Here is a 72,089-nt window from a genome sequence, read left to right as displayed (position 1 = left end):
CACATCAGACTTACAAAATTTAACCAAACCCGCAGTTTTCGAACCTAATTTGAATAATTTTTCAGAACATTATTTCTATCTGCGATTTTTTCTATCTCTGAAATCATTATTTTTAACGCCAAACATACTTTTAGTCTACTATATTATCTGAAGAAAAGCAATATTAGCCGATAGTATTTACATAAACTTTGGAAATGGTCTTTCTGAGTCAGCTCTTTACTCTTTGTGGTCATTGTATCCCACCTCGCCAAAATGAAGAAAAATTCAGTCAGCAATAGAATTTGCATTGAAGGATTTTTATACTGCTTATATAATCAATCAGTCGCGTAGTCGTAGTCTCTCTATCCTCACAAAACCTTTGGCAAATCTATCATACAACAGCTTTCCAATAACAGTCGCTCACTTTTTGCCCAAACGATTAATTGACTATAAAAAGAATATGAAATACAATATTTTCTTTATTCTTTAACGATTCTCATCATGGTTTCTTCTTATAATCGCTTTGTTTGTGTTCTTCTGATATACAAAAAAGTTGCAGATAACTCTTCAAATTTCCAACACTCAACTTGACTAAACATCTTTGACATAATATTGTTTTCGAGTGCACTATTAAATATCTTGACTTAAAGCTTTGCGCACATATCGACATTTGCTTTTGAATAAAATTAAATTATAGTTATAAAAGTTTCCCAAAAATATTAATGGACTCGTATATACAGGTATGCTAGCATATTAAACACATCCGAGCTGTTATCATAACCTAAACACCGTTATGTAACATTCTATAGTCAATTAATTAATTTATGACACATGCCATTATTTGTTTTTGCATTTGTATGACATTGCATGTTTCAATATTTACTGCCATACTAATTTGACCACACATTCACAAAACTCCGTGGAGTGGTTCAAAAAGTGCTTTTAAACAGCAAAAGTGGCTACAGTTTCCGGTTAGCGGCTAACTGTAATTATAGTAAGCTTTACACGTTCTTATCTTCCCAAGAGGTGCTCCAGTGTCGGAATCACCGATATCGGAGTAATATTGCAAGTAGCTGCCATACAAACTGGACGATCGGAATCTAGACCTTGGAAGAAAATCTTTCTTATTTGACCTGAAATTTGATTTGAGATATCTTTACGAAATTTGGTATGGAGTATTTTCTGAGATAATGCAACAATATCTGAAGAAATTTGCCATGTCAGAGTACTAAAGCATATAGCTGCCATACAAACTAAACACTTGAAATCAAGTGCTTGCATGGAAAAATTTCATTTGACAAGGTATTCTTATAAAATTTGGCATATATTGATTTCTAAGACAACGCTACAATATCTAAAGAAGCATTTCAGTTCATATCACTATAACGTATGCTATATGTATGTAGCTGTCAAGCAAAAAGAACGAGAAAGTCATGTTCTTGTATGGAAACCTAGTTGTTTATAAAGGTCTTTTAACTTCGGTTCCAACAAAGTTAACGTTTTTTCTTGTTTTTAATAAAATTTAATGTAAAATAAAAAAAATTAATTTTTCAAGAATTTTCTAGATTTCAAAATTATTAATCTTTACTGGACCCCCAAAGGTAAGTTTTTTCGAGCTCCCCTCATTGACATTGCACATTTATACTTAGGCAAACATCAAATATGTTTATGACCACACGAACCACGCACACACATACAAACACTCACACATACACCGTCACAAATGTCACAAATCTTTTGTTTTTGCTCTTGCTTGTTTGCCTATTAGAATTTTGACAATAAATGTGTGTCAATTTATGTGTCTTTTGACTATAAAAATATTTTGACAAATTTTATAGTATTTTATTAGTCAATTTTATGGTCGTTTTATGCGTGCATTTACAACAACAACAGCAATAACTTGTAAGCAAATAAACGAGCGCATAAATTAATAAGTAAATAATTGGACATATGAGCGATAAACACACGCATAAATAATTACAACTCTGAATTTGTGTGTATGTGTGTGGGTGTAGATACTCCTTTATAGACATGCCATATTGCGTTTAATTGTTTAAGAATTGATTTGCTCGAATTAATGCATTCAAAAGTGACTTAGATTGTGCTTACATAATTTTACTTAAGCTGAGGTGTGGTGTTGACGCAGATAGTTTGGTTTGGAAATTTATGACAATTACCGTTAGGTGTATACACACCGGAAGGTGGTGACTGATACAGCTGATATATACAGAATTTATATTAAATGGGTTTTCTTGGAATATTTGTGTGAGATCCTGTACTTCAATCTAAGAGACCGCTGTTTTAAGGCTTAGGGAATAAAAAATATATTTATTCACCGATTTCCAGCGTCTTTCAATACAAATAATATTTTGAATTTTAGTATTTCTCGGCCCTTGCGTTGACTTAATAATATTTAAAGTCTAAATTGTGTTCGCGACAAGCCAGCGCCAAACCACTGAACGAATTATAAATTTTTATATGGTTACTCATACGTCATGGATCACCCAGAGCCTACTTTTGTATAAGGAAATAATGTAGTATAGAAATAAAAGTGTACATATATATTTTTCCTAACTTCTTTACAACTGTACACAAGCATACGACCAAATTCGATATTAAAAAAATACTATTTTTAAAATATTTTGCAAAAAGTTAATAAAAATTTTAAGCAGAAAATATTTTGTACTCACTGGAGCACTTGCTGCAGCTGCATCAGACACTTTTCAATCTTCCGCGAACGTATCTTCGAACCATATTTCACATTGGCCAATTGTTTTGGCTCTTGAAACTTGAATTTTTTCATCTTGCTAAAGTTTAAGCGGAGCTTACAAACCAAAAAATTGCGTTGCGCTTATTATATTCCCGTTTGCTAAGCGAATTTTGATTTTTAGTTCAAAATATTGGTTAGCACAACATACTCATGCGCGTATCTTTGATTTTTTCGGTCACAAGAATGTTTTCCAACGAATTTGGACTATGCCACACCCACACATACCACTACGCACGTTAATTAAAAATAAAACGGTAAATAATAAGCGTGAAGCGCTTAGAAGGCATTATGCGCACCGCTTGAGAATTCCGGGAATTCTGCAATAATTATTTTCGCCCGAGTGCGTTGCGCTGGCCGCTCAAACTGTCGCAGTTCGGCTTGCTTTACACGCGTCGGCCAATAATATTCATGTTACCGTTAACAATAATAACTTTTATTTTATTTTGTTATTATTGTTGCTTTTTTTATTTTATTTTTATTTTTTGCCACTTTATATGCGTCTCTACGTCTTTAGTAATATTTTATTTCCGATTGCGCGATATTACTTTTTGTCGGCAAAGTCATTGCGCGTATCGCTTACCATCGAACAGAAAGTAAAAAAATAATAATTTTAATATTTATATAACGGAAAGAAAGTCACTCGTCCGCTTTTCAGTTGCGCCCGACCACTCAAACCGCCGCGTTTAGCCGCCTAAGTCGCTCGAGCTGCTCTGCCAGACCGTTAGCTGATTAGCTGGCTGATTGACGATTCCAACTGTTGGCCCGCGCGGTACAAAATCTGAAGCGCAAATGTGTAACAAGTGGCAATTCGCAATCGATGGAGTTGATTTCCGTGTGTTTTCGTTTGCTGTAGATGTGTGATCGAGCAGTGGTTAGTGTGGAGTAGCCGTGAGATATAGTGAAATGTTTCCACTTTGTTTGTTAGCAGAGTGTCGCTTTAAACTCTATTTGTTCTTAGTGAGTTTGTTTATAGTTTACCGCTTCTTTAATTGACAGTTGGCATCTGCGAGATTCGTTACTTTCGCGTCCGGTTTTGCCCATATATGGCATACCCTATGTGAGTCTATTGATGAAAGGTATGTTCAACTGAGCTAAGAGACCTCATATGAGTACCTTCTTCACATATTTTCTCATAACTTTCCTTAGCGAATATTCAGTTAAAAAAATAATGGCGTTGGTATGAATACAGAGCTCTTCATGACAAGAAACTTGAATAAGTCTATCTAACCCATGTATCCCTTGTTGCTCTTGGCTAATTGACAATAACTTTATATCCAAAATGAATGTCAAAAGCTCCCTCCATACGTATATAATATTAGGTAGCCAGTAATTGCACTTATGGCCGTACTCTTATTAGTGGCATTCAAAGGGTTTTTCAGTTTGCTATACCTTAAATCTTTAGACCGGTTCAAAACCCAAAATCTGTCGTTTCCTATTGGGTCCTTTACTAAGCAGTTTTGTTTGATGACGACAGCTTCTTTTAAAGGATTTTTTATTATTACAAAATTTGTGAGATTTTTACGGAAAATATGTATTGACCGTACGACAATGCCAAAATTTGTTCGCAAAATTTCGATTTTGAGGAAGCAACACGTATCGGTTCTCCCGAAACAGATGTGGATAATAATCGTTGATTAAATTCGAAAGATTGCTGAAATATTAAATTTGTCTAAAATAGATGTTAATGAATTTCCTTAGAGGACGTCCCAACATAATCTTCAGTGTAGTATATTTCAAAATTTAATCATCTCGGAAAACCTTCCTTCCTAAATTTGTCCGATACATGAACCTAAAAACTATTATATTTGTACATATATGTATAAACTTTTACCTGTAACTAAATGTTCTAAGTTAAAAAATCGCTGCGAAATCGACAAATTGTTCATTACACCTAATAGCCAATTAATATTTAAATGTTATTATAGCGTTTTAAACAAATGGCAGAACGGCCACTAATGTCGCCAAGTTAAGCGCAACCAAACAAATTGACAGCTGAAAATGCTATTATTTATACCTCATGTTATATATGTACAAGTATATACATATATGTTCATAAATAATATACTAAGCGACCGTGTGAACTGCTCGTTCGTTTTGAACCCTCTTAGTATTGTAATACATTACACTGTCCAACAGTCGGCTAAGTATTGGGCGGCCAGGTTTTTCAAGAGATTGAATCATAAGTAAATAATAAAACTTAAACATCGGCTGCACAGCAGTTAAAATACCCTTCACAAATACAAAAAAATTTCTTCGATCAGCTTAGATGGCGATTTCAACTTTTTCGCAGATTGCCTTATTGCCTTAGATAATGGTCCAAGCCAAATTTGATGCAGATACATTGTCAAATGAAGAAGTTTTCCATACAAGCACTTGATTCCGATTGTTCAGTTTGTAAGGCAGCTATAAGGCATAGTGATTCGATATCGTCGGTTCTGACAACTGATCATTTTCTTTTTGATAAAAAGGACAGGTGTAAGATTTTAGATCGATAAAACTCAAAAACTGAGTAATAGTTCGTATACAAGGTGTGCAAAAAGTATCGCGACAGTTTGCCAACAGTTTTCTTCGATTACAGGGGCGTGGTGCATCATGAGTTCTTGCCACAGGGAAGAACGGTCAATAAGGAATATTACCTGCGAGTTATGCGCAATTTGCGCGAAGCAATCCCTAAAGGCCCATGAAAGGACGACGTTACGCTTCTCTTGACGAGATAAAGACGGCATCGAAGGAGGAGCTGAAGAAGATAAAAAAAAAATGATTTTTTGAAGTGCTTCGAAGATTGGGGATTACTTTGAAGGGGACAAAATAGATATTCATGAATAAAATAATAATTTTTGAAAAAACACGAAGTTCGCGATACTTTTTGAACACACCTCGTATACAGATAGACAAACAGACGGACAGAAAGGCGTACATGGCTAGATCGACTCAGCTTATATTTTTATAGGGTCTTCCACGTTTCCGTAGAAACAAAGTGGCAATCTTAATACAAATATACCAGCGTTCAGCGCATAAAAAAGTAATTCCTTCTGTTTTCGAAATTAAGCTTATGAAAAAAAACATAATTTAATTTTAGTGTGTAAGTTCCTAAAAAAATTAAATTTACGAATCCGATCCACTTTTCCTCTCATGTCAGTGGTGTATAACATTTTCCGTTCGAATTAATAAAACAAACGCCATCAGTGGTCAAAGTCGGGTCAGTGTTTTTGAGATAGAAAATATTAATATTAAGAGAGTGACGGAAATAAGTAAGTGTGCGGGTATTTATTAAGAAATTTGCGACAAGTGTTGGCAAAATACTTCGAAAATTCATCATATCACCCATTTCGTTCTAGAAAATTAAAGACAACGACATTTAGATTTGTTGTTGCGCACAATATGCTGGAGATTTTTCAAATAATTAGTATTTTATTGTAGATGAGCTATCAGAAGTAAATATACTTACTTGCACATAGTATGTAATGTGCCATAAAACTACAGGGTGTTTCATACTTTTCTTCTTTGAGCTTTAAGTGTTTTTAATAATTATAATCGAGAGTATTACTTTTAGTGTTGAATCTCCTAGCAACGCACCTTTTATTTTCGATGCTTACGTGTTATTTGCAGCACTGAAATCGCTTGTGTGGCGACAGTTGTTCGTGTTATGCGATATGCCACCTTCTGTTTTCTACGAAGTGGAATCCCGCTGGCACTTCTCTGACCAATGCTGCCACCGGTTTGTGGTGGCACAGCAGCTGCTGCAAATATTATTGCTGTTGGCCAAAGCGCAATCGGATATTTGCGTTTTAGTATATTTTTGCTTTGTTGCTCAATAAAAATACAACAGCGCTTGATATAATATATATAATATATACCATTTTTTATCACATTCCCGGTGAAAAATTGAAGAACGTAAAATGCTTCATAAATTATATCGATATTTGCGCAGTAACCGATAACTAAAATATATCGTGTTCAGCTAATATGACAATTATTTGTGAGATCTCATGGTCGACACCGATTTACGCTATTGTTAATGGAGCCGGGAAGCTATACTACATATATTTATGTATTGGTTTATTTTACTTTTCAAGTGCTTTGTTCCCGCAATATTATAATACTACAAGTAGATTAAATAATGTCCGTGGCCATGTCCGCCTGTAAATACGCCCTAGTCCCAGTTTTCGACATATCGATGTGAAATTTAGACTTTTCTCTTCAAGAAGTTTCTCTATTGTCGGAATCGCCGATATCGGCCAACCATAGTACATCGCTACCATACAAACTGGGTGTTCAATCTCAAGTCCTTGTAGGAACACTTTTTTTGACAATGGACCGAAATTTAGCACATATGTTGTTACCTAAGGTAATTATACAATCTTAGCACTTATTGTTTAGATCGGGCTACCAAAACATTTAGCTGCCTTATGAACATTGTATACATATGCTATAATAAGTGCGTCTCTGAAGGGTATTAGAGCTTGTGTGTTGCCGAAGATAATGTTTGTTCTTGTTACTTTTTGTTAACTTTTTTTCTGAGCGTTTCTTTTATGTACTCTGCATTTGTCGTGTCCGATCTTTTTTTTTGTTTTCTAAGTATTTTATAGTATATCGAAGTGTACTTGAAGATAAGCCAAATAGTCAAGTTTGGCCAATCCATAGGTCAAACTACCAATGGGCATATAGTTTAGAGATTGGTTCCATTTTGAAAGGAAATGATAATTTTCTCATATTATTAAAAATTCATTGGGTGAAAAGAAGAAACTAAGTGGAAGTCTAAAACCCCCAACACTTTTTTCCCACAGAACTTAACCTAAAGATTCGACTTTCAGTAAGAGTATAAGTTCTTTCCTTCGAAGACAGGGGAAGAATTTTATTATCCAAAATTGAATTAATTATCGCGTTTTAATCAACAGACAAGCACTCACACCAACTCAAACTAAGTAAATTGTGGAAGTCAATAAATGTCATCAAGTGTCATATGCTACTTAGAAATTGCCCATTTCGCTCTAACCTCAAAGCGCTTAAAACAGTAAAAAGTGGCAGTTCGTTTTTTATGTATTTTTCAATTTTTCATGGCATGTATAAAGATATATAGCAGGAGATAAGAAACCACAGCAATTTTGTAGTAAATCTACATTTTTATACACCACAATTTCTTACCCCCCTAACCTGATTCAGCTCACCTAACCTAAACAGCTCACATTAAACTATTGTATGTCTGTAAGTACACTGTTTGGTTGCCTTTTTCGCTTAAAAGTCGCCACTTAAAATATTAAAATGTATTAATAAGGGCACACCAACACCTCATATGCACGTGCCAACCCAGATTCCGCCCGCTCCTCGCCAACTTGTCGCTCTCATTGTTTTTCTCATTTCCGCTCGGTGCCGCCACGCTTACCCCCCTTTAACTATCGCTATGTTGTTGGTCTGTTTGTTCATTTATTTTCATTTCTTCCATGTTGGCTGCCTTGCCGTTGCATGCCCCAGTAAAAATGACCTCATTTCGTTCTAATGTTCTCAAATTTTCAAGTGTCCTTCTGTTTTGCTCCTTCAGGCAACATTGCGCTAGGTGAGCAACTCTAGTTGTTGGCCTTGTTGTTGCCGTTATTTGTTGAAATCATTTCTGTGTTGGCGCTGTTGATTTCTATATGCTATCCAATGTTTATTTAATTTTTCGCTCCTGCTTGTGGAGGTAAATATGTTTGTATTATGTGCTGTTTTAGCCATTTCTCTGCCACTCTTTTCATCTCTCGCTCTCTCTGTCTTTCGCTCCTACTGCGCTTTATTACATTAATTCACCTATAGTGGGTGGCGAAGTCAAAGGAATTTCGTATTTAATGGAAATGTAGCCCATGTGGCTTGTAGGGATATGTATTGAACTTTTTGAGATAACTATTTTGACCCTGCTTCTGAAAATATCGAATCCAAAACTTCGATCGATAAAAACTTCATTTAGATGTAGAATAAAATTGTTGTCATCGTATCTATCAACAGATTAGCAATAAAAATCTGAACTTTAACTCAGAAGAGCTTTCACTAAAATTTATTAGCCCGTGGAATTATTGCCTCTTTGGATAATAAAAAATTCTCTTATAAACTTATATCTATCTCAGATAAATTATCTATGATGAAACCTTTATCGATGAAGATTAAGTAAAATGAAGGTCCTCAGGGTGAGGGTCTCAGAGCGCATGACTTATTTCTAGTTTTACAAAACTTTCCTTAAATTTGGGGAAATGCGTGAAATTAATCGAATTGAACTAACCGAAAAAAAACTAAATCTTAATTTTAGAACCCAGCGAACTATTTTAAGGATGCAGTTAATATTTCGCAAATGAATGAACGCTTTCAATTATATCCTATTTTGTACAGCTCTGGAGATTAGATTAGGTTTAGTAAACGGGCTGATTTCGTGAAGACAGAAATAATCTCACTTCGACAGCTAGAATCGCCCGTCCGTATTGATGCAAATAAAAAGACTGTCACATAACGACCAAGCTGGTAGATCCTTCCACAAGTTTATTTTCTGCCAAATTTCCAGGTTGGAATAAAATATAGCAACCGATATTCTTGAAACTTCTGGCGAAAGCTGAATATAAATAATCAGAAAGCTTTCGCGGTCTCTCAAGTGATGGTTGCTGACCAACTTGCTGAGCAACTTCAGACCTCACGAAGACAGCTCGTTCTCATCCTGATATAATATAAGTTAGAGTATCCTATCTTAAAAGCTAATTGACTTTACAGTTTTTGACGGATCCGCTGTGACCAGGCTTCCATACAAGCCTATTATGGAAGTAATAATATTTCTGAATTAATGCAATGAGTGTTTATTGGCATTCTGACTTATAATACGAATTTAAAAGAAATAAAATATCTCAAAATGCAATAAAATTTAGACAATCTTTCCCAGTGGTCTTTTAAAATTTTGTACGAATATAAGAAAACTCTTGTGAGTGGTGAATTTTTCGGGATCCCGAAATTTCGGTATTGTTGCAGAAGTGTTTTAATTTTGTTTTGATGTGCGAATATAAGAAAATTTTAGTGTGAAATAAATTTTTCGGGATCCCGAAATTTCGGGTTTGTTGCAATAGTTTTTATATTTTTGTGATATTAAATTAAATGAAGAGAACAAATCCCACTGCTTTACGAAAAAATATATCCCGAAAAAATTCGATCCCGATAATATAATTTTATGAATTCCGAAGTTTCACAATAATAAGTTTCGGAATTCATACTCTCTGCGGGAAAATTAAATTAGAACAATTTAAATTACATAATTCTATTATAACTCTCTACATTATGTTGTCTTAATTTAATGCACCCAAAATGGCGAAAATGCGTGCAAATATTTAACAAATAATGGAACTCGCTGATATTTCCGGAGGAAATGCTCTATTGTGAAATCCTTTGCAATAATATGCTCGTCATTCATTAGGATGAAATTTGTGGAGTCCTGCTTAAGCCACCATACAGTAATTGGCATAGAATTAAGGCCTTAGGTAAGGAGGAGAGCCATCGCATTAACACATCGAGAGGGGAGTGGATGTTGAGCAAAAACGAGCTATTCGATTTATCACATTAATGACTGGCCTTTTATTTTCATTTTCGCACAAAAGGATGGCAAAGATTAGAGCACACACACTAACAGTTACAAATATCTTTCGCTGCGGAATGATTGTGGCTGATTTGATGAACAATTGAAGGGAAAAACTACTTTATTTCCATTGTTTGGCAAACAACAACAATAAAGCGCATACATGTGTGCAAATGAAATGTTAAAATGTACAAATAAATGTTGAGAAAATAAAAGCGCAAAAAGGATACAATCAAACATATCTGCACGCGCACAATGAAAATATGCCTAGCAGCGACTAAGTGCTGTAGAAGCAACAACAAACATGCTCCTGTATACTTACTATACATATGTATGTAGTACATATTGTAACAAATAGAAACAGCAATCGGAAAAGAAACTTACGAATGTTGCGTTGAGTATATCAAGAGTAATAAGCCATTGTTGTTGGTTGGAGTTGTACACGAGGGTGGGGGATTGATGTTAGCAGCGGAAGAGCAGGAAATGGCACTTAAGCAATGTTGTTGCAAAAGCTCAAACGAACTTACACACTTGTACATTGTATATGTGACTATATTTATTTTATTGCTCACATACTAATGTATAGACGCATACATATGCTTATATAACTATATGTATATCCATACCTTTGTATAAAGGTAGACGCGGAAGAGTAGGGTGTTGCGTATGTCGAAGATTTGTAGCGAACGAGCTTATCAGCAACTGCTTTTACTTATGTGTAAACATTAATGTACAAATGTGTATATATGTATGTAGGTTTGATGATTAAATATACAAGTACATATGTATGTGTGTATGAGCATATGTATAAATTAATTTATCTTTACTTACACGCTTTTATGTACACCTCTTCGAGCGTATGTAATTGTCTAAATCAAATTTCTTAGATGAAGTTGGTCCTGGCGAAATTTTTTCGTAACGGTATTTCGTTTAATGAGTTAGATATTTATATTTATATATATGCTTACATAACACATAGATATACATACATATATATTTATATCTTAAACGAATTTTTATTGTATTTTTTTCTTGTTTCCTTTATCGGCTAAGGAAGGAAAGTTTTTCTTTTTGTCATGTAAGGTTAGGTATTTATGTATAATGAGTTATTATATGCAGTATTATATATCTGTATATAGGTACATATGTATGTAATTTCCCAAAATTATTAAGTCTTACTTTGAGGGCGAAACGATTATGCGTTTCAGTGAAGTCAAAGTAAGATAACAATGTGGAAAAATGGTTGTTAGACTAGAAATAAAAATAATGTAAGCACGTTTTGTTAATAATATATTTTATATCTATTTAGTGAGCTGACAATAGAAATAAATGACACACATTGACCTGCATTTCACAGTTAGGTGAAAACAATAAGCAAGCAGATGAATTTGTTTCAATATTACCTTTCGTTTCGGCGAAGCTTAGTAACGGTGATTCGAACAAACAACTGGTATAAATATAAGAAACTGGTATAACTGACTATGGATATATTAGCATGTGGAATACCACTTTAATTGTATGTACACAAACTTTCTTCAATCAGACCCACTGTGCGGGCCTCTTAAAATTATTATCTAAGACCTATAAAGAACATCAGTTATACCCCTAATTGTTGTTCACATAAATTTAAACACCATAGAAATAAAACCTGTAATTACCAGCTTTCGAAGTAACTAAAGTAACGTTTGCCTAAAAACGATTTTTGGAAACTAAAAAAATAATAGGAGATTATTATTCTAAAACTATTTGAAATATCGATTTAAAATTTTAATTTATTTTAATATGTGAAAAATATTTTTTTTTCAAATTTTCACATATGGTATGTTTTTTCAGCTGGGTAGAAAAGCTTTTTTCTTCACGGAAATAACTAGAAAAAATACTTTTGGTAAGCAAAAAAAACAAAAAAACGAGAAAACAATGCCTTGAGTAACAAATTATTCGAAGATGATTGATTTTGCTTTCAAAATTCACTAAAGACGGCTATAGGTGTGAGAGCCAATCATAAGTGTGGTCTCACGAAATCAACGCAGCTAAGAAGGAACGACCGAGATGACTTCGTTGTCTTTCCTTAACTTCAATAATTGGCTTTCGACATACTGTATCTCATGAATTCATAAAATCAATATTCGTCGAAATAATGAGATGATAGTGTCTTTTAGCCACCATATCCGAATTATTATGCTTGCTTGTTTATTTGAATACTTATACCAGTTGTAAGTTAGCATAGACCTACTTCATTTCACCAAAGATTATTAACACACAATACACATAAAATACAACAAAACCATCTACACCCAAATGCCTGAGAATAACTTACTTCAAACGACAAAATAACTTTGCACATCTAAGCTTTATTCGCATACAAATACAAGTAGACACAAGCAGACTCTAATTTATTGCATATACAAATAGATATTCTTGTACAATAAGAATACGTAAACGCTTGAGTCGATGATTGAGTACGAGCCAAGTCTATTATTTGCCTCATTGCCCGTTATTCGCATTAGTGGCAGTGAATTGGTTGCACGCAGCTGCCTTTATGTATGTTTAATATGTATGTTTATATAGATGTTCGTGCATTTGCATGAAATATTATAACGCATCGAAATAGGTTTGTTGTATTCACTAAGTTAATGGTGGTAAACTAGCAAAATTAAGTCCTTTACGGGTATATTTAAACATGGAAATAATTGGTTGTGCCACCCTGTGCCCATCTCCATCCATTTAAAATGTATTACTTTGTTTGTTGTAAGAGTTTATATTCAAAGAAGATTACAATTAGAGCACCATAACGAAGGCCGAGCATTGAGCATATGCATATTATTATGTTACAAGTAGATAGTTGGCATTAGCGTTGGGTAACGTATACGCCCCGCCAACGCAGAGTTTGGCAAAGTAAGGTTGTATAAATTATGTATATTCTTCTAATATAGTCGAAAATTTGCAATAAAAATTTTCAGTTAACCGAAATTAGTAATTGTTTGAGAGCTCTAGTGAAAGCTTCGATCGTCTCGTGAACGAGTTTGAAGCATTGGATGGTCATATAGTGCCTGAGGGCATTGGATTTATTCTACGCTGAACAAGGTATATTTAATACCTTTTGACTTTTAGAAGGTTGTTAAAGCTTCGATGCAGCCAACATATTTTTTCTTGCTTTTATACAAAATTTTTCTCAGTGTAAGCCTTTGTGAAAATAAAAATGGTGTACTTTTGTATCAAAAGCTGAACTGGAAAGTACTGTAAAAATATTTCGGCTGCTGCGTAAAGGCAACAAGAACCAAACACAAGCTACAACAACCAACTAACAAACACTGACGCAGACGGACTTACACATACATACACAAACACCGACTGGCATATCCGTAGAGATTCGAAGAAGTGCAAAAAGAGACATATTAAAGCTTCAACTGGAAAAAAATGCCGCACATAGAAGTGAAAAAGCTGAAAATAAAGGGGACACACACGATTCAGCTACACAGCCACCGACTGTGGCAAGGTAACAATGCAAAAGAAAAGTGCACAAAATATAAAAATCAACTGCGCCAACAAGAAGGGCTGAATTACTGTTATGATCAAGCTATGAAAGAGCTGGCAACCCATGGGAGTCGCTCCCTCGAAAAAGCAAGAAAAAAATCGAAAAAAAATGTCGCCTACGTTGTCAACTGCGCTGTTGTTGTTTGCTATTTGTATAAAAATAAATTGATATTACAATATATATATATTTACATATGCACACGCCTATTATGTATAAAAGCATTATCTTTGTTGTTGTTGCTGGCTGCGTCTTGTAAAAAATAGCAATTTACCTTTTTGCTGTATGCGGCAGTCGACAGAAAGGGTAACCGGCAGAAAGGGTGGCCATGAAAATCACATTTGCCCCAGCACCGGTTTTTCTACCACCAATAGGCTTTACCCATGGTCCATTTTTATTTGCACACTTTTACTGTTTTGCCGTCACATGCACATCCTTTTTAACTTTTCACACTCTTCTGCCGTTTACCCATGCCATCGTCCCACTCTCTCTCTCGTACTTTTGATCAAGTGTTGGCCACACGCTGTTGTGTTGGCTTCGCAAAGCTCACCATTAAGCGGACAAATGAGAGATATAAAACAATTCGTTTTGACCACCTTTTCGGGGTTTCACTATTCTCTGCTTCTTTTTTTTTGCATTTTTTTGTTTCTGTTTTTTGTGTTTGCTGTCTTGATTCTATTTGATTCCATTTGTCTGCATTATATTTGCCAGAAAACTGGTTCGCCTTCCACATTAATAAGCTTTCGTCCATTTCTTTTCATTTTACCATTTTTTTGCCATTACCGGTTTATTTTCATATAATTTTTCTTTTTTAATTTTGCCACCCACACTTCGGGTCAAAGGTCCATTGTTTTGGTTTTATTTGTTGCATTAACATTTTCATCCTTTTGTGCTATTATTTTTTATCCTTGTGGGAATTGCTATCATTATTTGCTAACTTTTTTTTCTACTCGGACAGAAATAAATATTTGTATTTTTCCCTTTTTAATAATACGCTTACATATCTACATAGCTAAGCCATACATATGCGTATATATGTATATACATAGTGCGGTCGGTTATAGTTGCCTTGGGTAGTCCATATGCTAGAAGCTTGAAACAGAATTTTTGTGTAGACATTTTTTATAGCCATATAAGAAGTCTTTAATATTAATATTTTTATGTGCAAAATTTGGTATTGAAACATCCAATTCGGTATCCCGCAATTTTTCGGGATTATTGTAAAGTTACTCTGTGTTTTCGGGATTCGAAAATTAAACTCGTTATCCCGAAATTTTCCATTATCACTTAACTTTTGTTACTTAGAAGAATTGGGATTGGAAAAAACTCGGGATCCCGAAATTTCTCGGGATTATTTCGGAATTAGTTTTTATGTTTTTTTTTAAATTTATAGAAATCAAAAAATATAAAATTTCTTAAAACGCGAAATTGTAAAATTTTTTAGTTTCAAAATCTTCTATAAATAGGGTAATTTCCGCTATTGCAACTTATTTAAATTAGCTCAATAAGAACATAGCACCTTACGTGTTATACATAACCTTAAAATGTAATCGTTTGTGTACAACCGTAATAAGTAAATATAAATATTAGAGATGCTCTTATTAGCTCCTAGTTAAATTTTTTATTTAAAGCTTTGGAGCGCCGATAACATTCTAAATGACCCGAAAATTTTTTCAAATTATTGATATTTAAAATTATTATATATAAAATCTTATATGTGCGATGATAATGCAACTAAATTATATGATGTTTTTTCCAACAATATAAAATGCACAAGAATTAAAAAAATAACAATAAGGTGGATCATTTTAACCCATACCATAGATGAAAGTGTCGTTTGAACCGCTTTTTTAAAGTTTCATTGAATTAATATGACTTTTGAAATGTTCTTGGAAATCATGCTTACTAAAAGTATTTAAGCAATGCAGTTATAAAAGAACAAAATATTCTTCATATAAACACATAGCAAGGGTCTTAGATATGTATTGCAGAAATATGCTTCAGTAGCTTTCAAAGCAAAATGATATTTGTATGGAAGAAGGCCAATAGATGCTGTGAATATATAACTGCGAATAGCATTGTATTTTAGCAGAACCGAATTTTGATTGCCATAATTCGATAGATTCTACTTGAGAGGGCTGCAGTTGAAAGCTCTAACCCTTAACCGCTTCCGCTCACAACCAGATTTAAGACAAAACAATAAAATTATGCCTGCTTCACGAATTCGCCCCTTGGGGTCAGAGATCAAACAACAGAAGCACACAGAATCCACTGGAAGAGGTCACCTTTCATTTTCCTTCAACAGCAACAACAAATTATAGCATTATCAGTTAGAAAATTACCCGCTTTTACCAAGTTGATATAACCAGAAGTACCGAAAGCGGCAGAAGTAGCAAAAAGTATGTTTAACACGCACAAAACAAAAATAATAATAAACTCACGAAGGGCAAGCATTACAAATTATGCACATAAGACGCCCAAAAGCTGTAAATGAGAGACGCACGAATACATATCTACACCGAAGGCCAAACTTTTGCGGATGAAATTCAAGAAAGGAAAATTGTTGGAGCATAATTTGGGCAGAGCGGCGGGATGAAGTACCGACAAGTGGCAAAGGAATGTGCGCAACATGAAAAGCAAAACTACAACAACACTAGCAATCACTGGTACATACGTATGTATATATATTTATATATATATTTATGTAATTATTTAGTAGAAAAGCAAGTAAAACTGCAGAAGGTCTCTAGCCGACAAGACAAGAACGAAGCGACGCAATAAAACAAAGACAGCAAAGACTTCCACCAAGAATAAGAATAATAATAAGAAGAAGGAAATAAAAAAATAATATTCAGACTAAAAAGGGACGAAAAGGTCGCAGTCAAGGCGATAAAAATGAGAAACGTAAAAGCTTAAATAATAAAGCAGGCGATGAGCATAACCGAAGTCGCCGCCAGGGCTGAGGTGGAGAAGCACCAGCAAAATGGTGCGGTCGTATGAGGTAAACCCCTAGTATGGCATTTATGCTGTGAGCACCGGTTGAGTGTGGCAGGATGTGTGGCATTTTATTTCATGGCTTGCCGGCAAGCATGCTCGTATCATCGACAACATTTACAGCAACAGCAAAAAAAGTAGAGAAAGTCAAAAAGGAGCGGGTGGTTGAAGTGCACCAACACACACTCACGCACTCGTACGGCAGCGTCGAAGTACACGTGTAACTACATATGTTGCGCAATATGCGAAGGAAGCCGGAAATGTCAGACATTCATCGCCAATGAACACACACTCATACACATACGTCAACGCAGGCTCGTAGGCAGACAATGGCGGCAGCAAGCAGCAAAGTCAAGCACGTATATTGCCCTAGCAGGGCGTTGGGTGGGTGAGTAATAAGTTCGAGGGCGATTTGATTTTATTAAAAGCGCTTTGCTTGCATTATTCAGTGGCACAGTTGTCCGCAAAATATCAGTTGTTGTGAAATTATTGTTGGTTGCCGGTTGGAAGTATCGTCTTGCGGCTGAATTTGCCGCAATCGATGCTGTAGGCTAATGGCATTGTTGTTTAACAGATTTGTTCCTGTTGTTGTTGGGGATTTTTCAACTTATTGAATTCTCTTGATATTTATATCATAAGTTGTGGTTTTTTTGTAAAGTACTTAGGTTTAAAATTTCAAAGCTTATTCTGTGAAAACCTTGTAAAAATTTTTTGCTTATTATAGCACCCAGTGTGCTTTTAGTATACTCTTTCTTGCTAAACAGCTGAAAGTAAATTTTCTTAAGGCCTGCATTGCTTTAGGAAAGATTTTCCCTGTTTTTTAGGTTACTGATTTGAGTGAGGTTTAACTTGAGTGAGATCACTGATACCTACTCGAGATATTTCGGTGAGTTGAAAACTGACTTATATTGGTTTCTTCTTCTGGGAAGAACTTAAAACAAGATCTAGTATAACGGTATCAAATTGCTTATTAAATCTCGCTAAAAGATTCCGTTATGCATAAAAATCATCCAAAAGTTGATTTTTCATATATCAGAGCGCGTATCTCTAAAAGTAGGTTTTGGTATAATTTATAGGTTATATCGAATTTTACCTTAAAATGTCCATGTACCTTCTATTGGTCAAGGATGAGATGTCGAATTGAGATTTTCTCGGTTTCGTCTTATTTCTGGAGGAAGAATGTAAGAGTGTCCCTAAGTTCTCCACCATCTCTTTTCCAACGTCTGCTTGATGTCGGTTTTGCAAAAGATTTTGGTCCTTTAGTACGACACTAGCAGTGATATGCCCAAACCATTAATTAATTATTAACCGAAACATTATTACACCACCAACATAACGAGTTTAGCACAACTTCTTTGATGTCATCTTCATTAAGAGACGTAGATGAACGACTTGAAAAAGGCATTTTCTCAATGACTTCACAAGCTTCATTGAATGATTTATGCCACTCAAATACTTGTGTTCGTGATAAAGAAGACTCGCACATACTCTTCTGCGACACTTTCAACGTTTTCGTAGCAGACTCGTTGTTCAATTTTTGCTTTTCTTCGCAAACATCACCAGACTAACTTTTCGCGTCGTAAACAACAAGCTATATACGATGGGAAAGCTGTGAAACTCGTTCACCAAATCACTTCTGGCTCTCCGCAAGCATCCTATGCCTCATGTTTTGGACCACCTTTATCAATGAGTTATTACAGCATTCCTCTGTTGAGGGATGAGATCTCTGCCAACTGGGCGGAGAATTGTGGCCTTGCTGTTAGCCCAGAGAAAACTGAAATCTATCTTTTTACAAGAATAACAAACAAAACAAAAACGCAACTCAATCTCCCCTCCTTAAGGAGCAGAACTACTGTGTTCTAGAGCTCTGTCAAATATCTTGGAGTTAGCGGAGATAGAAAAAACTAAGCTGATACTCCTGCAGAAGAGCTTTTGCCCCAAGGTGGGGTTTATGGCTCTTTCTAACGTAAGGTGTGGTGGTATGGCGGATGGCATTATCGAAAAAGGGCTGCATTAAGCCCCTGGGACCGGTCCTTGTATGCTAAAGATTACGAGCGCAATGAAAACTATTTCAACAAAAGGGTTTGGAGGTTTTTTCGGCATTCGGCCAATATAAATACCATTGCCATTAGCCATTAGAGCCAGACTCGGTACAATTTCTTACTCAGCCTTGTTAATAAACTGAGGATTAGTTGGCAAATAGAGAAGAATAGACCAATGGTTATGTGGTCTACAGTTTCATCTTCGAATTCTTCATATTCATAGAAGAATCAAAGGATGAAACAGGAACAGAAGCGCGGTTTTTCTGTAGAAATCTATATACAGTTGGTAGCTTCAAACTAAATGAGTACAATTCAATATTTCAGTCTGAAATTGTAGGCATAAAAGAAAGAAACAAGGACACCTCTGCACTGAAAAACAATCCCATAAACTTTAATGAAGGCCTAAGTGCGTCTGCTTGCGGTCTGGCGCGCAGCTGCCAGCCTTTTCAACCAAACAACTAAAAAAATTTTAAAATTTTCTATCAGAAGAAGTTTAAACCCTAAGAATAAAACCACAAAAAATTCACTAAAATCGCAAAACCAAAAACTTCCCGACTACACCTATTTTATTTATATTTTATATAGTTATAAATTCCATTTTGTCCGCCTTTGGAACCCATGACCACCCTAGAGATTCTTATGACCAATGTATCCAATGCCTTTGCCTCCATCAGTCGTCGTGTCAAAAATTAAATTATTATTTGCATAAACATTGCTGGAAAACTTTCAAAAACATAACTTAAACAAATAAAAGTATATTTGTACTTTGAATTTATTTTTGATCCCCTGAGGATGTCCTTATTCATAATCCCTTATTGTCCTTTTTGGCAGGTGATGGCTACGGATTTTCACCAACACAGATTTCATGCCAGTCAAGCAAGTTGAGCAGCCAACAACAACAACCGTTTCGGTTCAGATGTAAGTACATGAACTAAGCAGTTTAGTACAAGAGAACACAAACATAACGGAATTTGCCATTTACATGTATAAGTGTATATATATAATACAGTTATGTATATATGTATATAGTTTAGACTTTCGCACATAATTTACGTCTGCATGCAGCAACTGCCAAGTTTTCCATCTGCTATCTAAGCTTTGTGGCACATTGTGACTCGTGCCGCACACCAGCAAACCGGCAACAAGGTAGTCACAACAACAAAAACGCACAATATCCAAAGCCACAGTGCAAGATAGTGCTGTTTAGTGACAATGACTAGCACACACACATACACACATACAAGTGATGGATAGTGCTGGTACGAGGCGCTGGTGCGGTGGTGGATCCCCGAAAGTCCATAGTGATGGCCGGGCAGAGCCAACCAACCATCCGAGATAGATGGGTTCACCCTTAGCCGCAAAATTTACAGACAATGTGAAAGTGCGAGCATAACAAGCCACACACGGACGCACACACTCACACTGAAACGCAAATGCATGTATATGTGTGTGTGTGCGCCTTCAACACAATTACCGCTCCATCATGATGAGCACACACACCCATACAACCACCGTCGGTCACATGGCATTGTGTCGCCAAGTGCTGGCGACTCAACGCGCGCACCAAGCCAAGTGCTATGAAAATTCCACTGCCGCCAACAACAACAACAATAACCACAGCAATGTGCCAACGAAGCACGCACAAGTTATGACTGGCTGCCTTGTTGCTGCTAACTGCTGTTGTTGTTGCTGAAATTGGTTGTCGCTGACGTAGTTGCTGTTGCTGTTGTTGTTGCTGCCGGCATGCGGCATGTAAGTTGACTATTATTTTGACATGTCTACACAATCAAAACCTGAAAATTTCCGTCACATCGCGCCCAAGCATATTATACCGACTCAGGCATGCCGACGAGTGGCGAATATATGGCTATAAATGTATGTGTGTGGGTGTGTGAGTGTGCTTGTGCGCCAACTAAGGGAAGCACAAACGGCGGTGGAGTAGGCTTTGGTGGATGCGAAGGGTCCTTGACGACGATAAACCAGTTGAAAAGCAAGCAAACGCTTTGCCAGCGTGTGTGTGTGCGTGTGTGTGTGCGTGTGGGTCGAGCAGTCTGAAACGAATCAACACAAATTGCTGCAAACACACACACGTACGTACAGATGGACGGCATAATAATAAAGCAACAGCAAATTTTGAAATTTCAAATCACCCAAACTGCGAGGCATCATCCACCCTCAGCGCCGAGACCCAGTGTGACAGTCACGGTTTTGACGGCGACCAACGGTACTAATTCGTTCCGTTCATTGTTGCTTCGTCGTCGTTGGCAGGCCAGAAGATTTGCCTAAACGCAATTCAAATCAACTCAAACCAACTTGGATTGATGCCACACCGCACACCGGCATCGCCATCGCCATCGCCATAGCCATCGGCAGCCAGACGTTGGGTCTGTCACACAGGCAGTCACACCTCATTGTTCTCATTGTCGAGACTGTGTTGAGGTCGAGGACAGTTGTTGAGCCGCGTCGGGCATCGATTGTTGTTGGCGGCGTGCGAATGCAGAGTGTGGGTCAAGCCATTTAAATACAGTAATTCACACACACATACAAGTATAAACTGCATGCAAATATATGTAATTGTATGGCATTGTTCTTGTTATTGCCACTACCACCGTGTGCAAGCTAAAGTGTATAGCCGTCTCTGGTTTTAGCTGCAGAATTCTTTTGGGTTGGGCACTTGGGCGCTTACACAGTATAAATGTGTGTGTGTGTTTTAGGTATTGGTAGTGGTTGGGTGGTTGGCTCGTAGCGATGCGCTGGATTTTCACCCTAGTTAGTCACTGTTGTTATTCGCCGCCTGTCATAACCTTCTATGTCATATTAATAGCAAACATAAATACATTCGCCAACATTTACATAAAATATGATGACTCGAGCAGTATGCGTTGTAAAATATGGAGATTTTGAAGCATAACGCACGCCAAAGCCTCAATGAGTGTTTATGCGACCTTCGTGGTTAGTGTGATGGGGTCGAATTTGAAGACTCTAATTTCATGAATTTCAATATTTGTCTCACTCTAATTGGATTTCTAAAAAAATCTCGTGAATTTGTATGTGAAATTCTTAAAACTAAATTTTATAGGGGAACCAATTTTTGTATAAAATTTAATAATTTTCCGATTTATACTTCCAATACACATTCGAAAGCTTCTCTGTTTCAAATATATTATTCACTGAAGCTTTAAAAATTGCTTGATTTTAGAAGAATTTTTATATTATAGAAATGTGGTTATAGATCGTACATTGCCTATCCTATACTTTGGAAAATTATCCATTTTCGAACACTACATTCAATATATTCTTTAATTTGAGTAAAAGGGTAATTAATTTTAATATATATCTTCAATTTACATGTATCTTCATTAACATTTCTTACTCATGTATAAATATTAGGGTTGGTCAAAAAAATAGACTTTCCTTTTCAGTTCATAACGGGTGATTTTTTTGAGGTTAGGATTTTCATGCATTAGTATTTGACAGATCACGTGGGATTTCAGACATGGTGTCAAAGAGAAAGATGCTCAGTATGCTTTGACATTTCATCATGAATAGACTTACTAACGAGCAACGCTTGCAAATCATTGAATTTTATTACCAAAATCAGTGTTCGGTTCGAAATGTGTTTCGCGACAAATTTTGTTCAGCGATGAGGCTCATTTCTGGTTGAATGGCTACGTAAATAAGCAAAATTGCCACATTTGGGGTGAAGAGCAACCAGAAGCCGTTCAAGAACTGCCCATGCATCCCGAAAAATGCACTGTTTGGTGTGGCTTGTACGCTGGTGGAATCATTGGACCGTATTTTTTTCAAAGATGCTGTTGGACGCAACGTTACGGTGAATGGCGATCGCTATCGTTCGATGCTAACAAACTTTTTGTTGCCAAAAATGGAAGAACTGAACTTGGTTGACATGTGGTTTCAACAAGATGGCGCCACATGCCACACAGCTCGCGATTCTATGGCCATTTTGAGGGAAAACTTCGGACAACAATTCATCTCAAGAAATGGACCCGTAAGTTGGCCACCAAGATCATGCGATTTAACGCCTTTAGACTATTTTTTGTGGGGCTACGTCAAGTCTAAAGTCTACAGAAATAAGCCAGCAACTATTCCAGCTTTGGAAGACAACATTTCCGAAGAAATTCGGGCTATTCCGGCCGAAATGCTCGAAAAAGTTGCCCAAAATTGGACTTTCCGAATGGACCACCTAAGACGCAGCCGAGGTCAACATTTAAATGAAATTATCTTCAAAAAGAAAATGTATCTTCATTAACATTTCTTACTCATGTATAAATATTAGGGTTGGTCAAAAAAATAGACTTTCCTTTTCAGTTCATAACTACTATAAAAATGGTTAGTAGGCACCTAAATTTTTTTCCAACTATGAACCTTTGAAGTTAATGTTAAGGTCCTGCGCTTTCTATTTTCCTAATTTTGGAGAGAAAATTTCATATTACCATTTCTGGTACTTGAAAAAGATATCTTATCTACTAACTCACAAGTATATCTTTACGACATTGAATTTTCTGCATACTCTTATAAAATTTCGTTGGCTTCACCGCTTAAAATTTATCAAAAATCATCGTTTTTTTATCAACCCTAATATAAATAATTTACTTATATATTACACTTCCTTAAATGCTGTAAAATCGTTAATATCTTTCGAAGCTAGTTATCTTTGGTGTTACAGGAACTTTACCATTAATTCCTACAAACGTGGGTTGCTTTTTCGCGATTTGGTAACGCTAGTGTAGCAATTTGGCAACTCACAACTTTATCGTAAAGCTTGACAATTTTTCTGATATACATACATACATATATACTCAGACCATTTTGACATACGAGCGCTTTTGTGTTGTATACAGTAACTATAAATATTAATTTTTGTAAAAAAGTTAAATTAAATCGCCAACATTTCAGCGCGATTATTTTCGACAACTTTCGGCATGGATTATCTCAGCAACAGTGCATCGATGAACTTTATTCGATTGTTCGATTCCACACAATTTGTCAATCGCTCAAAAAAAGACTGGTGTCGATTGGTAGAAAGAGATGTTAACAACAACAGAACAATAAATTCGGTTGGTGTTCAACCAGTTGTTTGCCAGTTGTCTTTCAAGAAATAAGGAAAATCTGCCGCCGAAGACGGATTACTCTTCACCACGATAATGCGAGCTCTCACACAGCGACTGATACAACTGCACTTTTGAGCACTCAAAGCATCGATTTGATGAGTCGCCTTCCGTATAGTCTTAACTGGGCACCAATTGATTTCTTTTTATTCCTCTACATATAAAATAAATTTTTTTCGACACCTGAAGATGTGTTCGATGCGTTCAGAACGCATGCTTTGGGGATACCTCCATCATGCAAGAGTGTAGAGATCTCAATGGAGAAATTTTTTTAAAAACAACGAGGCTATTTTCGATTTTTAGCACTTCTTGTTGTTCTCTTGACCTGAAATATGAAAGCCAACCCTCGTACTAGCTACACAATACTTTTTTATGATTCATATATCCTTAAAATTTAAAATGTAAATTAAAAAATAGCTTTATTCGATACAATAGAAAGAAAACTAACTTATCTAAATCAGGGACTTAATAAGATTGGAGTGAAAATCTTAAAAAGAAAATAGGTTTTGGACTTTCATTCGCCTTTAAACAAAATATTCCGATACAATAATAAGACATTAGACTTCTCAAGTACCACAGAGGCTTATTGTAGAAAACTCTTATAGTTCGATCAGAAATTAAGTACTGTTTTGCAAGCGTACTAGTTCTCCTTTTTCACTCAATTTGATGCTTGGGAGAAAAGTCTCTGAAAATAGTTTCGACACTTACTATCTACCTGGGCACTAGTAGAATTATCCCGGAATTTGGCGAAGAAAAAAATGTCTGTTATTAGGCAGTGTTTTCAAATATGGGCAACATTTTTCGAATCGAGAAAATTTATAAATTTTTTTTAATGCATACTTTTCGAAGTTTTTTTAAGAATGTACATGAAAAAACAAATAATTAATTTAGTTTAATTAATGAAATAAATTTATTCATTTAATTAATTTAGGTTAGTTAGTTTCTTTAGTTTAATTAATTAAAATTATTAGTTTTTTTAATACATTTTGTTATAAAATCAACTATTAATCTAATTTACGCAGACTTAAACACTGTGCGAATATCTGAAAAACCAATTCTGTGACATGATTACATTTCAATACGTCAAACTTATGCACACAAACACGCTGCAGACGTGCAATTTAACTACCCAAAGTTTGTTTTTAGGGGCTGTATTACACTTTTCCACGTTATTTACACAACCAACAACTAAATCTATGAGCCAGCACTCCTTCCCTCCTACGCTCCACATAGACTGCCCAGCAAACCGACCTGCAAAAGCAACACTAACGGAAAAAATATGAACCAACATTGTTACACACACACACACAAACACGTACTAGGACTTTGTCTGTAGTCGTCGACAAATCGACGAAGCGACGCGGCGCTAAGACGGCAAATCCCACCAGCAACATGCCAGCACAACACGCCGGCCAAGGCGACAGCGACAGCATGAAAAAACGTATGGAATGCAAAAATCAAGCGGAAAGTAGCAGACAAACGACAAAAAACCGAACAACTGGAAGCGGGGCAGTGAGAGGGTGGTGTAAGTGTACGAGAAAGGACGCGCAAACGAGTGAAATGGCCAACAAACGATTGCTACGTGTGTCGGGGGGAGAGCTGGCAGTAGGTGAGTGTAAAGGAATACAGTTAGTGATGGGTGGGTAGACACTATCGGGTGGCGCAGCAAAGCTAGTGAACCGGCTGAGCGGGCAGTCAACGGTCATGAAACCAAAGTGAGAAGGGTCTTAATGGGTGGCTGACTGATTGCCGTGAATGCTCGGGCACCGAGTGCTGTGTGCGGTTGACAGCATGCGAAGGATATCGCTATACGGATACTTTTACAACAAACAAACACATACACACATATATATACGGCATATATTCATAGATACAACTATACACACACACATCCAGACACAAGTCGTAGTTTACTTTTCCGAGTGAATGCCGAGGACGCGCCGGCGAGAGGACGAAGGCATACAAAAAAGCAAATCGGACACAAAAAACGACATAACAACAACAACAGCAACAAAGTAGTAGCTATAACGTAAATGCGCAAGCAGACAGCGCGCTGTTTGCATGGGTGGGGAGTAGGTTGAGCCTGTTGTGGAAAGTTAAGTAAGCTCTTTTCATTGTTTAGGTTTTGCTCTGCTTTTACAACGCAAATGTCTGCTCGCACACTCACACACACACCTGTACATAGCTATGTAAGTAAGCTTGACACAGTGTGTTTGTTATTATCCGTTTGCGTTTGTTGGCCATTGTTGCCCGCTCGCTGGCCTGCTTGCTGGCTGACAGACCCACCGACGGCGCCACACACCGGCTGCCTCACCGGCTGGCGCAGCGGCCGGCCGGCCGGGCGTGGAGCGAAAGCGAAAAGTTTGGGTTTGCGTATAATTCAATTCGGAACAGCAGCACTGAGTGGTAGCTTCCTGTGTTGAAACATTACACAGTTAGTTACAAAAGCAACAACAACCAAAGCAAAAACAGCAACAACAATAGCAAGAATGGCGCATACAGTAGTAAATTGCTGCAACTGGCAACTGTGTTGGCCACAAGTGACTGCTGGCTCCGTGTGGCATTGTTGTTGGCCCGTAAAAGGACGAAACTGTGAAAATCATGTGACGCCGGCCAAGCACCACACACACACGCGCTCACACAACAATGTTTTTGTGTATTTGTATGTAAGTGGGAATAAGTTTATGAGCATTGCGTATGCGAGCTGGAGTTTCATTTTTCTTTTTTTGATTTACAAACTAATAACAACAACAGCTTACTGCTGCATAAATGAAATGTAGACTAGCTGAGTGTCGTCATGTGCGTGTGTGGGGGCGACAGACAGACTGTGCGTCATAGTTGGTGTGGCAAGTTGAATAGCTTTGCCTTGTTTCGGATTTTTTCTGTTTTCTTTTCCTTTGATTTTCTCGTTTTTCTGCTTGAACTTATTTTGGGTATGGCTTGGATATTTACGCCCTTCAGGGAGTGTTAAATAATAATTATAAACTCCATTGTATACATACAATTTCACTTGTAGCATGGAGGCACGTTAAATAATAACAACAACAATAAAGTGTATTGAAGTTTCAGGAAAAAATAAAGAGGAATTAACCCGTTGAGTGGTGGAAAATTAAATTTGCAGTTAATTTATTATAGAAAATAGTTTCTGTGTTTTGTGAAAATTTCACTTTTGTAAGCAAATAGTTGAAGATAAAAACTCTTTAGTAATATAAGAGACAGGCTTGCAAATAATACGTTTAAAGTAATTAAATTAATACTTAAATATATTTTTGTTTTGTTTGAAGTCCCGAACACCCTAAAAAAAAAAATATTTGAAAGTATCAAATCCCAAATACCAGATAAAAAATTCCATCCAAATACTTGTTTGAAAAATAAAATAAATGAATATCCTGTTTGTAATTAATAATTAAAAAAATTAAATATTTTAATTACATTTTTTTTTTATTTCATCAATGTTTTATTCTGTGTTGGCATTGAAAGATTAAATTTTAAACTTCAGTTCGGATTTTTTAATTAAAAAATAAATTTTCAATTTTAATACCAAAATTTTGGACTCAAAAATTTAAATATATTAAGAGCAAAAAACAAATTTAAAAAATTGAGTATGCGGGAAATGTTCTGCAAATCATTCTGATCAACTTTGCCTAAGAGACTATGAGTCTAAAAACGGTTCTCAGAAGGCGATTTTGAAGGCGACAATATTTCCCGCCTGAAAAGAGCGAACCGCTCTAATGAATATACTCTGGTTTTATTCGATGATAATCTCATCCTACAATTTCTGAATAAAAGCTAAAAACACGATTTTTCAAGTTTTCTTAAGTACATTTATTTAATAATAAGAATATTTTCAAATTTCCTAAAAAATCTTATTTAAATTTATGGTTCTATGGCTTCAGCATTTAATTAGCATTTATGTTTAAGCTCACCTTGACAAATTCGTTACATACATTTAGGTGCTTTAACATGCCAATAATGCTTGGTCGGCATTATTGCTATGAAATTAATGTAGTCAATACTTTAAGTCATTTGGTCCATATGACTTCTTTCGTACACATAAACAATTGAAATTCGCTTTGGGGGAGGTATTCGATTAAGAATTAAGCAAAAGCTTCTTCCCTCTCTAGTAGAATAAATGTGATTATCAACACAATTCAGGATTGCTGAAAAGCAAGTTTCTTCTCTTAAACTTTTCTAAGCTTACTTTCGTTATATTTTGCATATAACTACTTACTTTTGGAAACCATTTGGATTGTTAAAATCTATTTGAAAAATTTTGTTCGAAGTAATACTTAAAACAGTTTTTAGATCATAATCCAACCGTAAACTTGATTATTAATGCGCTTACTATACTATACTACTATATACAGACATATAGCCCATATTTAAGCATATCATATCTTTAGCGATCATATCTATTGCGATTTTTATCCAAAAATACCAGAAAAATCGAATAATAACATTAAAGTAATTTTCTGCACCAGGACTTAAAAGAATTATAAGATAAATATGTAATTATTGATTCCACAGCATATTTCTAAAAGCTTCGAGTCAGACTAGACTCCAATATCTGCAACATTTTCGAAGCGGACAGTTCTTGGGATTATGACTATGGTCTCAAAATTATGGTGGCGTAACTATTATTCAACTATTAGCCTAAATGAAGGCAAACAAATCTAGTACTTACATAAAACCTTGCCTACTTTTAGGCAAAAATCCCAAAAAGGACGTAGAAAAATTCAAAATGATTTACGACGAAGTACAATTACGATTTTCTGGTGGAACGCAAAAATCTAAAAACTTATTGGAGAAATGCTACCGGAACTAAAACTAACTAGTCGTGTTTCCACTTCCGTTACGAAGTTTCCAGTGTATTTTCTATCGTGTAATTCGAACCCCTCGCACTTACCCCCCTCTTCACTAGTCAATTGGTTGAATAAATATCGTCGTCCTTTTATTATTAGCAAAAATCGTTAAATGTCGTTTCTATTTACATTACAAACAAAAGTAAATATTGTTGGTGTACACAATATGCGGAGTCATTCCGGGCTTTTGGGAGTGTGTTAAATATGGTGTTGCTTATTTCCACCCTAACCACAATGGCGCCAATTATATGTGACATAAAATTTGATTAAATGGAACTGTGCTGAGAGAAGACTGGAGAGAGTCGGGCCTATATTCGTTATGTATAGGAAATTATATTACTACTTATGTACATAAACGTATATGTATGTAGGCATGCCAAAAGGGGGGTATGGAAGTGCCTAATTCTGTATGGATGTCCGCTATTCAATAAAAGTTTTTCTGGCATATAAAGGATGTTTTGTAAATTTTATGAGCTTTATGTTTTATTATAATTACCGTTATTGTTATTTATGTTAATTCTATTACCATAATCTTTTTACTCATTATTTTGTACTATTATTCTTATTACTATTATGATGATTTTTTGGGTCACACATTCGAAATTGTTAAATAAGCTATATATACATACATATATGTATAGTATATGTATATAACATTTCAGTATTAATATAGTTAATTTAATTGCTCGAAAACCCGCCCGTTGCAAGCACTTTACAATAATATTCCCGATATTTATCAACAAAAACATTTCAAAGCTTTCAAATTATTTTTCGACCCATTTTACTCACCGGCCCTGCAGTTGTTGCTACTCGTGGCCCAAGAGCACAGAAATATTAGCACAGCGATAACTCACACTCCGAACTTCGCCAGCGCAGCGCTGCGTGTGAGCGCAGAGAGGATAGAAGAAATCGAAATTATGGCCAGAGCGCAGCCGAGTGTGGAGGGCAGCAACGTTAAAGAAGCCATTAGCGGGTATGGATTTCCATAGCTCCATCAGTGCTCCTACAAACACACCTTCGTACGCACAGAAAACAAAACGATATCGTCCACAAGCCGTGAACATATAAACGCACATAAATTGGACTCGACAGGCGCAATTGTCCGCCACCTTACTGCTGGCAACCGAGTCCAGTTGAGCGTTTACTCCGCGTGGCATAACTTTTCCAACATGCTTGAATGGGTGGCGGCAGACGTTGTTGCTGTTGCTGTTGTGGCGCGTAAAATTCGCCGCGATTTCGAGTTAGCGTTAATGCTGCTTAAACGAATGTGCGCTGTTTGTGTTGCTTGTTGTTGTCGTGTTTGTAGATGAGCGTCGCCGCTGTGATAGTCACACTTGTAGCTGTGCGGCCGCAATGAGCAGGTTCTCAGCTGCAGGTGTTGCAGCAACAGGGCTGTGCGAATGGGTGCGTTAGTTGGGTGGCAACAACAGTGCGCTCGACTTGCCACAGCAAGCAATATGCATTGACTCTGCAACAACAATCGAATTCAGCTTTGTGCGTTTATTTATAGCTGTCCGTATATTTCAACTGTTGTTTGTATGTAACACGGTTCATTGGGAATACTTATTGCCACACTGTCGTCGGGTTTCTGTTCGCCTGGTTGTTAGGCAGCGAATCGCGTTCGTGTGTGACGTTGGCGCGACAGCAGCTCTCAACTTTGACAGCCATTTGACACGCAATGCCGGCGCCGATACTAAGCTGGGTAACGGTGCTTAGAAATATATCACGAATGCTATGCGCCAATGGAGCAGGAGGGGTATCGGATGGAGCACACATTATGCTTTGTGAAATTTGCAGGTCATATATTGTGTATATAATGTGTTATGTCATTTATTCGACAAATTAACTCACTTCGCGGAAGAAAAAAAACGGTGGAATCTTTTGAAATTTTCGGAAAACGAATCCATATAGAGACTTTAACCGCTTTAAGTATTTTGTTTGTGAGCTCATTTTTATCTTCCGTTCTATAGCAAGTGGAGGTAGCGCTGAGTCCCTCCCAATTTGGACCACCGAAAAAGCCAGAATTTTTTTCCAAGCTTAAACTGAACTATGTTATGCTTATAAAGGACGAGTCCATGAAAAATATCACCAATGAAATTTGTGAAGTTTACGGAGACGATGCTGTATCAGTTTGTGCAGCACAAAAATGGTTCGCCCACATCCGTTCTGCAAATTTCGATGTGAAAGATGCACCTCGCTCTGGTCGACCTTACGTTAAAAATGTCAATAAAATTATAGAAAATATTGACCAGGATCCTTACAAAAGCAGCCATGACATCGCTAAGGAACTTAAAATTCATCATCAAATGACTTTGAACCGTTTAAAAAGGCTGGCTACAAAAAAAAAACTCGATGTTTGGGTACCAAATGAATAGTCTGTGAAAAATATAATGGACCGAATTAACATTTGCGATTCTTTGTTGAAACGAAATGAAATCGAACCATTTCTGAAGCAAATGGTAACAGGAGATGAAAAGCGGATCAAATATGACAATAATGTGCGAAAAAGATCATGGTCCAAAAGTGGTGAAGTTCAACAAATGGTCGCAAAGCCAGGATTGACGCCCCGAGAGGTTATGCTGAGTGTTTGGTGGGATTGGAAAGGAATCATCCAGTATGGGCTGCTCCAGCCTAGTCGAACGATCGGTTCTACATTTTATTGTCAACAACTGATGACATTAAAGCAAGCAATCGAAAAAAACGACCAGAACTTATCAAAAGAAAAGGCTTCGTCTTCCATCAGGACAACGCTAGACGACACACATTTTTGATGACTCGAGGAAAACTGGAAGAGCTTGGCTGGGAATTTTTGATGAATCCACCATATGACCCTGATCTTGCATAAATGGACTACCATTTGTTGTGCGCTGTGCGCAAACTGGTGTTGCAAGATTCTCATGTGAACTATCGTGAGATTGAGACAACTATAGAAATTAGTGGGACCTGCTTATATTGCTTGAACACTTCACTGTGAACGATGACGATGCTTTCAAAAACCTTTATGACATCGCGACAGATGATGAAAAGTAAATTAATGCTTATGAGTCCAAAAATTAACAAGTATAGGTGTTTCAAGATAAGCCGAAACCAACATCTGGTGTTCGCACACTAAGCACTGTCAAGCAAATGGCTCCCTGGTTTTTTTTTGAAAAACTGAACATGTCGCAATCAAACCTCCAAAACTATACAGAACAATACATTCTGTTGGTAAACAATTCGTTTTTTGCCAGTTGTCTTTCGATAAATCAGGAAAACCAACCGCCGAAGAGAGGTCATTTTTCACCACGACAATGTGAGCTCTTACACATCGACTGAAACAACATCGATTTGTTGAGTCATCCATCGTATAGTCCTAACATTGCAGCAAATTACCTATTTTTATTTTTATAAAAAAATTATTACGTTGACTTAACGTTTTTCAACACCAGAAGATGTGATTGATGCGTTTAGAACGCATGTTTCGGAAATACTTCAATCAGAGAGTCAAAAGTGCTTCGAAAATTGGTTCAATCACATGCAAAGGTGTATAAATCTTAATAGAAAATATTTTGAAAACAACAAACCATTTTTCGATTGTAAATTTATTTTTATTTTTTTTTGTTTTCAAATCTCGCAATATAGAAGCCAACCCGTGTATAGGAATAGTCTAAAAACTTATTACTTTTGTTTGTTCAGACCATATTTTTTTCGAATGAATAGGAAAATCTGAAACACGACCACATAAAACAACGTAAGTTAGTCTGAATTCAGAAAAATTATTTTCGTGGCAACAGGGACCTGTACAACTCTGTGCGCAATCTCAACCAGAACTTTTTTCCTTAAGCTTTCTTTATACAAATGTTGTATTCACTCACATATTTACATATATATGCATATACTTAAGTAAATGTGTAAAAATATCCTTAATTTGGTACTTTGGAGCGCTTTATTTATACACAGCTTTGTCCCTACGACACAAACGCACACCCACACGCCACTATCTTCGGGTGCACAAACATATGGATCCCAATTTTTTACGCTAAAAGATTTATTGTTATTTCTTTACCAAGAAACTGCTTCCTTTCATCTTACGAAAGTACCTTTTTATTTTCTTTATTTGCTGTAGTTGGCGTTGTTGCCTGTTTTTTCTTTGCTTTTACATAATAACGCTTTTATAGAACTTTTTACGCAGCCTTTTTTCACAATCTTTTACCCGCATTCTTATAACAATTTGAACCGAAACATCCCGACACAGCAATATACACCTCGGCCCGTCCTCCTCTACTCATAAACGCACTCCACCCCGCGCCTGTGTACTTTTGCTCTGCCCTGTTCATTTATTTCTTGCTGGCGTTTCTTTGCTACACACTTACACTCACTCACTTATTGCCATTGTTGCGCGCCTGTAATGCCATTGTTGTTGCTGACGCTGTTGTTGTAGCCGCCATTGTTGCTGTTAATGTTAGTGTCATTGTTAGCGCAGGATATGCTTAAATATATAAATATGTACGGGTCTGGGTAGCGGATAGTGGGGGGAGGGGAGAAAGTGGCAGGAAAAAGTTGCGCTTTTTCGCTTTTATTGTTATGGCTTTTGCATTGCACCCACACACACACACGTCATACATCGTCTCCTTATTACGCGCATCTTTGTGTGTGCCATTCGTCTTTTCGGGTTACTTTGTATGCAGCCATCGTTTCGTTTCTCATTTTCATTTCTTCATTTCATTTGTTCATTTGTTCGAGCGCGCAATATTTTTTGTCGTCACCACTTCTCGGCAGTGTGGGTCTGGGTGCATGCGAATGTGTGTGTGCGTGAGTGTGGGGCTTGCAAGTATGTATATATTCTACTTATATTTATTTGAAGAAATTGCGGTGAAGCGTCTGTGTGGCGGCGCCTGCCGTCTCGACAAACAGCTTGTGGGATTAAAGTCTAGTCTTCGCCGGTGTGAGAGCCGAAGTAGCGCTGTTAAGACAAGTTGTGCAGAAGCCGATAAAAGACTGCAGAAAGGATTTTAGATATTTGTAAATATACTTGTACTTTTTTTTATCAGAAGTGGAAAATAAAAATTTTCATGGAATCGAATATAATTGGTTCATAAAGCCTCGGCTATTTTTGTAATTGTGCAAAGAAGCTGAAAAGTAGTTCAGAATGGGTGAGTATAATGCTCTGCTAAAAATTTTTCACCGATTAAAAGTGTTCTAAGAAGCTTTTAAAGTTTAAAGCTTAATTGATAATAATGTTTGTGGATAAACTCTCTCTCTCTCTCCATGCCTCTTTCATTTAATATATCTAATTTGTCTGCTTTTTTCTTCCACTAGTAGTGTTTTTCTTCATTATTTTGCGCCAATTGTATCCTCCAAGCTAGAAGAACCAGCTAAGTCCTTCTCCACCTAATTTCTCCAACGAATTGGTTTTACCGGCGAGTACTAAATCGATTACCCTGAAAGCTGGAGTGTTCTCATTCATCCAGACACTTCGAGAACCCGGCATCGCCTAAGACCACTACCTGTTAGTAGGGTTTTTACACAACAATTTTAGTAGTGAAAAAGGCTGATGATATTTATCAGTCACACAATGCTTCTGCAGGACATCGAAAAGACTACGCTCCTTTAAGGACTGAAGAGGTGAACTGTGAACTACCTGAGCGGTCGCCAATCATCCGAACTATTTCGAGGAAAAAATTCATAACTGTGAAGAATTAAAAAAGGGGTTCCGCAGGGAGGTGTCCTCTCACCGCTCTTGCTTAACTTCTATATCTCGAGACTCCCACAGCCACCAGCGGGAGTTTCAATAACCTCGTACGCTGATATTGACGTCGGCCAATGGGATCGACTTTTCAAAGTTAAATGGCTATCCCCCCGACCTATCTTGCTTCTTCTCTGCACGGAACTTAACACTTTCCCCCACTAAATCCACAGCGACCACATTTTTAAACTGGATGAATGAGTGCAGACTGGAACTCAATATTGCAGTCGATGGACTGGACTACGACTGGACTAAAAAAAAAACTATAACATTTTATTGCCCATCTAAGTCCACATTGTAGTAAACTGCAAATTTTAGATATCTATTTCTAATATCATTTGTGCCTCAATGAAGGCATTGAGTTTTTGAAATTAGCCAAATTGACCAAGACAACTTTTCTGCAAGAATTAAATTATTTAAATTTTATATTCAGCTTAGAAAATCAATTTCATATGCCATTTCCCTACCCAAGAATTTTCTTTACACCACCACTGTATAATTAACAAAATTATTTATTAAATATAATATTACTCTAACGAAATTTTCCAACCACATTTCCATAAATATACTAAATACACTTAATATGCCGCTTTTGGATTATTTAAGAGCGCAACAGAAGGACCAAGTTGATGCGCCGGTTCGTGCACAAACCAACAAACACACACACATACCTACATACCCTCTCAAGCACCCCAAAACCCAACAAACTGTGTGCCAAAGCCGCCTACAATGTTGCCGCCCCCTGCCACTGGGGCATAAAGTGTGTGTGGCAAGTCAGGGCGTCAGCGCGTCATTAAGTCAGTACGCCTGTCGGCGTGCTTGCCTGGCAGCACTCCACCTTTGCGCTTCGACATTTTGCATAATTTTTATTTATATTTCAAAGAATTTCTCCCCACAGCCACGAGCACACTGCAACAGTAATGACAGAAATAGCAGTCGATGGCGGCAGCAGGGATTGGCGGTGGGGCAAGGCGGCGTGGCAAAGAGGCAGCAAAGAAATTATAAAAACGAAACTTACCTACATTAATACATATCTTCTACATTTATACATTTTACCGCCATATGCCGTTATGCGAGCTGGCGTGCAAAGTGCCCGTGCGCCTGTGTATGTGTGTGTGTTCGTGTGCGAGTAATGAAAGTCAGGCGTGCGGTAGAAGCAAAAAATTAATAAAAGTGGCAAAAAAAGATTCAAAATGAAAAAATAAAATAAAAAGCGTAAAAATAAAATATGCAAAGCAGCAGCAAAAGTTACAGCAGAAAGTAGCTGAAAGAGCAAAATAAAAGCTGAAAATCGCTTTTGAGAAAAGCTACAACTGCCGCTCGCTAACCCGCCGACCCGCCAACGAACCTCCGATATGCAACAGCGGCAACATATTTTCCTCAGCCATTGTAGCGGCGAAATAAAATCATTGTGAGTGTTAAGCCATGATATAAACCCGAACCCCGCACCCTCCTCGCACCACCATACCCAGCCAGCAGCGCATCAATGAGGCATCCTTCAACTCGCTACGCCAGACACACACGCACAAACAGACACTTGAGCACCACTAGCGACTGATACATAGATATGTACATCAAACAGCGAAACTCGTACACCACGCCGTATACGTAACTAAGATTATGCGCTGCTGTTTTGCTATTTTTGCTTCCTTTTAGTGTCATCGTTGCCTGTCGCTTTGTATGTGCTTGTGTGTTTTTCGCAAGTTGTGCCAGCGTAGCATAAAAATGCCACAAAAAAGCGGCATAACGGCAACTACAACAACAGCTGTGTATGTTAATGCTGAAAATGTAAAATGTGCTCTGGCAAATAACGGAGAAAAAAACTAAAACAAAATATAAGCAAAATTTAGAGTTGGCAAAACAGAGACAAATAAGGCAGCGAAAATTCAGTTAGAAAGAAAGTTGTAAAAAATTTATAAAATATCTGCTATACATAACGTATATGCATTTTTACAGCTTCTTGTGCGCGCTTTATGTGGCAGGCCCCACCGAGCGACCACACACACAATCTTTGCGTGCAATTTTTATTACAACTGCTTGTGCACACTGACAAAGCTTTATCTTAGTCCATTTTGTTTTTTTTTTTACTTTTTTAGTTTTTTTTAGTTTCTTTTTTTTACTTTCTTAGTTTTTTTTTAATATCTCAAAGCATTTTTATAGTTGCGGGGTATAGTGTTTTAGCACTTTTTGACTCCCTTACTTCGTTTTTACTACGCTCATACCATATCATTTTTGCCACCATACCATAACTATTGCTGCCTCCGAAGCAATTTTTAAATTTGTTAGTTTCAGTTCTTTTAGGGATATACATAGTAAGTGCACCGTATTTGCTAAAAAATAATTAGAGGGATATTTTGATGCTTAAAGAGCCCGAAAGACACGTATTCTCATTCTAAGGCGATTTTACTTTTATTTGTTTATCAAGATATATATACTTTTGGGTAGTCGAAAAAGTCTTTTCGTATTTTGTCAATAGATGTCGTTGCAGTCGTATATCTCCAGTGCTACCAATCACATTGTGTCATACCATATAGTGTTGAAAAGGTGAGATTTTAAGCTTCATTTAACCAAAAATTAAATTTGGGGAAGTTGAAAAAAAGTTACAGCTGTTCAAAAATGAGTGAAAATAATGAAGAAATTCGCTATATTTTGAAATTTTTGTATAAAAAAGGAAGAATGCCACGCAAGCCACCAATGAAATTTGTAAAGTTTACGGAAACGATGCTGTATCAGTTCGAAAAAAAACGGCCAGAACTGATCAACAGAAAGGGCTTCGTCTTCCATCAGGACAACGCTAGACCACACACATCTTTGATGACTCGGCAAAAATTGGAGAGCTTGGCTGGGAAGTTTTGTTGCATCCACCCTATAGCCCCGACTTTGCACCATCGGACTACCATTTTCTTTCGGCCAATACAGGACTTCCTTAATGGAGTAAAGTTGGCTTCAAGAGAAGCCTGTGAAAACTACTTGATGCAGTTTTTCGCCGAGAAACCAGAAAAGTTTTACACTGATAGAATAATGTTTTAGCAGAGAAATAGCAAAAAGTGATGAACCAAAATGGTTAATATTTGGTTCACTAAAGCTCATTATAAATATAAAAAAATAAGTTGAAGTTTGATTAAAAATGCGAAGGGACTTTTTCGACTACCCAATATATAAAATCTAGTAGAAAGGAATATATTATTTTTTGAAGGTACTTTCATAGAGTGTCTTCATAGAAACTTTTTTCTTACTATAAAAAGCTGGGAAATTCGATTTTCATAAACTTCTTAAAGCGAAGTTTAGCTCAGCAAAATCATTCGCCATAAACAGAAGACTGTGAGAAGTCAATACTTGGTGGCAGGCTTAAACTATAAGCTGGATGCATAAGAACTTCGTAACTAAGCACCTGAAGCTTTTGGTGCGTCACTATGTGTGTGTATTTTGCAAGAATATAAGAAAAACGTTAATAAATTTTTGCAGCAACTTTAGCACCTTTGTACCCACAGTGCCTACCATTGCAAACTGCTTGTATACATGCCTCCGTGCTCGATTGGTTTTATACAGTTAGCAGCGGCTACATTATATTTGCTGAATTTATTTTTACTGCTTTATATACAGTATTCCTCCAATTTATTTTTATTTTCCCGTTACACGCTGCTTCTGAACAATGCATCGCTGCTTGCCGCGAGTGCTCTTACCCAGGCAGCGTCAAAGCACGCTTTAATAATTTTCCTTCTTGACATTTCGTTTGGACAAACACTTGCCGACATAACTGCAAATATATACAAACATAGATGCTTGCACATAGAGACAACTTTTGCTGTATGTTTGTACATGTTTACACACAGTTTCCGTCGACTGTCTCGTTGCCGCAAATGCATACATTTATGCGCTAGCCCACTTCATCTCTCCTAATTTGTCTTCGTTGCCACATTTCCACACCCGCGTCCATCTCCTGAGAGCTTCTTCGCCTCAAATATGCGTCCTAGTTGCCAACATTTCACCTTAATGTTCATCGTTAGGTTCGTCAGCTTGCCCCACTTCCACGTCTTCGGCGTCATTATATGCCTTGCCTATTGTGCCTCGGCGTTTACGATCCGCTTTTTCACACAGTCAACAGCACTGTCTGTCGGCCTCATCTGCCCGTCTGCATTCAGCGCTCGCCTTAAACCAGGTCTGTGTCTACGAGTGTGTGTGTGCGCCGAGTAATGGTCTTGCTGCCTTCCAGTTTGCTTAGTGTTTCCTCTTCGTCTCGTTGCTCTATTGTAGATGTTCGCCAAGTGCAATGTTTTACAGTTGCTGTTCGCTTTTTAGGCTCTTACGGCGCGCCTCTCATTCTTTCATTTGTATTTTTTGTTTTCTTTCTTCGGAAAATATTCCTTGTTAACTTTTGCATGAAAACTATTTTACATATTATGCCACTAACATTTGATGTGCGTTGTTTTTGTCAGGTGGCGACTCTTACTCTATTCTGGCAAGTAGAATGAGAGGAAGAAATAAACAGGACATGCAAAAATTTGAACGAAATTATACGACGCAATAATATCTCGACGCGGTTCGTGTGCTGTATAGTATTTTCATTTACTACTACTCTCACCATTTATCTATGACGTTAAAATATTCTTGCAGCGTCTCCCAAACCTACGTATAGTCGACTAGTTTTGTCCTTGAACTCTTCAGCGGCTTAAAACCTTTTCAATTGGACTGTGTTTAACTATCTTCAGCGACCTTCAAAACCAAACGAAAATGTGTCCCAAAAAAATTCTTCATCCCAGAGTTCTATAAAACGTGGATATTGGCCTAGAAATATTAAGGTCCGTACCAAAAAATGTCAGAGATTATAGTTGCCACATGACGGGATGCCAACCTATTATAAAGTCTCTTATCCTCCTCTAAAGAACTCCAAGGAGTTGCATACATTGTAGCGAAAACCGTCTCTCAACCATAAATATGTGGTATATCTTCCTTAATTTAAATTATCTAACTGATGTAAGCTCACAAAGTGTGTTCCAAAATCGAGAGGTTTTCAGGAATGGGAACTCAGTCCACTGTTTCCAATACTATGAGGGAACACTCTTAAATAATTAAACCACCAACATACCACCTGAGACATTAAAACAAACCGTCGTTCTTACATCTCCTCAACGCATGCGAACACCCAATAAAGTTATTTAATAAACTTCTAATAACTTCTACCAATATCCGAGCTAAAATTCGTACAAAGTTCACAACTTAACTAAGAAAATCTAATTAACCGAAAGAGCAAACAAACATTTGAGGCACAAAGCACGTGGTGAAGTGAAAATCAATTGAAGGAGAAATCACCAACACATAGGCAAAGCAACAAGCTTTCCCGAATTACTTCAAAGCTAACTGAACTCTAACGTTACAACAACCACCATGGCATTATTGCTGCTCGTTGACATAAATTTCTACGTTGCCAAGGGACACACACACACACGAACGCAAATGTGTCTAATAAGTAGGTGTATATGAAAATATTTGCCAAATAATCCCAGCATAGCGACACGCCCACATTTCGACTTACCTCGCACACAGGCACACAGCCGCCACAGCACACGGCCCACACTCTCGAAACCCGAGGCGCAAACTGAAAAGCACACATTTATACCACGTAAAAGTGTTTGCTTCGTTTGTTGGCAGTAATGTGAAAGCTTCATCCTTGCTCGGCTCGCGGCAACAGCTTGTGACTTTTGCTGGGCGCCCACTTTGTGTGCTGATGGCTATGAAATCTGTTACGCCATGTTGTAACGGTGAAAAGCGCCGAAGTGTGCTCAGTAGGGAAATTTAGCATGGAAGTTAAAATTTGAGCTCAACATTGAAGAAAATTGTAACTTTCAGCCAGGTCAGAATTAGGCTTCTAGAACCACTTGAACTTTCAACAACGGATACAGATATGCACGATAATAATTTTACTATCGTATGCAGACCATAATCAGTATTTGAGAGGTATGAATAAAAAGGAAATTACGAAAAAAGCATTTGAACTCCCGAATGTTAAATACCGAGAACCGGAAAAGTCGGGGGGTTTATGTTGATTTCGAGTTTTACGAAACATCGAAGCCTCATGTGTTTGAAAAATATTTCGGGATCCCGAAAGTAAATCACCGAGAACATATGAACTCCAGATGATGTTGCATTTTGTCAAACATCAAATTCTGATTTGTTTGGAAAATATTTCGGGATCCCGAAAGATAAATATCGAGAATCCGAAAAGTCAAAATGCACGTTGCGATTTTGTCAAACATCAAATTCACACGCGTTAAGAAAAATGTTTCGGGATCGTGAAACTAAATTACTTAGAAACCGAAAAGTCTTAATTTTCAAAATGGCGAAACATCGAATCTTTATGTGTTTAGAACAAATTTCGGGATCCCAAAAGTCTATTACCGAAAACTCAAGATATCTGATATGAAGTTGAGTTTTGTCAAACATCAAATTTTGATGTATATATGTATTTGGAAGTTTTTTCGGGATCCCGAAACATAACTATCGAGAACTCGAAAAGTCGGGATATTCAATTTGACTTTAAATCTTGCGAAACCCCATGTGTTTGGAAAATATTTCGGAATCCCGAAATTTCGGGATTCACAATATATTGTACTTTTAAATTTGTCAAAAATAAACGTTCTACAAGTAGAAAGTTATAAATAAATAAAGCGATTTACCATAAATTTTATCAAAATTAACCAATTTCAAGTTACAAACAAAAACTGAAGTACATTTGTCGGGATCTCAAAATATTCGGGATTCCAATAGCTCGAAAATAACAAAATTATTTAACACTTGTCATTTATTTTTAAAATAAAAATATTAATTTCAATTTTTTTTTTTAAATAAACGCTAATTTTTGATCCATCAATAATCCATGATGGATTATTATTGCTCACTCAGGTTAAATAACTAGCATTATAACTGTCAGCTAATGAATTATACTCGCATGTCGTAAAAGTTACCACCAAACAGCTCATATTTAACGCAACTGTAATAGTTCCTGCCGCAATTGCCTTTTCGAGTGCTGCCAAACCAACAACAATACACATGAATTTGCCTTCACTCAGCTCCACTACGAACAGACACTCTTTTTGCCACACATATTGTTTGTACTTGTATGTGCCTTTTAACCCTTATTCCTTGCTGCTTTAGTCCTTGCTGACATAATTTTGCTAAACACATTTATACATATGGACATGTATACCACGTAAGTGTGTGTGCGCTCTCCCTACCTTACAGTAGTACGGCATTACTCAACTCGCTCAAAGCTCACGCTCTTTTCATTTTCGTACAGGAGCTGGCTCGGCAATTTTCTACCAGCGTTGTGCTGCTGGCGACTCCTGCGCGCCCATTCGACTCCCGCGATTTCACATGCCGAAACCAAGGCTGCGCTGCATATGCACCTCCATTGCCGGTGCGGACGCTCGTGCATGGCATTCGAGACGGTCTGTTGATTGCTCGTGCTTGCTATTCACTTGTTGTTGTTGTTGGCATTTTTGCCGCCTGAAGGGTGATTTTACGCTGCCAACTGAAGGATAATGTGCAGAGAAATAAAAATGAATAAAAGAAAAATAAATAAATGCCACACACACGCACACATACATGCATATTTATAAGCAAATATAGCACGGTATTTACAGAAGTGTTTGTTTGCACGTGTGTAAGTGTGTGTGTGTGACGAAAAGCCGCCTGCTTGTGGGCCGCACTTAAATCTGCTGAGGTGAAATTTTGAGTGTGCACAGTTACGGTATTTCCGTTGAAGGATACACTCGTTGGCTCAACCCCAATGCCGCACGTGCTCTCACTCTTCCTCGCCCTCTCTGCCTTACTCTCCTACCCCTTCCATGCACTCACTGCCAGCCGTATTACCACACACACACTCACATACACACATACAAGCGCACATATTATTTTCACTTCCCTGCCAGCTCGCGTGTTTATTTCCTTTTCGCTACTCACACATTCACACTTCGTCCGTGTTGTCTGCTTTTAAAATGTCCACAATTCACTCCTCACCCCACCGCTCACCTTCTCACCACCTCGGCACATTCTATTGCTCGGCTGGGTTAATGCATTGTGGCAATAGCAACTGGTACGCTTGCCGCTGGTCGACGGTCGACAGGAGAGGGTTGAGGACGGCGGGAGGGGGGTTCGGCGAGCGTGAAATGACTGTGGCATGTCGCATTTAATGCACACATTTATTTATACGCGCATATTTGCCTTTGTGCTGAGTGCAAATAAATTGAAAAGTCCTCGATGCACGATTTAAAACAAGTTTATTTGCCCATTTGTCCTGTTGAAATCGTTCACTTATAATTACGGCTCGGCGCTGAGGTGATGGCGCTGGTGGCGGTGGTGGCATCGTCGGCAAGGTAAATACTCGTATGATTGTCGTACTTTAAAGGGTGGTTAAAGTGAAGTCTTTTGTGGAAATTTAATACATTTAATTTCTGTTATCTGTTTGTGTATGTGTATGTAGATGTGCGGCTGGGATTTTGTCACTGCATAGAATTCGAAAAGTGGTTGACTGGTTTATTATAATAAATGCTGATAAGGCCAATGCTTGCCAAACAGAGTTAATTAAAGGATGAGTTAATATAAGTGTTTGAGGATAATTTTAAATCTGATTTCAGTATAAAATATTCAACACAAGAATATGTATATAGTATAATACTGAACAACTTTTATTTACTAAAGGAATTTCGTTTTAATTTCTAAATGACAAATTTTCTCAACAAAACGTATTTGTTACGTCATACATATTATTTATTATCACAAGATTCCCGTACTACGTCCGTTTGTATTTTTACGAATACATTATCTATTAACTACTTCTCATATAAAATGTATGACCTGATCAAATTTAAACAAGACTGACCAAAAACACTTTTTTTGTTATTTTAATACAAATACAAATTATTACAGCCTTAAAAATATGCTTCTGAGCCATGCAAGTATGCTAATGCTTCCAATACATGGTTATAGCCTGCCTTCTTTTTAGTTGCTTCGTTTTCGTCTCACTTTTGGAGCGCCATTTGCTCGGTTGTTTCGTAATTTCGATTTCAGAAACCCAAGTTCCATTATCAGTAATTATGCGTGTGAAGAATGTGGAGTTCTCAGCTACGTTGTCCGTCATCTCTTTTGCCAACCCTGCTCGCAATCGTTATTGTAAAAGCTTTAGGTCTTTTGGTACAATTTTAGTATTGGCACGCTTCATACCTCAAACATTAACCACAATGCGTTGAGTCGAATTATAGTAAAAGAAATGTTGAGATCCTTAGTAATCTCGCCGATGCAAACACTGTTCACTAACAGAAATGGTTGGACGACTCCCATGAGGCAAGTTTTTGGTGACTTTGCGACCTTCACTGAATGCCTTGTATTACTCAAGTACTTATGTTCGAAATAAAGTAGATTCTCCAAAATAGCTCTGCGACACTTTCAACGATTCTGTAGCCATGTTTTCATTGGAAGCACAAAAAAAAGAGAAGTCGTTATTAGATGTTTTTTTTTTCAATTAAAAATAGCAAGACAAACCCTTCGCGGGACGTGCAAACAGCTGCACACTAATTGATAAATGGTGAGTAAACTTGAAAGAAACATAAAAAAATTCCATTAATTTTTGAAAAATTTTAACGATTCGTTTTGCACGAACTTTTCATGGACCAATCCGCGTCGAATTTCATTACATGGAATATCGTAGTTTTCAATTATAGAATCACTTTAATTTTCGCTTTTTTCATTTGACTGGGTTAATCGAAGTGTTGAGATAACAGGTGAGGGCACAATAGAACGCAGGTCGCAGCGCAATCCTCAAATTTCAATTTAATCTTGTATATAACCTTTTGTAGGTTATTATGAGTTCTACTATTTATTGTTGTTTTTTGAAGCAATTTTTTCCATGACCACAGTCAATATATTTTCTATATCTCAAACATTTTTCCTTTTGCGAAAGTAGTCAAAAAGTAATGCACGTCTGTTCTCTCGATTGTATTGAATTGAATTGTCCTCAGCCATACCCCTATTAGGTGATAGATACGGCTTTCCTTAGACTGTTTGGGAAAATATTTTACTACTATTCTTTACTTGGTGAGGTGGCATGGATCTATAATACATGAAAATAAGTTGTTCGAAGTAAATGGTTGAGAGTTTTAAGCAATAAAAACTTAATGCGGTTTTGGAGTTGTATAGACCGTTGCCGAGAATGGCGCGCTATTTCGGAGAATTAATGATTTCCAATTCCAATAGAAATGTTCCTCTTTTGAAGCAAACCAATCAGACACCAAATTTTCGACTTCTGCGTAGAAATCGAAATACTGCTCATCTAATGCGTGTTCCATCGATGAAAATAAATGTTAATCGGAAGGGGTCAAGTCTATTGAATATAACGGGTCGGATAGCAGCTCCCAAGCAAGTACTTTGATTGTATCCTGAACTAATTTCCCATGTCTGCCGTCTTATTCTGGACATTTTTCGATCAACGCATGGCTCAAATTGATCATTTGTTGTCTGTAGCGATTAGTATTAACAGAGCATTCATTGTCTTTTTACTAAATCGACCTGTTCTTGCAGTCGAAATTGATGATTAACTCATGATTTTCTCCGCTTAGGATTCTTAAAATATATCCATTTTTCATCGGCAGTAAGAATTTCATGCAAAACTGATACTCTTTCGGGTCTTCGAAGTCATAAGTGTTTTTTGTTTTCTATTTATCTTTCAATCATTCAGGTGGCACCCATTTTCTACACTTTTGGATCCTTTCAAAGCTTTCAAACGGTCTGAAATTGTTTGCTGTGCAACATTTAACATAGCTGCCATTTGCTGTTGACTCTAAATATTATCTTCATCTGGTATTGCTTGCAGTTCGGCGTCTTCAAACTTTTTTGGTGGACTTCCGCGTTCTTCATTTCTCACATCAAAATCATTATCTTTGAACCGTTGAAATAAGTGTATTCGTTGATGTTACTCGAAAGTTGTGCTGCAAAGTCGCACTTGTGATATATTTGTAATATAATAATAGTAATAATTTCAACATAAAATAATTACAGAATTATTTTCTCAAACTAGCGTCATCTGTGATATTGCCTGGCTTCAAATTAAAGCTGCCTTAATCTGTATATCATACTTCGTTATAATAATTTTAATTATTCCTTATATCCTTCACTTTAGCGAGAGTGCACTGTGACACCCCATAATGTTCAACAGGAAATTATTAAAATATAATAAAATAATAAATTATTCCACAATATGGCGTTCAAAAAATCACACGTGCTTCGTAGACATATCATATGACGCCATCGACTTTAAATTGGCTCGACTTTATTAAAAGCTACCCCCATTAAAAATTATTCTAAATATTCGAAATGAAATCTCAACAGCTGCGGCTGTAGTCGGATCTAGATCTCGGCGACCTCAATTAATGCTATCGGAACAATTGTGAAAAGAAAGAGCAAAATCAACAAGTCATGTACGCGTTAATGCCACAGCAACAACAACAACAGCGGCAGCAACTAAGCAAACTATTTGAGTATTTCATCGGCGCAGAAAACTATGCTACGAAACTGCATGGGTAGTGGTGTATGTGTTATAGATACACACACACACACACAAACACGGGCATAATGGTGAAGTGACATGAAATCAAATGAAATGAAATGAGGAGAAAAATTGCAAGCGTTAAGCTGGTATAATTTCTTGTCAACTACCTACACACACACATATACATGCATAGCGAGGCAAAATAGCGCACGTGTTGGTATGTGTCTGTATGCGTTTGAAGCCTAGACGTCGCAAGTGCGCATTATGTGGCAATAACGCTGGCACTTATGTGAATGCGTGCTTTTATGCACTCATTTGTGTGTGTGTGTGTTGCATGCATTTAAGTTTTAAGACTCCACTTAGGGGTTGCTGGTGATTGCTCATCAACTACGGCAATGGGGTGGCGTTGAAATGCGTTTCCATTTTGCCGATCGCTTGTGTACATTTTGGCAGTGGCATGCAACTACAAGCGCTCGAAATTATTTGCGTTGCAAGCCGTGGCACAACAAAGCGCACTGCTTTGCTTTATTTGCATTTGTGATTTTACCTCGGCGCTAATATACACTACCCTCGCACTTCGCTGCACCGCACACCACCTTAGCAGGTCCGCGATCGTCGCTACTGTCTCTCCTGCCGCATATTTACTTGCGCAGTGCGCCGATGGCAGGCGGCAGGGTGGTTAATTTCATTTCATGTGTAGCAAATTGTTGCAATTTGCGGTGTCCTCAAACGCGAAAGCGGCACACTGGCCGCGCCATGTGGCAGGCATGCATTTGCATTTACTTACGAAGCATGTCCAGCTGCCTACATGAGTGTGTGTGTGTGTTTGTTTCTAGATTTGTTTACCCATAACAACGCACTTTCCGCGGCGCTGAGGTTGCAACTGTTGCCGTGCGGCGCGGCGTGGGAAGCGTTTGGCGCTGCACGTGCCAGCTCCCGTTCGGGGATTAAAGTGTTTTCGTTTCGTAGCAACAAAAATGTAATTTACATTCACAATTAGGGTTGAAGTATCGGCCGAAAAATGGCATTTTACTCAGAATTTGCCAAAATATGGCAAAGGAATGGCGAGTGGCAGTGCAATTTCTATTTCGAAAATTGTATTTTCTTTCTTTTTATTTACTTTGCAGATTTGTTTGCACTGCAGATTGCTCTTTTGCTTCGTAATATTTTATTTATTTGCAAATCTGAACCAACGCTTAATATTATTGCTTTTCAATTTCATAAAGTTCTGTGTGAATTAGGTTTTTTCTGCATGGCAGCATTAATTTTCACTTTCCAAAACTTTTTTCTTTTTTGTTACTTGCAAATATTTGAGCTGAAGTCGATTTAATTATGTTCGTCTATCTAAGCCGTGTGCATGTATACACGATATATATTCCTTCAGTTTTTGAGATACCTTTATACCCAAAAAACTGCTCATTTGCGGAGCCGCCGTTTTCGGGACAATATAGGATATATGTATGTATGTAGCTGCCAAATAAACTACAAGTAAAGCCACGACTATTTCTCATATATCACAATTGAATTCATTTGATTCTTTCATTTTCTAGTATACAAATGGAGAACCTATCCATGTATACAAACAAAAATTTGCAGGTGTAGTATGGTGTGCTAAAAATTGTCTAAGTTGGACCAAAACTACCGAACAAGTGGACCCCAGTTCCTATTGAGAACTTTTTATCACAATTATCGGCCATCTTGATGTAGTATTGAAATTTTAGAAGAATTTTAACCGGCTTTGAGCTTTGCAAGTTGCGAGACTATAAAAAATTTGTTTACACCTAACTTATCTGAAACCTAGTCTTATGTTTTGAGACATACTTATTACTTTCAGGCATTAGTAGTACAAGCAACTGTGGAGAACCGTGGTTTCTCTGGTTTCCACGGCTCCGTTGCAATATCTTCACCGCTTTACTACAATTTTCAATGCACCGCTGCAGCAGTTCGGCTGGAATTTCGGCTATAGTGCGCTGAAGTTGTCTTCAAGCTACTTGAGCGTTGCTGATTGGTTGGCGTAGACCTCTGATTTAACCACTTTGGTATGGCACCTATTGGCCACAAAACGTTGCCCACGACGGGCATTTACCGCCCGCGTGTTGCCTCCTTCGTCGATAGATCTGTGATGAGATAATAAAAACGTCATAACACGGTTCTGCGAGATGGATTTAATGAAACTCGAGCACTGCGCAACTGTAGAGATAAGATAAAATTCTTGGCTATAGTCGACGCTCGTCTGTGTGTGGTTATGTGTGGCCGTCGACTATAGTCGGCGGTCGTACCGAAGTGGTTAATATAGCCACAAAGAAAATAATCAAGCAGGGTTAAAGCACATGAGCATGGCGGCCGTTTGACTGGACCATTTCTCGAAATTAACGAGTCGCCAAACTGTTCAATGTGACCAGATATAAAGATCTTCACGTTGAGGCAGCGCACCGTCTTGCTGCAAATAGAAATCTATCGCTTCGATTTATTTAAATTCCAGAGAAAAAGATGGTCAATATCAATAGCGATAACTGCATTAATGCCGAAGGAAATAAATCCCGATGGTGTTGTCTTACGACAAGCGACACCAAACGGTGAACCACTCTTGATCCAAATTTTGTTTGATGATTTTTCTGAGATTTTTCAGAGAACGTGAAACCGGGACATTTTCCAAGTGTTGTACCAAAGTGAAACGTGACATAATGAAATGGCACAGTTTAAGAACACACTGTCAAATTTACGTTATCTTTACTACAAAAAAGCTGATGAAAATCACTGAGAAAACTGCTGTTCTAACCCTATTTGTCCCCTTTAAGGCATTATCGTGCTTTCATATGAATCGGAAGTAGTCACTAAGATCTTTTCAAGATTACTTTTCGAGACTTTTTAAATTCGAAGGAAAGAGAAATCTGGGAATTTGGAAAGAAAAATTATTGAAAATGTTTGTACTAACGAAATTTTGCTTTCCAATGGTATAGATTTTGTATGGAATTATAGAAGATGGTAAAAAACGACAATGCATTATATAATAGATATTGACTGCCTCATACTAGGCTATTGGGTCAACAAATAATATATTATTTAAAATAACATTTTTGGTTCGATGTGCAGTATATGCCATGAAAAATCTATCAGAACCCGGTAGAAAATGTTCTTAAAAATTAAAGCTTATTTTGGACAATAAAATTTTTGGTGATGATGTAATACTCATGCATTGCAACTTTTGTATAATTTGATACCTTCACTTCAAAATTAACCGAATAGATGGGGGCTCATTACGGAACAAGTTCCTTCGTATATATTTTAAATACGTTTAGTTTCATTTCTTAGACATTTAATTACGTGCATCTTTGTTATAGTTTGAAGTCAATGAATTTCCACATTTCAAGGCAGGCTCTTCAAATAAATTTAACTATGAAAAATTTGAAATAAGTATTTATTTATTTTATAGTATTACATTTACTCAACAAACATGAACTTGAGTAATTTTTGATTTATGTCAAGTAACTGAATAATAAATAATTTACTCCACTTAATAGAAAATGACTAAAAAGATGTCGAACAATTATAAATTTACTCTCATTTCGATATATATATAGTTACACTTGTATATACATATATATATTTTAGTACATAAAACGAAAATACATAGATTTAGAAAATACGAATACTCAAAACCAAATAAGTTAAATGGCACACCTGCTAAACTGCCAGATAATAAAGCGTGGCAAGGGCGGAGAGAACCATTTTAATCGACATACATATATGTATGTAAGTGTATATGTGGAAGTATTTGTTTACATAGTGTGGTATATAAACAGTAAAGTAAAAGCACTAAAGTCCTTATATACACACTGGCGGAGTCCGGTACATAACCTCTAAAAATATTTGCTCTCTTGTTTGTTTAGGCCCAAAAGGCACAAAGTGTACATCTATTTATAAATATACATATCTACATAGATATATATGTATGTATATATATTATGCACACATTCAGCGCAGTCATAAACTCCTTTTTGTTGCTTTGCATTTTGTGCGTGACTTATGGCTAGCTTTCAGACAGATATGTTACATTTACATAAAATCGGTGTGTATGTGTGTGTTCGTTGTGGCTGTGTTGTTTTTGGGTCACTTAAAACGCGCCCATAATAATGTATTTTTGCCATTAAATTTATTGGGTCACAATTTCTATGCATATATATATATATACATATATATGTATGAAGCTACCTCGACACGCACACATTTGCACAGGAAAGGGACTCGGCTTGTGGCTGCCGCCGACAGTTAAGCGGGCGAGCCTTTGCTACACATTATCCTTTTATATGTATATTGTATATAGCGTTAAAATTAGTCGGCTTGTGTGTATGTAAGTGTGTGTGCTTATTTGTGCACGCGTGACACGTTTGCTTGGCTGTTGATATGATTACACGAAGTGAGCACACATTCCGCTGCATAAAAATTTTACAAACAAATTATTTTTTTTATTTTATTGTTTCCAGTTCCAAAAAATAATGGAAATTTCGCTGCGCCATACTCGGGAGGGAATATAATATGTACAAATATTTACACATGTCTGCTTGCACGACTAAATGTATGCTTACATTTTATGATTCATATTAGTTTGCTTTCGTATTGGTGAGTGTAATGTGTCTACAACATTTTCGCTTTACTTTTCGAGCTAATTTTTACGAAATTTTTGTGCGCCGATAAAAGTTTTGATGTTCGGACGCTTTTTCGATAGTATATTTTAAGTGTTTTATAAGATATTATTAGCATTTTATGGTTTTTGTGCTATCTCCTCTTTTCAATAAAACAACCTTTTCTAGTCACGAATAATTTGTTTACATTTTCTCATTACCATTCACATTTGAGAGGTGGTATTTGACATTCGCTATGTACTAGGTTCAACTGCGTCAGGTATACAGGGGTCTTATAAATATACCGAAAAAATTCTTCTTCACACGGAAATTCTTCCCAAAGAAAGAGATGCATCGGCCTGGAAATCGAAATCATAATGAGTATTGATTAAAAAAAATCACTTGGCAGCATACCCAGAAGAATTTATAGACGATGGTTTTTTTATAGATTTCTGGTTGTCAAGAAGAAATAAAAGGCATATAACTTAATATTATGGTCAAGTATTTAGCTTTATTTTATAGATAAAGGTTTACCATTGCCAGTGAAAGCCGCGGCTGGGCTGAATATGCTAGTCCAAGGCGTCAATCATCTTGAGCTTATCAGCGTAGTAATTGACTTTACATAAGCCCCAAAAAATAGTCTTGAAATTTAACGTCGCACGAGCCTGGAGACCGCGTCACAAGTGTTCTTCAATAAAATTTTTGTTTCGTTGGCTGCATGGCATGAAGCGCCGTTTTGTTGGAACCAAAGCTTTTCCACATCAACATCCTCCAATTCAGGCACGAAGGAGTCATTTATCGTATATCCATAGCGTTCTCATTGACAGTAACATGCATTACATTTTCGCAGAAATATTCTTCTCTCTGCCTTTAGGTCAAATCCAACAGTGACTTTCTGAGAGTGTAACAACGGCGTCTTAACATTGGCTTCTGAAGTACCGTACCAATTCAACCAAAAGTGAGCTTAATCGTTGAACAAAGTTTTCTTGTGAAAATGGGGATGGGGGGGCCATCTTGTTCCGAAAATAGACTATTCACTATGAAATGTGCATAAATCAAAAAACTGCTGTAAAAAATACCAACTCGAAAAAAGTATTGTCCCATTGAAAATTATACGTCTAACAGAAATACGCAACAATTAAATGATTAAGTTTAAAGTTCTTTAAAATTGATATGACAAATTTGAGGTTAGACAGTAATTATTCTCATTTTGCTGTTTTCTGAAGAGACTGCTATAAAAACTAGCCTTGGTTAGTTATATAAAAAAGAAAGTTAAGGAATATTAAATAAAAATTACAAGCATATATTTTCGCCCAAATATGCTTCACAATAGATTTCTTGCCCTTCCATAAAAGCCTTTTCCAGGAGAACACCTGGTGTGACTGCCAAAATTTTCGATTTTTCGGAACTTAAAAAAAAGAAAATACTGTATCGTTTGTTTCAAAATTTTAAGAAATTAGTTTGACGAAATCTTAAATAATAATCCCGGCTGAAGATACGATATAAGTGTACGTACAATGACCTACGGTCAAAAATATAACAAAAATGGACAAAATAGAGACGGCTTTCAACAAAATGATTTTTACACAAAATTTTGGTCGATTTGAGCCTGTTAAGACTCGATTTTTGATCAGATCATTCAGTAAACGTGGTAATCATTTCAGCAACTTTAAAAAATTATGTTTTATGAAATGAAAACTCAATTTTTTAAAAACTTCAAACTACATGTGACCCATAAAAATAATATATTTTTTGCGAATATAAAAAAAATTGTATTAAATAGAAAATATATGCATATGGTATCGTCTCTAAATTCGCTATGATAATTTCAGTCGCTTTCCATCTTTTAATTTTCTTAATCTCTGGCTCGAACTTCAAATGTGAAGTCAAATTGTTTTCGCTAGAACTAACTTATATTTTAATGTTTAGGTCTCGGGCGAATCTGGGTTATTGTTTTGTGCTCTCTTCTTCTCTTTAATGCTCATTTTGCCTCACATTTATATATTGGTAATATGTACCACTTTGATCGACTACTTTTTGTCATTTTTCTTCTAGAGATATTATTCCATCAATATAAAACTTTCATCAGTGTAAATCTATCACATCGAAATTTCCAGAATTGTTGTGCTACACGAACTGATACAGCATCGCCTCCGTGAACTTCATTGATGGCTTGCGTGGCATTCTTCCCTTTTTTATACAAAAATTTCAAAATATAGTGAATGTCTTCTCCGAATATAATTTTTTTTTGGTTAAATGAAGTTTAAAATCTCACCTTTCCAAAACTATACGGTACGACACAATGTGATTGGCAGCACTGGAGATATACGACTGCAACGACTGCTCAATACATTGATTCAAATGTTGGTAATTTGAAACCACAGCTATTTTCGAGTTCAATTGTTGAATTTTTCGCTAATTTATTTCACGCACTGATTAGATACAAGAGCTTTGTGGCCCACACTCAATAATCACTTTGTATATTTCACTGGCAGGAGTGAAGTGTTCGTCAAGCAGTTCGCATTTATTGCGACATCACGCTGCCAACAGATATTTAATTTTAAATACACCAGTATTTTAATGGAATGTAAATACGTATTGTCAGATTTACCTATATATACATACATATTTATATGTAAGCGCTTACTCCCTCTCCCACTCTTCGCCTACATGCCACAATTAATACATACATTTACAAATAAAGCGATAAAGACACTTAAGTGTACGCACTTCAGCTTTGTTGTTATTTTCAAGCGTAAAATTAATTAAATTAATTCCTTTGAATTGATTGAACCATCAGCAATGGTTGTGGGATAAAGTGAGCGTTCATTTAAAGCGCACACACACACACACACTGAAAGGCAAACTGTTGTAAGCGCATGCGTGCCATTGGGCGCTGGCGGCCTGCGAAGCAGACAACAACAAACTGCGTGCGGAAAAAACGCAGCAACCCACACAACTGCATTGTTGTTGTTGCTATTGTTTTCATTACTTCACTTTCAGCTATGGGCCGTCAGCGAGTAGTCGCCTGTAATTGTATTTGTATTTGTATTTTGATTGCAAACAATTGTGTCTGTCAGCAGCAATTGTTGTCGTTACCGTTAATGTTGTTATTGCGCGCACTTTTGTGCTCTCAACACGCACACACACACACACTTGCACTGAAAAAGCGAACTCTAAAAGCCCAGAGCCTTGCGTCTACAACTTTTTTAAACATTTATTATTTTTTGTTGTTGTTGTTGTACCTTATTGCTCGCCGTTGTCATTGGTCTTATTTACATTTGTTGTGGGACTCTAGGGAATCAACCTGGCTGCCGCTAATGCTGCATATATTTGTATTTCAATATCGGTGTTGTTGTTGTCGTTGTTGCCTTTGATTTTTTCCTTTGCCCAGTCAGTGAAGTGTGGCAGCCTTTTTTGTTGTTGCTGTCGCCCGGAACGCCGCCCGGTTGCTGATTTGTCATGCTTCGCAGTGTTGTTGTTGTTGTTGATATTTTCCTTTGTTCCAGTCATTTTCATTGTAGCGCTTTATAAGTGCCCCCTCGGCTTTGTTGGTGGTTGTTGTTGCTTTCGCCGTTGTCCTGCTGCCAGCATTGCCGTTGGCGTTGGGTGTTCGTTGCCAAGCAATTGCTGCGGGGCTGCGACGCGCCTCACTTGAGTCCATTCAATGGGCCAATGCTATTAAGCAGTGCCTCCAACAACAGCAGCAATGACACTAGCAACGCACCTCTTTTATTATTATTGTTGTTGTTATTGCTATGTATAGCTTTTTTTTGCTGTTGCTGTTGCTGCCGCTTGTTGTCTGGTGTCTCCCGAGATTTGTGCCGGTCAATCACACATAAGTGGACCGTAATTGACATGGAATGCGACATGAAAGCGTAGAATTGCTCGCTCGCACAAAACTCTGCAAGAATCGAATAATACAAACAAAAACAAAAAAGCGAATTAAATGAAAATTGCAAAAATAAAAGCAAACAGCGAAGTGTGCAGCGAAACTTCGGCAAATATCATTAAATGAGCACGCGTGTGCCTCGGCGTCTCAGCGAGTGGGTGGGTGGTCCGCAGTGCGCTGCTCGACGCTTTTTCGCTTGGATCAATAGGCTGCGCTGAATTCTATTTTCAAATCAATTATTTTTTGGAAAATTAATCGTGACGCATTAGAGTGCTTTGGCTTTTATGTTGTCTGCTTGTTGTTTGTTTATTTTATTGCCCAGAAAAACACTTAAGATTGAAGAAATTTTCTTTGATCCATGGATGAATTGATATCAGTGCGTCGTCAATATTGGGTCTCTAAGAAAATATTAAATTATTTATTTTTTGCGAAAGACATTTACTAAATAGAAGGGGAACAGATATTTCGCTAGTATTAATATTAATGGAATTTGAAGTAGGCGTGCGGGCTGGACTTCTGGTTAACCAACTATCCAGTAGGCATTGAGAATGATAGTGCTATTCTGCTTCATAAAGTAAACTACCTTTTGTGATTAGTTGAATCACTATACATAGCAGCTGTGGAACATCAATAATTTGTTAATATTGCTTACATGATTTAACAAGCTAATAAGGATGCCTTTAACATTAGCGATGAGATTTATAACAACTTAAAGAAAAAAATTGATCTCTAGTAGTACAAAATTTAGAGCTCTTGAGTAATAATGCTGACTTAGATACAATTTTAAACACAATTCTTGATCTGACTTCATGAATAACATAGTAGCAAAGATTTAAATTACTTTTGAAAATAAAAAAAACGACTTTCTCAATTGCTTTAAATTTTTAAGGATCAAATTTACTCGGGTGGGTCGCTGGTACTCTGAAAAATAGATTTTTAGGCCCCTCTGAGAAATTTTCTCCAAGTAATGTAACGGGAAGTTCCTTCGCCTTTCAGTTTTCTATATTGTTCTTGTTATCAGTCTCTGGCGATTTTTTCTTAACCGTTCAAAAGATATTAATGGTTGAAGTTTGATTATTAAGAGACAAGGTTTTTTTCCTTACGAATTGTATAACTCAATGAAAAAAATATCCTTATCAATTGGGATGCTCATAGTTTTGTAGATAACTCACTACGCTACAAAACTGGTCATATAACCGGTAATATACGAAGTAGGTAGGTATATGATACATGAGGAAGTATTGCCCTGATTCCATCCATTTTAGGGAGCAGAATACACTGTTTGTTAGAAAGATTTCTTTAAGGTTTCTTACGTATAGGTCGATATATGTAGTATAAAGTCAACCCGAAGCTCAAAAACATTTATTTTAGGTATATGGGGCCTAAGAGAAGTTTTTAACCGATATTACCTATTGTTGCCACAAAATTCAATACCAGACCTCACAGATTGACCAAGGGGTATGGAAAATAGTCATTCATTTGCACTGAAATCCACATATTTGGTGGGACCTTGAAAAGTTATAGTCCGATTTCGACAATTTTTGGACATAATATCTAATACATTAAATCCCGATAATTCGTTGATATCGAGATATATTCTGAAACCAGATAGAATTTAAAGTCTAGTTATATGTGAAGTAGGTGTAGTTTTCATCCGATTTCGCTAATTTTTACAGTGTATTATTGGAATGATTGGGTAAGCCCACACATACACACACCATTTTGTGAAAATTGGCTCTTCCTGAGATGTAGAGAAGGTTTTTTGCTGAACAATGGCCCTTGCTATTGCGATTCTCTGTACCAATTTACAGTTTTGTATCTACATATATAGCCTTTGGCACATACTTGTACTGAGAATCACTGAGCACTGAATGTAGTTTATTTGAGTTCATGGATTTCTAATGACTTTTACCATCTATACTTAACGGTTAGGAATTATCTTGATCTAAGATTTATTTATTAGTGATTGAAGTTCTTATAAGTTAAGGAACACTTGGGAAGTGTTGACTTCAGTTTAGATTTTATTTTGCAACAATTGTTGCTCATGATCATTTCTGAATTTACAAACAATACAAAAATAAACCTAAAGATGCGAATTTTGAAAAACTCTCTTGAATAATCACAGTGAGAAAAAGCACTTTAGATTTATTTTCTGTAAAGGTTTCCAAACACTTGTTAAAAGCCTCTTACATAATTACCTCTATTAATAGGACAGAAATGTGGCTCAGAGTAAGTTAAGTAGATCCATAAAGAATACAGAACTATTAAGTTGGGTTTTGAGCACAATTTTTCCTTATTCGAATCTATAACAATTAATAGAAGGCGATCGACATAAGTCAGGTTAGTTATGATACTAGTATGATTGTTATTATGATTCTCGATGCAGATTTCAAGATACTAAATTTTGGTTTTGATTTTTTCGGTTTTTTTCTATTCACACTTTTGATGTTTAATGAAAAATATGAGAACCTACAATTCTTTTAAACATTTATTTAAAAAAAATTGCAAAAAAAATTTAATCATAATTAATTTTTAGTCTAAAAAATAATACAAATAGGTAACTAACCATCTAATGGTGCCATGACTCACAGCCTCTTTTTAATACTTATAAAAACATATTTTTTCCTACACAAATACTTACATATGTATGTATGTACATAACCAACAAATTTTTTTAGTTTTTTTTTTGCGCCCAAAAACGTTGCCTGCCATCGGTCGTAACGTCGAAAATACCGTGTCATTGTTTTATCATTGACATATTATGCTCGTAAAAATTCATTTTATTTTTTACAATTATCCGCAAGCCAATTATTTTTTGAAGTCTCTATTGAACACAATTTCAATAGACCCGATAATTCATGTTAATTAAACGTACAACAATTACACACACACTTACATGTCGCACATAAATTATGCACATGTGTGTGTGTGTGTTTGGGAAGACATTGTAATAGACCTACATAGAAATCTCACACCCATAAATCGCGACCGTAAAAAAGACTCGACAATAAACACATGCACATACACACACACACACACACACACAAATAAAGCAGCAAATATAAATTCAAATGACCATAAAAAGAAAACGCGAACGCTCAGCGACATTAAAATTCGCCAATTCGCAAAGCGGCTGCATGCGAGCAAATAATACTGTACATATGTACTGCATGTATGTATGTATGTTAACATGCTTACATAATTGCACAAACAGATATTTTATATGCGCGCTAATATGCTGATATTTCTATTACAAAAGACTAGTGAGTCAAAATAATATTACTGTTGCTGCTGTCTAAAGGCTAATGTCTGTGCGGCATGTGGCCAACAGAGCATAATTCCACAGTCGAGGTCCGATGTATGGTTACAGTGAATTTCTTCAATAATAATTTTGATTTCTAAAGCCTCTCTCAAGCGTCAATTTTTTAAAAAGTACAACGTTTTCTGGAAAGTCGTCATTTTGTCAAAAATCAAAATTTTGAGTGAGTGGATCATTCATTATTACATTTATACAAGTCGAATACTTACTAAATTCCACAATTAACTCTTTGGAATTCTTCAGCGCCAGACAGCGATCCTTCTGGAATTCAGATCAAGAGAATCCAAAGTTTTTTCTTAAAAATAACGCCTTAAAAAAAATTCTTGAAATAATTCTTTTTATTTCTCAATTGTAAGTGGATATAACCCCTTAATAAAAGATCAGTATCATTCTATCTCTAACATCTTTAATAATAAATATAATGACAATGTTTTGGAATTATCAAGGCCTGGAGTGTAGCGAATAGAACACACAACCAGAATAATTATTAATTTTGAAGAATAACAAAAAAGAAGTGATGAATCGAGCATTAAATTAAAATTACCAAAAAATATCGAAAAGATCTTGTCATCAGAGAAACCAGCTATAGACCAGTAGCCCATATTTTTCTACGGCTTTTGGAAATTTACTTCGCTGAAACATACTCCTGTAGTAACTAAAACTACGGTTTTAAGAGTTGATGTGATGCCAGTCTTAAGAACCCTGACCCGACCTCGTATTAAAAGGTTAAGTTGGATTAGGTAAATAGGATGACTTCTTATCACAAATAATCCCACATGGACTGCTAGAGGCGGCTAATATCAATTCCAGCCTATTCGCCACATTTAAAAAACTATACCAACCGAGTTGCTCCAACCTTAGTCTGGTGGAGATGGAAGTATTCAGATGTTTGCACACCTTCCTCATTGCAATTTTGATAAGTTGCCCCTTCTTAAATCATTTTCCCCACCGCTTGAGTGCCAATGGTACAGTGTCTAGTTAGGACGTCTTACATTGCAGTGGTGAGAGCTTTGCTAATAGCTAGCAGTTCACCCTAGGCCAGCCTTGTGCAACCCCACATGTGCTGTTTGCTGATCTACACTTGCTGAGCTTGCACGAAGCCCATAGATTCAGTGGCCAAGTGCACGAAGAAATAGAAGCCCCTGCTCGTTCCCATTCCGACAGAATTTGGATATATGTAGGTACCTTTTCTTACAAGCGAATAGGCTTTACAATTTTCAGCGATTCCGCGGTGACCAGGCACCCAGCCAAGCTTAACATGGAAGTAGCTTGATAATTCTGTAGTGAGTCGTGCACTCCTTTACTGTCTCTGAACTCACTCTCAGCGAGCTCTAGAGCTGTATGACCTGTGCAGTAGTTCTGCTGTGAGAGCTGATGTAAATTTCCCTAAGAATACAAGTGGTAGCACTGCAACAATGCCACTTCACTTGAAAGACCCTTCAATGCTCTGGCAATCTGAAACGAGACTTGATTGAGACCCGAGAGTGGACTCCCCTCCAACCTTCCCTTGAACTTCGGTCCATCTTCATTCTATAGAAGAGGTTTGTTAGTCAGTTCGATATAAATTTCTGTTCGACTGTAGTTGATTTGGTAATCCTTTGCCATGTACGACCAAGACAACGCGGTTGTTACAATATTGTTATTATATTGCAGGCTAGAAAGCAGAAGCTCAAGTTGCTCTCAGTTGTAAGGGATCTGGGTTAAAAGTTTTGAAAGACCTATAGTCATTTCATTCGACCTTCAAGAATAGTTCGATGGATGTTGTAATGAACACTCTAGTGGGTCAGCATGCTCATACACAGATGTCTCTAATCATTTTCTAAAAGGTTAAACACACAGCTTCACTGAAAAGGGCGCTTTGAGTAAATTAATTCCAAAACATTTAAATTTTTTATCTTCACATGTTTTTAGTATTGTAGGTGTACTGTGTTGGCAAACATTAATTAAAGCTGCATAACTTGTTGACATATTTACATCTAACTTCGTAGGCACTCGTGTGCCCGCATCTTCGTTCAAATGCGCGAGGTAATGAATATTTCGGTATTTTTTGCCAACATTTTGTAGGTGCTGATGCTTTTTTAAATGCCAAAATTAATGATATGTATACAAAACAACAACAAGCAACAAGAACAACCACAACGGTGGTGTTAAACGATGTCGATGAGGTGGATGATGGTGATGCGAAGTAATTCGGCGAAAAATTAAATGGGCACAACTGACAAATAATTCATGAATTCATTCATCAATTTTGCACTTGTGCACCCGACGCCAATGCAGCGCTGACAAACACGACAAACAGCCGACACACACGCGCATAAACGAGACAAACTAACGAGCGTTTTATTGGTTGTTCCTATTAAGCGAGCTGGGTGTGCTGCCGCTGGGCTGCGCTGGCGGTTCGACAGCGGACAACGCGCATAATGAGCGATGAGTAATGAACGGCGATCGCAGCGAGTAATCGCCACAATATCTCTGTGGGGCTTATGCATGCAAGTGCCTGTGTGTGTGTGTGTCTGTCTGTGGAATTGTCAGCAACAATGAACACGAAGACTTTTCTGTTGTCAATCATTATTACATAGATATGCGGCACAACATTATTGCAATGAGCTCATAATTTAAATGTTGTCGCACACAAAAACACACTCACACACAGACTTGCATGCGCTCATATACATAAATTCGCGTTTACAATGACAAAAACGGCAATAATAAAACAAAGGCGCAACAAATAAATGTTTACTTATTTATGTCAAGCATAAAGACGACCGCCACATTGTACAATAAAAACAGCAGCAACAACAACCACACTAGCATGCAGCAATGAATTCAATTAACACAATGCCACGCGATTGTTTACAGCTACAACAAATAGTAAATTTACTATATTTAACATAAGTATTTATGCATTTGTTTAATTTTGTCGCGAGACATGATTTGCCTGAAATATTTCGAATAATTTGTGTTTCTTGATACTCAAGTGCAATTTACGAAGGTACAGTACTTGTAATGTACCATAAAATGGTTTAATCGAGCTTTTAGAAATATACTTTTTAAATTTTTTGACAAAGTTTTTAAATGGACACGTTTTTCTCAAGGGTTTCGTTTGACAATATTGAAATAAAATATTTTTACGAATTTTAATAGTTTTGTAGAAACTTCCAGTGGCATAATTTTTATTAATTTCCAAAAAATATATACCTATTCCTCTCTTTATTTTTGTTGAGTAAAAGAGTACAAAACCATCTTTATTTTCATATTTATCGATCAGTTTGTATGAGAACTATATGCTATAGTATCGGCCGATCCAATAAATGAGCAGTTTCATGGAAAAAAATAACTTGTGAAACTTTGTTTAGACCTTATGAGGTCAATGACTCCTCTGTTTCTATTATGTAGGGGTCAAAGACCCTTTCGTTTCCCTTTAATCAAGTTAACAACCCCTGTTTAGACACACACATACCACTGTGATCAAATTCAAAGGTGAAATTGGTCCATTTCATCTCCTTCAAATTAATATCCTCCTGCTGCAACATACTTATGCCAACGAATTTTCCAGTCATCATAGTATTTGGAAAAAGTCTCCGTCGTGATGGACATATCCTAAATTGAGTCAAAACGGCGTCCTCGGAGTGGTCACGTGAATTTGCTGAATAGCCATCAGGCGTATATTAAGCAACGAAATAAACAAAGTTTCGATGAAGTACAGGGTGATTTTTTAAGAGCTTGATAACTTTTTTTAAAAAAAAAACGCATAAAATTTGCAAAATCTCATCGGTTCTTTATTTGAAACGTTAGATTGGTTCATGACATTTACTTTTTGAAGATAATTTCATTTAAATGTTGACCGCGGCTGCGTCTTAGGTGGTCCATTCGGAAAGTCCAATTTTGGGCAACTTTTTCGAGCATTTCGGCCGGAATAGCCCGAATTTCTTCGGAAATGTTGTCTTCCAAAGCTGGAATAGTTGCTGGCTTATTTCTGTAGACTTTAGACTTGACGTAGCCCCACAAAAAATAGTCTAAAGGCGTTAAATCGCATGATCTTGGTGGCCAACTTACGGGTCCATTTCTTGAGATGAATTGTTGTCCGAAGTTTTCCCTCAAAATGGCCATAGAATCGCGAGCTGTGTGGCATGTAGCGCCATCTTGTTGAAACCACATGTCAACCAAGTTCAGTTCTTCCATTTTTGGCAACAAAAAGTTTGTTAGCATCGAACGATAGCGATCGCCATTCACCGTAACGTTGCGTCCAACAGCATCTTTGAAAAAATACGGTCCAATGATTCCACCAGCGTACAAACCACACCAAACAGTGCATTTTTCGGGATGCATGGGCAGTTCTTGAACGGCTTCTGGTTGCTCTTCACCCCAAATGCGGCAATTTTGCTTATTTACGTAGCCATTCAACCAGAAATGAGCCTCATCGTAAAGCGCGAAACACATTTCGAACCGAACACTGATTTTGGTAATAAAATTCAATGATTTGCAAGCGTTGCTCATTAGTAAGTCTATTCATGATGAAATGTCAAAGCATACTGAGCATCTTTCTCTTTGACACCATGTCTGAAATCCCACGTGATCTGTCAAATACTAATGCATGAAAATCCTAACCTCAAAAAAATCACCCCTTATATGTTCATCTCGAAACCAGTATCAATAATATCAAAAATAATATCTGCCTTGGAATTCAATACGGAATATCTCTTGCCGACAGGTGCCACTTTGAGATTGATGGGCAATTAGAAGTAGATCCCTCTCTCGTCGAATAAATATTAAGTCGCAATAAGTCTCTTATCATTCCAGTCCTATAATAAGGCACAGCAACATGTACGAGAAGAGAACTTGCGACAAGGTCTTTGGAACTGACTGCGTGAACGATGAGTACCGAAGCAGATCGAACCAAAAACAGTATGGGCTCTAGGGCGATATGGATACACTCGTAGTTATGAGCATAAAAATCCAACGAGTGTACTTTTTAGGCCATGCCGTATGTCTGTATGTTATATGGGAAACTCTGTTTCGAAGCGATTCGAGAGCTATGCTTGGGCAAAAAAACACTTAGGAACCTGTTTGCCTCGACATATGTATTTGGGATTTACTGGAGGTGTGATTTTGCAAAGGATAGAGGCCAGTGGACGAGTCTTGAAATCTCGGCTCAGACCGACCCACTAACACCGATTGCAAATACTAGATAATACATATTTATATGTGAGAATAAATAGACGTCAAGAGACCTTAAGCTCTCTTTTTGCAGATAATCTAATGCTTCGCTTCTGTTAATCATCGCCTAACGTATACCGTGATCCAAAGCATAGACAAATCATAATTAATAAAAATGCTAAGCGAGTTTTTAAGTGAAACTACTAAACTAACAAATACTTGTTTGATATCTTATTCTGCTTCTTTTGCCGAATAGTAGTAAATTTGAGAAAGCCATTCGCGAAGTCAATTCAATTACGTAAGACTACCTAACTTAGCCGGCTAGGCTTCCTCTACTTTTGAAAACATTTTATCAGCAAAAAGCAGCGCGTTTCTTGAGAAACTTTAAGGTGTCGAATGTGCTTATGGGAATAGCCCGAGCGCTCTCAACTACGAAACTACTTGCTTAGGAGACTTATCTAGCAGAAAAATTGTGATCTTTGACTTAGAGCACTCTACCAAGTAAAAATAGTCCAGCAAGTCATCGAAAATCGCGTGTGATATCTAATATTATCTTATCTCTTAAAACTAAGATTAAAAAAACTTCTATATTTCGTTCTTTTATGCTCTAAAGTTTGCGACAAATTCGTCATTATGCAGATCCAAGTCAAAGTTGACCAGTCAAAACCGGGCTTATTGTTTATATGCGCCTTTATTTCTTGCTTGCGTTATTCAAAAAAAATATTCAACACATAAATTTCGAAAAAGGGTGCAACAATTGCAGAACGCTTGCTTAACGCTGATTAGTCATCTCATTTGCTGCTTTCGGCCTGCCGTTAAAAATCTTTTGGTTCTGTGCGCAATTTGTGAGCAAACAAAAGCCAGCGCCAAGCCACAAGAAATCATTGCTCCCACAGCCAAATTGCAAATTGACCAAAAATCGTTGTTGACAAAATTCTTTTACAACCTCAGCGCTGCGCTGCGCAGCCAACAGAGTGCAACAAACTTGGCCAAAAGAACACACAAACACATGCACATGCACACTCACACTTACACACACGCAAAAGCAAGCAAAGAAACACGGCAACAATCAGAGCAGCAATAAGCGAATTTTTCTGACTCGCTTACTTGATCGGCGGTATGTCATTTTGGCGGGGAGTAGCGGCACCGCTTCACGCTCCTCGGTGGCCGGCTGAGCGGCGCTGATTTAAGGTGGTTTATATTTCAGCTTATTTGAATATTTGCAAACAAAAATGTCTTCAAGTATCTAAGAGCTTGTATGCGTGTATACGTGTGTGTGTGTGTGTGAGTTAATTGTGCAGCAGCAGTCAGTCTGCGCAATGAGTTGGCTTTGGTCGTCGACATTTGATGTCGCCATTGTTGTCTCTTTAACGGTGTAAATATGTTTTTATGTGCACCTACTATATGTTAATGTGTGCGTGTGTGTGTATACTACTTTGTATCATGCCAGACAAAGTACGGTAAAAAACGTTTCTACATACAAATATGTTTAAGCATTATTCCACAAATTTTGGCCACAAAGCAGACGCGAGAAAATTTATTAGAAGCTCAACCACGCTGCAAAGCAACACCAACAAGCGCGGCATCATAAAAGAAAACATCATAAAACTGAGTGCGCTAATGAAATTTGCGAAATTTAAATAGCAAAAAAAATATTAATATTTTCTTGTTTTCACATTTTTGTTGTGACGTACGAATAAAGTGATTATTGAACTGTCTTGCTGAGAGAAGTCTTGCGCTTTCTACAAAAATAATTCCACCGGATAAGAATTTTTTAACTCTCGCTGCTGCACTCCCTCACCAACCTTTCCGCTCTCTCACAGTTCAACCCAAAACCGTTCATTCATGCTCCGTTTCGGGGTCGTCACAGCGCTCGTTGCATTTCGTCGCGGCGGTGACCAATAAAGTGACACCCACGCTCCGTCGTATTTTCTCGTTTAATTCAAATTTTGTTGCAATTTTTTGCGCTTTTACGAATGCTTTTTGTTATCTTTTGTGTTTGTTGTTGTCCAGTATGCTAGCTTTATTATTTAGCTTTTGACGTTGTTTCGTTGTTGTTGTCGTTTTTATTAGCTTTGCTTCCATTGTGGTTGTGTTGTTGTTATTTTTAAATTAATTTTGCTTCCATTGTTGTTGTTTTTTTTCTTAAATTTGTTGCTTTGTTCTTGTTGTTGTTTCGGCTGTTGCTTTTGTTGTTGTTGTCACTGTCGGTGTAACTTTGTCAATAAACGCTCGGCGAAGCAAAGTCGCAGACATTGTTTGCTCACCAATTGTTTGCTGCGCTGCCGTTCATCAATTGCCCGAGCTTCCCACGTCTCTGGCTCTGTCTGCGAATTTGACTGGTTGCCTGCATTAAATTGCAACATTCTTGTTGTTGCTACTTGCGTGTTGATGATGCTGTTGCAAACCGGAAAAAAGGAAATGGGTTTGGACAACTCAATTCAGCTCATACAAAGTGATACCGATTTATTTTTGGGGTCGCCCAGTATCATACAAGTATGTATGTAATATTACTGAGGATATGCTAGTAACGGTTTCGATATTTACGTTTGTTCGGAACTAATCACCTATGGTTGCAAGAAAAGTGGTTGATACTTCAAGAAGGTTTCGGTTCAACGGTTACAAGGGTTTCGTCTATCAAAACACGGCCTCAGAGTTAACCGCAGAACTTCTTAGAGGATTATTAAAAGTGAAAAAAAGAAAATAAGTGCTTTACTTAGTCAAAAAACCACTTATTTCAAGTCATGAAGTCCATCTAACCCCTTAAATCCAAAATTAAAAGCACTCCGACTGTAGTCAATATGCTCGAATCATCATTTTTTGCGTCGTTTAGTCTATTCGGCTGTCAAACGGATGCCAAATGACAGGTGTCAGATGAACATTAAATGTCTTTCAGATACCTGTCAGTTCGTTGTCAGAAGCCTTATTATTTTCAAAACAACACCAAATCCTGCAATATCTACAGTTTCGATCCGTTAATTCAAAATTTGTCAAAGCTCAGCAGCATTCTCCAAAACTATTCGGAGACTTCTTACAATACAACCTGTGAGCTTGTATTTTCAAACTTTTGACTTGATATTTTCCATATAATTACTGAAACAAATGTTACTTCAATTATATCAAAATCTTCCACATACTGGGTGTCCCAAAATTAACGCAAGTTTTTAATTTTCCGACATTTCAATTAATATCCAGAGCTGTCGAAGTTAAAACACTATTTCGACCATATTTTCTATGAAATTTTTGAACTGGGCAATCTTGCTTAAATTTTAAGACACCTTTATCTGATGCCAAATACGCCTTTGAAACCTCCGTTACATCTTTGCGTACATCCATTGCACCCTAAATAGTCTTTGATGTGAGAATGTAATTACTATTGGCACTCAGCTTCGCAGGATTCTTCCACTTGTGGCAGTGATTTTAGACTCTTAACCTGCGTAGTCTGCGCTCAAATCGATTTTCTCTCAAATAGCACAACCTAAATTGCATGCAAACACATACATTCATATGTGTGTGGTCTATGCATGTGTGTATCAAAGCGCCAACATATTTTCGCGACGTGTTCGCCATACCGAATCATCAATGTGTCACATTATTGCCACCTACACAAAAGCCGGTGAATTCGTGGTATCCCCCGCCAATGCCATCGGCATGCTCGTTACTTGCTTTATGAGCGGCGCACACGAAATGAATACGAGCATAAGCACATAAAATTAGTTTCATATCCCTTTTATGCAGGCACTTCAAGTAATACGCGAACACACACTTAAATATTGTACATATGTATATATGAGTCTATTTATGTCCCTTCATATACTCCTGCAGCTTCAGCACTCGTGTATGGTAAAAACTCATGAAAGGAGCGTGAAGTTCAAAGATGCATTTGCTCACATATGTTTGTATATTTCTGTATTTTATCCTTTATTCTGCGCTACAGAGATCTTATCGGCGAGGAACACAGCAAACTTTATCAAATAACCAGAGCACGTTCAACCATCTTAGATTGATAGAGATTTTCCTTTACATTCACGCAAGTTGCCACATTCCGCAGCGTCTTTTGTTTTGTGCGCCCTTTCGCAAATTCCACTTTACGAGTATTGCCACCCTTTGCCATATGTAATGAGGTATTGGGAGGAATGTAGAAAACGGTAAGCTGAGTAAATGGTGAAGAATATGTTGTTGTTGCGATTTTATTGGAGAGGTGATGTTCTTGAAATAGTGCCATTATGAACATATTAAAAAATATACTATATATTGTAAATTTAAAGTTCATGACATTTGTAGAGCTCTTTCTTTATCTCATGATATCTCACTTTTGCGGACGACATTATCTGGTAATTAAAAACGCCAAACAATGCCTCTAAACTGTTTGGTAAATAATTTCGATATCGTTGTTGTATAGGCATTAGAACTTTAAACTATATCTGCTACCCGTGCGATCCGCTGTTAATTTTTTATAAATTTCTTCTTGTAAGTTTTGTTTCATCTATATTTCTCAAAGAAATCCTCTCTTGCGTCAAAGAATTGGTATCTGTAGTAGATACTCACTACGTTTTCCATTTGCAATTAGATTAAATACATCCGAAGCCAAGATTACTTCATTTACGAAGCCTTTTTCAAATCACTCTGCTTCTTCGTTTTATCTGACTTGATGTTTAGTTCTCCCTTTCTCTCTTCCTCATTATACATTCATATGTACATATATCACTTTTTTTAGGACTTTTACCTGGTAATTAAAGATCTCAAAAAATCGTCTTCAAAAATTCGACATTAATTTTGCATTCGTTTTAGAACTGTAAACCATCTCAGGGATCTTCGTGAACTCCAATACTACTGTTTCTGTAAAAAATTCTTGTAAGTTTAGATTTTTCTCCCTTTCTCTCGATATCTGAAAAAATACTCTCCTAACCAAATAATTAATTACCGTATTAAGTACCCACCAGGCTTTCGGTTAATTTCCGAACCCTTAATATTATGAAATTAAACAAAGCTCACCCTACCTAGTATCTCTCTTCGAATAAGAGAACCTATGTGGAAAAAAATATATAAATTTCATACTACAAACTTAGATAAAAACCTGCAATACCCTAAAATTCTGAGCTTATCAATTCTCAGCGTGTCAACAAAAGAAAAGAGTCGAAAAGAAGCGTTGGAAATTGGGACAGAGATATTCTCACAGCCAGTCATCAACGGTACACAAAACCAGAAAACAAAAAATGTAAAAAATACTCGCAAAAAAACAGCTCAGCTATTGTAATAACGGCAAATCTAGCAACACCTTTTGTTAATATTTGTAAATTACCTAAAAATCAAAAACTAAAATGAGTGAAGAACTGAATGAAAGCTCAGCAAAAAAAAAAACGAAAAAATTCATTCACACGTTTGTAAATACATATGTACATGTCGTTTTGTTTGTATGTAAAACGCCGAAAGTTACCAAAATGCACTCGAAATTGAAGATAGTGACATTAAAAATATTTGGCGTAAAAAATTCGCACGACTTTCGAATAAAAGTAGAAAGAAGAAACAATGACAAAAACAAAAGCGACGTACGAGTACTTACTACATATTATACTTGTATATCCAAAGATTATATGGAACATGGAGTATGGGAGGTAAAACAATAGGAGGAGGTACAAAGAAATGTGGTGAATTTAAGTATGAATGTTCGAAAAAACTGTGAAAAGAAATGTAAAGGGTGATTTTTTAAGAGCTTGATAACTTTTTTTTTAAAAAAAACGCATAAAATTTGCAAAATCTCATCGGTTCTTTATTTGAAACGTTAGATTGGTTCATGACATTTACTTTTTGAAGATAATTTCATTTAAATGTTGACCGCGGCTGCGTCTTAGGTGGTCCATTCGGAAAGTCCAATTTTGGGCAACTTTTTCGAGCATTTCGGCCGGAATAGCCCGAATTTCTTCGGAAATGTTGTCTTCCAAAGCTGGAGTAGTTGCTGGCTTATTTCTGTAGACTTTAGACTTGACGTAGCCCCACAAAAAATAGTCTAAAGGCGTTAAATCGCATGATCTTGGTGGCCAACTTACGGGTCCATTTCTTGAGATGAATTGTTGTCCGAAGTTTTCCCTCAAAATGGCCATAGAATCGCGAGCTGTGTGGCATGTAGCGCCATCTTGTTGAAACCACATGTCAACCAAGTTCAGTTCTTCCATTTTTGGCAACAAAAAGTTTGTTAGCATCGAACGATAGCGATCGCCATTCACCGTAACGTTGCGTCCAACAGCATCTTTGAAAAAATACGGTCCAATGATTCCACCAGCGTACAAACCACACCAAACAGTGCATTTTTCGGGATGCATGGGCAGTTCTTGAACGGCTTCTGGTTGCTCTTCACCCCAAATGCGGCAATTTTGCTTATTTACGTAGCCATTCAACCAGAAATGAGCCTCATCGCTGAACAAAACACGCGCGCGAAACACATTTCGAACCGAACACTGATTTTGGTAATAAAATTCAATGATTTGCAAGCGTTGCTCGTTAGTAAGTCTATTCATGATGAAATGTCAAAGCATACTGAGCATCTTTCTCTTTGACACCATGTCTGAAATCCCACGTGATCTGTCAAATACTAATGCATGAAAATCCTAACCTCAAAAAAATCACCCGTTAGAAGAAAAATTATGAAGAAATGCCATTTGCGATAAAAATTACATATACATATGTACTTATAAAGATACACCATATCACCCAATGAAAATAAGTATTCATAAACTGCTTTCAACTAATGTAAGCCAAAATCCCAAATAGTCGCCCGATTTTTATTTTTCATATCTCCAACTGTTCACAGCTATAAGATGTCAACTGTCAAACTACTGTCAGAAAACACTCAGTCTCATACCAGCTCAGAATTATCAAGCAAAACTTAGCACGATTAGTTATTATCACACGTACTTTGTTCATCAAATTCAATTCTTTTTAATTTCATTCTAAGCTAAAATAAAAAACACTCTTGATCCTACCTATGATTTTGAGGAAATCGTATACACTGGCAAACTATAAAATGACATCAAACCATCCTTTTACGAAACTTCTTTGAAAGAAATTTAGAGGCTTAAAACGTGCTGGCTTGAGAAATTGTCAGCGAAAAAGCTCAACTTTTCCAAAAATGAGTACAGGCTCTTATGCAAAACCTACGTTCAGGGAGAGTTGGGGAGAGCAAAGTCCTTCAAAACTTAATTTTGCTATTGGGTTGTTGTCTAAAAGTAATTCTTGCTAAGCAAAAATTCATACTAATTTCGTAAACCTCAACTGGGAAACGATATCTTGAGATAGTCTTTCGTCTCACTCTGTTAATGTGGACTTTATGTTATTGTGATTGATTTTAAGATATCTTGAGTCCCAATTGTGGTTTCTACATTGTATAAAATCCTTAGCTTTGATACAACATTTACTTGGCCCTCCTATGTTACAGTGTGAAACTGAGTGAAATCGGGCTAAAATCACGATTACTTCCCATTCGACACAATTTTCAATTCCATAGTTTTCTTTCACTTTCCGGTATACACAACAAGAATCAATTATATCGGGAATAATTGGCCAGATCGAAGCAAAACTGTTGAAGCACGTAGGTACTGAATATGTGATCCCAGTGCTTATAGTTGGCTTTTTATGAATAAAATTGAATGAAAATTTGACCTTAACCCTGTATAACGAACAGACCTTATGTACCTGAAGGCAACTTCCTGACTTTATCCTTGCAGAAATGAAATGATCGGTTGTTCTATAACTAAGCTCTGTTTTTACTTGTTAAATACAAGGTTGCGATTTAACTTCTTCAAACCAAATTATTTATCTCTAGATTCGCTTCTTGCATGCGAAGGTTTTTTCCCAAAATCTCTTCGGCTGCATTTGAAAACGCTTAATCGTTTAATTTGCTGCACATTTTTTCTATTTTCATATTAATTTAAATCTTTACGCAATTAAACAACAAATGTATTATTACCAAAACTCACACATACATTCATATACATGCCTACAAACATTCAAATGTAGATATGTGAAGCATGTGAGGTAGCAAATATCGCCAAACAGCTGGAAAGCTTAACACGTCGCTCGATTAGCGAGAAAAATATTAACAGCAATTCCACACACACACACACAAACAGTTAAATGCATGCATGCGCGTTTATGTAACACAACGCGGCTTAGGCCGAAAATCGATTAATCAATTTATTAAATTATTTTAGGCAACCGACCAAAAGAGAAATGCTTCATAGACAGCGAATATCTGCATGCAGCGAAGTCACGCGGGCCAACAGACAGCCGGACAGACAAACAGACAGACGAATGGACAAATCAACAGATAGTCAAGTGAGTGTGGCAAGCCGAGTGACAGCCAAGAAATGGCAGTGGCAGCTACAGCACCAGTCGCAGCTGGAATGTGGCACATTCACATGAACATAACGGCCATCAGCGGCAGCCCAGTGCGCACCAACGTATGGGCATATGAGCGTACGGACGGTCAACGACCAGCTGCGAGATTTGCGTAATCACAATGAATGCAAACGTGGCGTAAGCAACCAAAACAACAACAACAAAAGCGATTGCAACCACATTAAAAGCCATGTATTAACGAGCCTATGAAAGCGTCAAAGATTGGCAGCCACATGTGCGAGCACCAATGAAGGTATGCACATTAATATATAATCTTATGTACATATGTATGTACTTACATTTATATAATTATATTTATATTTGTTTGAAAATATTTAAATGTGTGAATATTGTTGATAACCTAGTCATGAAAAAATGTGAGGAGGAAGACTTGTAAGTGGTGATTCTCCAATTTCATTGGAAAGATAGACCATTCCGAAATGAGCGTCTTCCATTCGCGAAGTGTATATTTTTTAGCAAAGACTTGAGCTCTTTCGATAACCAATTTTAGAAGCAAGCCCATTCTGTTGTCTTGAAGCGAGGGTTATACATAT

At 36.9% G+C, this 72,089-nt stretch overlaps 1 long non-coding RNA gene across 1 annotated transcript; it reads left to right on the top strand.

Annotated features, from left to right (window-relative positions):
- The first annotated feature begins 15,746 nt into the window (after window positions 1-15,746).
- On the top strand, window positions 15,747-71,782 carry LOC125778798 (uncharacterized). Its single transcript, XR_007422940.1, has 3 exons — window positions 15,747-17,242; window positions 19,728-19,814; window positions 71,349-71,782. It is a non-coding gene; the product is annotated as an uncharacterized LOC125778798 (long non-coding RNA).
- Window positions 71,783-72,089: the final 307 nt, after the last annotated feature.

This window comes from Bactrocera dorsalis, chromosome 5 (genome assembly GCF_023373825.1).
Source record: "Bactrocera dorsalis isolate Fly_Bdor chromosome 5, ASM2337382v1, whole genome shotgun sequence".
NCBI lineage: Eukaryota > Metazoa > Arthropoda > Insecta > Diptera > Tephritidae > Bactrocera > Bactrocera dorsalis.
Note: the sequence above shows the minus strand (reverse complement) of the source record. Positions and strands in the feature narration are given on the sequence as shown.